General features: G+C 31.4%; 3 protein-coding genes across 4 annotated transcripts; 1 reads left to right on the top strand and 2 right to left on the bottom strand.

Moving 5' to 3' along the window:
* The first annotated feature begins 51,034 nt into the window (after nt 1-51,034).
* LOC149519609 (uncharacterized) lies at nt 51,035-51,448 on the top strand. The gene has a single exon (XM_089757810.1). It carries the CDS (start codon nt 51,035-51,037, stop codon nt 51,446-51,448), a length of 414 nt encoding a protein of 137 aa, XP_089613936.1.
* A 1,166-nt stretch (nt 51,449-52,614) lies between these two features.
* LOC111299221 (large ribosomal subunit protein uL3-like) lies at nt 52,615-55,014 on the bottom strand. Its single transcript, XM_022894296.2, has 6 exons — nt 54,958-55,014; nt 54,575-54,669; nt 54,348-54,458; nt 53,842-54,146; nt 53,258-53,667; nt 52,615-53,101 (listed from the first exon to the last, which is right to left on the bottom strand). The coding sequence occupies exons 2-6, from the start codon at nt 54,657-54,659 to the stop codon at nt 52,843-52,845; spliced, it is 1,170 nt and encodes a 389-aa protein (XP_022750031.2). The 5' UTR covers nt 54,660-54,669; nt 54,958-55,014; the 3' UTR covers nt 52,615-52,842.
* A 1,945-nt stretch (nt 55,015-56,959) lies between these two features.
* LOC111299213 (cellulose synthase A catalytic subunit 2 [UDP-forming]-like) lies at nt 56,960-64,886 on the bottom strand. Of its 2 annotated transcripts, none has more exons than XM_089758428.1 (14): nt 63,891-64,886; nt 63,098-63,293; nt 62,786-63,021; nt 62,594-62,696; nt 62,228-62,400; nt 61,406-61,672; nt 60,893-61,238; nt 60,459-60,596; nt 60,223-60,348; nt 59,882-60,094; nt 59,527-59,791; nt 59,037-59,233; nt 58,575-58,925; nt 56,960-57,950 (listed from the first exon to the last, which is right to left on the bottom strand). In XM_089758428.1, the coding sequence occupies exons 5-14, from the start codon at nt 62,356-62,358 to the stop codon at nt 57,369-57,371; spliced, it is 2,616 nt and encodes an 871-aa protein (XP_089614554.1). In that variant the 5' UTR covers nt 62,359-62,400; nt 62,594-62,696; nt 62,786-63,021; nt 63,098-63,293; nt 63,891-64,886; the 3' UTR covers nt 56,960-57,368. The 2 variants fall into 2 exon arrangements, with proteins under 2 accessions (XP_089614554.1, XP_022750018.2); XM_022894283.2 differs by having other exon boundaries at nt 62,232-62,400.
* Nucleotides 64,887-72,089: the final 7,203 nt, after the last annotated feature.

The raw sequence follows: 72,089 nt of genomic DNA, 5'->3' as shown, positions 1-72,089 counted from the left end.
AACTAGCTTTAAACCTTCAACAGTCAACCCACACAAGAGGAGAAAAGGAATGGCATAGGATGAAGTCTTAGGCTTTTGTAACCAATCCATACACAGAAAATAAAAAATAAAATAAAATCAAGTAACTAATTAAGCTTCAAAACCCCTTTTTTTTTATGTTGCTTCTTTCCCCTATTTTGAGAGCTGGTTTTTTTTTTTTTTTTCTTCTTGAACTAGACCAAAACTTTTAACACCTTTATGACTTTATTTTGCCTCATATATTTAAAAGATACTTAATTTTTTTTAATTTTTTTCATCCTATACCAGCAACTATGAAAAAAGGAACAAAAGACATGAATAAAATACACATTTAATCATCTATACACAGCCCATATGCAAGAAGTGGACAACCAAAACAAAAAGATAAGGTTTTCACCTATACATGCCATGCACAAAAAAGAAACAAGCTTTAAGTTTTTCATAAATAAACTATGTATAGAAAAGGATAACAAAATAGGATCGATCCTACATTCAAAGTTGGTTTTAGAATACATAGAAAGAACCTGTGAGGAACAAAAATCATTACCTTTCTTTCACTTTCTCCAAAAGCTTTAATATTTTTTTTGCTAAGGCTATTTTTTTTCTCATGCAAAACTTTTTTTTTTTTTACCTCAACCTCTTTTTTTTCTCATCAGTTTTCCAATTTTCAAAACCTCTTTGTTTTCTCTTATTTTTGGGCTCTTTAAAACTTTTTTTTTCTCTATTTATGATTGCCCAAAATCCTTTTGTTTCTTTCTATTTTTTATTTTTTTGGCTTCCTAAAATCTTTCTTTTTTTTTTTAATTCTTTTGTTTTTGAAAAGCCTTTTTTCTAGTTTTTTTTTCTTTTTTGGTTTTTGTCATTTTTTATCTTCCCCATTCCCTTCTTTTTTCTTGTGGTTTTGGCTCTCTTTTTCTAATGCTCAAAACCTTTCTCACCAAGTTTTACTATTTGTTTTTTTTTCCTTCCACTACTTTATTGGCCACAACTTGGTTTTCATTTTTTCTCTATATGTTTTTTGCTTTGTTTTACAACAACCCACTTGTTTTTGACCCCTTATTTCCTTCTCTTTTGCTCACCATTTATTCGTCAACCAAATGGGCTTCATTTTGCCTTTTCTTTTTCTTGTTAATTTGGGCTTCCTCATAACAGACTTTGTTTTTTTTTCTTTTTTTATTTTGTTTTATTGCCCAAACGTCCACATTTTGGGCCATTCTTCATGGTCAATTTGGGCTCTTGATTAGGCCATGTTTTGGGCCATTAATGGGCTATATGATGGTCCTTTAAACGAGCCACATAATGGGCCACATATGGGACTTTTAAAAAGGTTGCGTAATGGGTCAAATAATGGCCTAGGCCTATATTTGGCTCTCGAGTTTCACTAACCTAAGACTGATTTCAATTGGATGCTAAATAATGCAAAACGAACATTGATCAAATATGAAATCAAAATGCCAAAAATGATCTAAAATGCCTAAACAAAAATCATATCTGATCATTGTCAGGTTGTCCCTGGTAAAATTAGGTGTTTACAGCTGTCCCTCTTTATGTATTGCTAAGAATCAGGAATAAGAAAAAGATATGGACAACAATTTTGTCTAGAGTTAGTGATTCAAGGTTTTTCAAAAGTTTTTTTTTTTTGGTTTTTTTTATGTTTGTGTATGTGTGCGTGTGTGTGTGTGTTTTTTTTTTTTAAATAAACTTAAAAGCTCTTTCGGCAAAGACTCAACAACTTTAATTTTATCATGAAAAATTTTAGTCGCAAAGGCTCAACAAGTTTGAAAATCTAATCCTAAAGAGCTTCTGCCACAAAAGACTCTATAATTTTAAAAACCTAATCTTGACAAGCTTTGGTGCAAGAGTTTAACAACTTTAAAAATCTAATCTTGAAAAGTTTTAGCGTAAGGGCTTCACAACTTTGAAAATCTAATCTTAAAATGCTTGATTGCAGTGGCTCAATAACTTTAAAAATCTAATCTTGAAAAACTTCAACTTAAAAGCTCAACAACTTGAAAAGTTTTGGCATAAGGGCTCAACAATTTTAAAAATCTAATATTTTTTTAAAAGCCTCTACAACTTTAAAAATTTAATCTTCAAAAGCTTCGATGTAAAGGCTAGACAATTTTAAAAATCGAATCTTGAGAAGATTTGGCACAAGGGCCCAACAACTTTAAAATTTAATCTTGAAAAGTTTCAGCATAAGTGCTCAACAATATTAAAAATCTAATCTTAAAAAGCTTTGCATAAAAGCTTGACAACTTTAAAAGTTTAATTTTAAGTTGCTTCAATGCAAAGGCTCGACAATATTAAAAATTTAATCTTGAAAAGCTTTAATGCAAAGGCTCAATAAATTTAAAAATCTAAATGAAAACTTGAATATTACCATAAAAAATGAGATAATTTCGGCTATCACCATTGAAAATAACTCGGATATCACCACAAAGTGAATGTAAATGACTTGGATACTCAAATATCACCACTAACAAGAATATGCAAATGACTTTGAATATCACTACTAAAAGGAACTTGGATATCATCATCGAAAAAAATATATAAATGTTTGCGGATATCGTCACCGAAAAAAACTCTGATTTCACAATATTTTTCTTAATTGGTGTCAATTTTATTGGGCTTAAAATCTAGATATTAGCTAACCTAGGCTTAAATCTTATTGCTGCCAGCTAAACTGAGCTTAAATTTTGGATGCCCACTAATCTGGGCTTAGGTGCCACTAATTTGGGCTTAAGGTGCCAACTAAAGCAAGGTTAAAGTCTCAATTTGGGTGCCAGCTAAATTGAATTTAAAATTTTAATTTATGTGCCAATTAAACTAAGCTTAAACCTCATCTAAATGCTAACTAAATTGAGCTTAAAATTTCAATCTATGTGCTAACTAAATTGAGCTTAAATCTCATCTAGGTGCCAACTAAATTATGCTTAATCTTCTTTGGATGCCAATTAAACTAGGCTTAAATATCATGTGGATGCCAGCTAAATTTGGCTTAATTTGATTTGGTTGCTAGCTAAGCTAGATTTAAATCTCATATAAGTGCCAACTAAACTAGGCTTAATTTGATCTGGGTGTCAACTAAACTAAGCTTAAATCTCATCTGGGTATTTATTAAACTTGGCTAAATTCTCTTCTGGGTGCAAACTGAATTGGACTTAAATCTCATTTGTGTGTTAGTTAAATTGGGCTTAAATCTATTTTTTTTCAAAATTTCTTAATATTTTCTAGTTCTAAAGAAAACTTGACTTGTTATCATATCTCATCTTTTCATTCATTTCTTTAGCAAACCCTCTTCTTTTGTACATCAAACTACTACTTCTTTGTCTCTTTTCTTTTTATTTTGTTTCTTTTTTTAAAAAAACTCTCTATCCTTTATCTTGGTAGAATTTATTTTTCTTGTTTATTGAACTGAGAGATTAAGTCCTTTTTGGTTTTTTTTGACAAACTTTCTCAATTTTTTTCAAACTTTTTTCTTGAAGATTTTCTTCTTTTTTTTCTCTATTTTATTCCTTATTTTTTGACAAATACATTCATGACACAAATGTCTATTTTTAATCAAATGATGTGAATGTAAATGTCTTTATATGAATGTAAGTGACTTTTTCATAATGCAATGCCAAAGTTGTTTTCATGTAAATGACTCTACAATGATGCAAATTTTTCTCTTTTTTTATGACACAAAGGTACTTGAAAAAAGGCATAACAAATTTTCTTACTAGCAAATTTTTTTTCAAACTCTTTATCCTTTATCTTGGTAGAATTTTACTTTTCTTGTTTCTTGAGCTGAGAGATTAAGTCATTTTTGGTTTTTTTTGACAAACTTTCTCAATTTTGTTTCATACTCTTTTCTGGAGGACTTCTTTTTTTTTATTTTTTTCTTCTTTTTTGGACAAATGCATTCATGACACAAATGTTTATTTTCAATCAAATGATGCGAATGTAAATGTCTTTATGCACATGCAAGAATTCATGTACTAACAGAATTTTTTCATGATGCAAATGCTCGATGCAAATGCAAGTGACTTTTTTATGATGCAACACTAATGTTCTTTTCATGTAAATGAATCTACGATGATGCAAATGCAATTTTTTCTCTTTTTTTTATAACGCAAAGGTACTTGAGAAGATGCATGACAAATTTTCTTACTAGCAAATTTATTTTTTGTGATACAATGCCTCTTATGAATGCAAATGTCGATCTTCATACATGACATGGATGCCTCAAAGATATAGACTCAAATTTGTAAATTCAAAATTTTCTCTTTTTTCCTTCTTTTTTTTATGTATTCCTTACAACCATAAAACTTTATTTTACAAAAGCCCATGTAAATGCAGGAACTTCATGATGTATGTATACATCTAACTTTGTCCAGGGTATTTTATTGTTTTAATCTAAGCTTGTCTTTGTAATTGGGTTTTGATCATCCCTTTTCAAACTCATTACACAATCCATTTTAAATGTTTCAATATGAGACCTAATGTGGGTCCTCAGTCCAGTTGCATAGGCTGAATAATACCCAAAATGGCCTTAAAGAAAACCTAATAAAGACTTATTCCTCAAAACTCATTAATGGCCCATCGTTGGCCATTAAACAAAAACCAAATAAAAAATAAAAAAACCAAATAAAAAATGTAAAAAACTATTTAAAAATTAAAAATATTTAAAATTTTAAAAATATAAAATAATAAATAATAAATACAAAAAATAATGATAACAAAAAGATTGGCCAAAATAAATAGGAGTACTGAAGCAAACCAAACAAGCTTGAAATAAAGCCCAAAAACAAATGAAATACAAATAAAATAAAGGCCCGAATGGGCTATCCAATACGGCTAAAAATAAAGGCCCATTTGACCTTGTTAAAATGGCCATTTCATGTGATAAAAGAAAGGATCCACGCATGTGCATAAGACGAAGTAGTGAAAAGCAAATGGCTGCATGAAACGGGCATGCACAGGCCAATAGGAAAGCAAAAAAAAAAATAAAACAATGCATGAAAACGGTCTGCTACACAGTGAGGCAGAACTAAAAGATTGAAGCCTGCATTTTCTGGGCAACATGGGGCGACGTGGGGCTGTGTGGGGCATCCATGAAGATGAGAAGTAACACTGCAATTAAAAAAATGGAAGAGAAAGCACGGTTATAGTGGGAGAGGGAAGATGTGGGAAGCAAAAGGAAAACTGAAAAAAGAAGAGTAGAAAACTGAAGCAAATAGCGAAAAGAAGGGAGACCAAAAAAGAAGCAAAAAAAAAAAAAGGAAAAGAAACAAAAAAGGAAAAACTGGAATACTTGTAGAAAAACACAAGAAGTCGAAAAACTAAAGAGGAGAAGTGGCAGGAACGAAGCAAAAACAGAAAAAAGAAAGGAGAAAACGCAAACCAGAGAAAAAAAAAAAAAAAGCAGAAACGGAAACAGAAAGTAAAATAAAAAAACTGGGAAGAGCAGGCAGAAGCGGTTTTTAGACGAAAACTAACGGAAGGCAAAGAAGAAAACTAAAGTGGCAAGCAAAAACAAAAAAAAAAAAAAAAAAAAGAAAGGAGAAGATCAAAAAATTGCAGCAGAGAAATAAAAGAGAAACAGACGTAGGGAATGCGCAGCAACGAACCTGGGAATGGCAGTAGGCATTCAAAAAAAACTGAAACTAGAAGCAGTGACGAGGAACGTGGAAAAAGAGAAGCAAGCGTGATCCAAAAAAAAAAAGAAGAGAAACAAGAGGCAAAAAAAAGGGAAAAGAGAAGACCAAGAACGACAGTAACAAAGGTTTTTTTTTTCTCTCGTTGAAACTTCTTTTCCCGGTTTTTGCATGCTCTTATTTTCTTCTTCTGTTTGTGTTTTCATGCATTAACATGTTACATGCATTGTTCTTTAATGCTTCATATTTTCTTTTCATATTTTCTGTTTATGTAATATCATATGGAGGTGAAAGTTTTTCTTTTCTTTTCATGCTCACACGTGGACTGTCATGAAGCCTAAGGCTTCATGCTCGCACTTGCATGTGTTGTTTGTTTTAGGAAGCTTGAAGCTTCACCCTTCTACTGTTTGTACTTTAACGTCCTTGCATGTTTGGTTGCTGGGGGAAGTTTCAAGCCACTTTTTTTCGGGTTCATGGGGGTTGGTGTTGCCACGTTTATCTCTTGTTAATTTGTTTGTCTTATGTTCCTTTGTATACCACCCATACTCACGACTTTTGATGTCGGGAAACTATTAAACAATAAATAATAATAATAATAATAATAATAATAATAATAATAATAATAATAATAACAATAATAAAATTTTTGATAAAAATGAAAATATATAAAAGATATAGAAATTGATTTTTGGAAATCCTAAAGCCAATTTGCTCCAAAGAGTCTACCTAAATATTAGAGATTTTTTAGAGAGGTTTGTAAATTCCTAAACCCCAAAGAAAAACCCTAAAATAAAACTTTAAATCCTAGGTGAAACTTGAAATCCTTGGTGATACCTTAAACTATAAACGAAATCCCAAAACCCAATGTGAAACCTTACACCTTAAAATGAAACTAAAACCCTAATGTGAAACCTAGAATGAAACCATAAATTAAAACCCTAGAGAAAACCCTAAATCCTATATGAAACCTTAATCCACTTAAAACCTCGAGACCATTTCGAAATTCAAGGATTTATGTGAAACTTTTTTGTGAAATAATTTATTCCCGAATGCCGCCTACTTAGGAAATTTTATTTCATTTAGAATTTTCATATATTTTCATAATTTAAACTAATAAAACTAAATAAAGAATAAAAAAAATACAAAATGAGATTTTGAATATAAAAAGTCATATCCAAACCCTGCCTAAAAGTTAAAGAGTTTAAGTGATCTTTTTATATTTACAAACCTAATCTTAACTTCGCATTTCATCGTCATTTAAGACATATATTTACAGCCACATTTGCATTTGTTGCTTATATGTATATGTTTATTTTAATTATTGATGTTTATGGTTTGTTATTTACTTATTTAATTATTTTTACAAAAAATAAATTTCAAATAAATAAATAAATCTAAAATAATATTTCAGAGAATATAATTTTTAATACTCTACTTAGATGGTAGAGAGTCACCAATAATTGTCATTTTCAAAGAATATTATTTTTATTTTTGAGGAAATGTTGTGGTAATCTTAGATGGAAAATATTATCTTTGAATTTTGCCTTTACGCTAGAAAATTTTAAGGTATTTCTTTAATTTAGTGATTTACACAGCATTTCTAAATAAAGATTTTTAATTGACTTTATTTCTTAAAGATAAAAGGAATTATAATTAAATTTCATATAAAAATCACTTTTGTCTAAAGTTATAAATAGCACATTATTAATTGGTACCAATTTTATGGACATTGTGGAGGAGCTAATATTTTCTCATGCGTAATTGACTCTCGAACCCAATCTTGTTTTCATAAATCAAAATTATATTTTTAATAAACTTTAAACTCGTTTTATTGTTATATTAAAAAGACAAACTTTTTGGGTGACTAATCACGCCTTAAAAAAATTAGTAACGACTCCCCGTGTTTTCACGAATTTAAATGATTACGTCTAACGATCGAGTTTTCAGATCTATATATTATGACAGCTTGGTGATCTACTAGGGATATTGAGAGTTAGGCCAAAATTTTAATCATGCACTATTGAAATTTGGATTTAATTGGTTTTATTTGATTTAATTCCTTTTATTTTAATGTTTAAACAAACTAAATAATAAAATAAATTGCATGTTAGTTATTATCCTATTTTGACTTTGTTATTTATAATTTATTTATGTTGTTTTGATTAATATATTGTGTTAAACATTTGCACATTCACTTGCATACATGAGCTCTGGACCCAGGCTTCGTCTTTATTAAGAGGATGTGAAGTCACTACAATCTCGTGAAGTGATAATCTCTGTATTTGCTAGTGAAACACTTTCACTTAAATTGAACCATTTCTTTTTATAGCTTATAATGGGTGAAGATTGATGTGTCTTATTAGTCTATAATGGAAGTTGATGTAAGGTTTGATTTAGGAACCTTTAAACAAATAAATCTAACCTAGCATATTGAAAACCATAAAAAGTCTACCTAGGATAAAGCTATGCCACCTTTTAGAAAATCTCAAAAAGTTATGATACTATATATATTCTGTTATTTTGTTGTATTGTAAGGTGTTTTGTTATTTTTATTACTTATTTGTTTGGATTATTAATTTCTTTTATTTGTACAGTCTTTTAGTTTGTTGTATACATCATATAAACATGGCATTTTAAGAGAGGTATTTGTTTGGGGTCAATCAACAGCAAAAGAAGCTCTCATGAAGCAATCAATAGCATCAACCTCTTGTAAGAATTATTTGAAAGTTAAAAGCCAATCAAAAAGCACCCAAGAAAAAGAAGAAGACTACTTAGAGGCCGATCATATTTATAGACTTCCATAATTGGTGCATGTGGATTTAAGTCTGAATGATATAGTCGAGCTGGAAACCATATGGCAATAATGGGGAGTAGAAAAGAATGAGTATTTTTTAAAGAACTATGGGGATGTGGCACTGCTCATGTTGGTGAAAATGGATGAGTCACTAGTTAAGGCTGTAATAAAGTTTTGAGATCCGTCTTATTGGTGCTTTATGTTCAACCAACAAGACTTAACCCCCACAATTGAAAAATATTTGTCCTTGCTCTGGATAGAGTTTGTTAATCAAGAAAAGATCTATTGGAAAGAACAAAAGATCACTGAATATAAAAAAAAAATAGCAAAAATTATGCAAGTAGAGGTCAAGGAGATAGACAAGCACAAGAACGAAAAGAATAGGGTCGAGACAATTCTATCAACCTTTCTATTAGAGTAATAAAGAAGTATCTTGATGATGATCGTATATTGAATTTGTTTACTTTGTCTATGTATAGGTTGATGATATTCCCAAGGTATTAAGACATATAGAAGCATTAGTGTTAAAGGTATAAATCATTCACCGATTATCTTAGTAGAGACCATTAGATCGATAAATTTTTATCGAATGAAAGGTGAAGGTTGATTCATAAGATGCATTCAGTTGCTTTTTATTTGGACCAAAAATCACTTTTGAGGAAAAAAAGATATCATTTTAACCTTTCTCCATTCATTTTGTTTCGATCAAAGAATTTGTTATCAAAGAATGGTGGAGAGATTGGACAAAAAGACAATGGATGACATTTTTTCTAAAGCTCACTAGTAAGGATGTAACATGGAAAGTGTCATGGATACTTACCACAACCATTTTATGTAGTTGTGGAGATGAGTCATGGGTACCATTGCTAGTAATATGAGAGGCTATTAGCTATACTCTTCTTATAGTCCTGAGGCAATATGATTCTTGTCAATTCATCCTTATGACTCATGGACTCAATTCACTCGAGTTTGATTATGGAGCACCCAAATATATAAAAAAGGTCTGAAAAGTCATCAAGGCATGAAAGTAAATTAATCGAATGAACTCAACCAGATATACAAAAATACTGCAAAATGGTACCTTATATAAACATGAAGAGAGTTAAACCCCTACTAGTAGACATTTCATATCAGTTACCCATTCTCACACTAAAGCTTGTATTGTTAACTCTTGAGATTATCTAGCAAGAGTTTGAAATTAAAAAGAAAAAGATGAAAAAAAAAGATGGCGATGATAAATTAGGTCATCCAATTGAGGTATGATTTAATGATGAAAAATGATGCATTATAAAGTTGACCAAGGAGCGAAAGATGTTGAAAAGGGATTTTCAAGATCTTCATAAAAAGAATAAGATATTAAAGATAGACATTTGACCTTCAAGAGGATCTAAGAAGAAAGTGGAAGAACTAAGGAAGATGATGGAATATTGAAAGAGTAAAGCCTGAGAAAACAAGGAAGCAATCTCTGCACTCACCAAAAAATAACACACATGGAAAGATAAATTTTTTAGAGTCTTTGCAAAGGTAGCCAAGTGTCACGAGGAAAATAAAAAGCTAAGGGCTAGATTAAAGTAAGAACAGAATAGGATTTTTGACTTATAAAAAGAAAAAAAAATGCTTTGGAATAGGAGTTGATGAGCTTAGAGATCCAGCTCGTCAAGAATCAAAACAATATAGATAAGATTTTGATTGAATAGCAAGAAAACAAAAATTATTGGGCTCATATCTATAATAGGGAAGTAGAGGCTCAAGAAATGTAGAGACTGAAAAGCTTAGGAAAGTAATTATATATAGAGCGTTGACTTTTCAAATCTACAAAGCAATGCAAAAAGCCAATGAAATGGTGGATAGAGCTGAAGAACTTTAACGAAAGATTATATCGACTTATAACTAAAGTCAATGCTTTTTGAGTTTTTTTATCTGAAACTAGGGAGAAGTATGCTCAAGTTAGGTGTTTTGACAGTTTTAATGCATGAATGATTGGTTGATGTACAAAGATTTTTATGGTTAATGAATGTTTCCTTTGCTTAGATTGATCTAAAGCAATATCTCATTTTCATTACATTATGTTCATTGCATACATGTAAATTAATAAAAGCAAATTAATAATAATTATTAATAATAAATTAATAATGATATAATAATGAATATACCATGCATTCTAATTCATAATTAATAAATAGAGGTTCAAAGATAGCGAAGCTAAATAAGTCAAGTCAAGCAATTTCATACAAGTATAATACTCATTTCAATTCTTGAATCATGAAAGAAGAGAATACAGCTAGGTTTGAAAGGGTTGAGAAGGCACGAGAAGAGATAAAAAAGAGAGTGATGGAAATACAATTGAACATTGATGGCAGATGTTTGAGTTGAGACAATTGTTAGTGGCTCCTTAAAAGGCAAAGAAGTTCCTTGTACACAAAGATTAGGGGATGGGATTAATATAGAGAAACCAGCATATTCTTCAAGGTTCACTCCACTTCAAGTTCATACTTCTTGAGGAATCCATTTGCAACCATTGGTCGCATAACCTTACACTTATACTAGTCTTTCTATTAGTCAACTCTAGCTTTACACTGGTGCTAGACCTTCTACTAGTTAATCCTAGGTATATGTAAATGTCAATCAAGGATTAGGTCTTATTGATCCCATCATTTTGCCAAATTTAGATGATCTTATTGAACAAGAAAAGCTACGTGGCATGTCTATGCTAGTGCTGAGATGAAAAATAAGTATAATTTACTTGTAGAAAGATTAAGAGCTACGAAAGGGAATGGCATTTTTAAGAGCATGGATGCAAATGAACTTAATTTGGTACCTGATTTAGTTATCCTAGCAAAATTTAAAGTTTTTTCATTTTGAAAAGTTTAATGAAACTAAATGTCCTTTTATTCATATTATGATGTTCTGTCCTAAAATGATAGATCATACTCAAAATGATAAACTTTTGATACATTATTTCCAAGACAATTTAACTAGATCAGGGGTAAGATGGTATGTCTAATTAGATCAGAGCCAAATCCATTTATGGAGAGATTTAACTAAAGCTTTTATGGCTCAATATAAGCATGTCATTGACATGGCTCCAGACATGCTATCTTTACAGAACATGAAAAATAAGTAATATAAACTTTTAAAGAGTATATGCATCAATGGAGAGATGTAGTGGCTTAAGTCCAACTGTCACTAACTAAAAAGAATATTATTGTGCTATTTGTCAACATATTGAAAACCCTATATTATGACAAGTTGGTAGAAAATGCTATAAAGAATTTCTCTACCATGGTGATTTCAAGTGAAAGATCAAGAATGCCATTAAAACTGGTAGAATTTAAGGGTTTGAAGATTCCAGCACTAGGAAGTTAACCAATCTAAGAAAGAAAGTGCAAGAGACACATGCTATGTTTATGGGAAATCTCCCATTCCAACCATTTGTCCCTTATAACCGAAGACCATAGTTCCCTACGTATTTCTTGAACACTAATCAAGCTACCAACAACCATACCACTAGCAAGCGTCCTAACAACCACCATACAAACTAGACTTTAATTCACAACCACCTAGTTTCACTCCTATAATGTTAATTTAGCTAGCTAGCTTAAGCCAAAATAACCCACAAAATAACAAAAATCAAGAAAAACTCAGTTTTCCCTATCCCTATATCATACACTAGCTTGTATCCATAATTAATGAGAGGTTACCTTATTGTTCCCAAGTATGTGGAACCATAAAGCCACCATACCCAAAATGGTATGACTCTAATGCTAAGTGTGATTATCATTTTGGTGTAATAGATCATTTCACTGAGAATTGCATAGCTTTAAAATATAAGATGCCAAAATTAATAAATCAAGGTTTCATAAATGTCAACTCTAAGGCTAAACCTAATATTGGGATAAACCCTCTTCTTAATCATATTGGCGGCACCATTAATGCAGTATCAGATGGATAAGGGTTAAAAGTGAAAAGATAGGTCAATGAGGTAAAAACTCTAATAAAGAAAATTTTTGATTGTCTGGTTAAGGCAAAAATGATTTTGCCTGCAATTAATGACAGTAGTAGTATGGATGATAACCATGATTGTCAATATCATGGAAAAAATATAAGGCAAGTAATCCAATGCTACTAAGGGTTTTGGATGGTGTTGCAACAATTCATGGATGATGAGGTGATTGAATTCTATGTTGAAGATGATATTGGCAATGTGATTATGAAAAGTGATGGGTAAGGAGTACCTTTCATTCCAAAAGCTCTCACCATATTTTATAATGATAAAACAGAGCTAGCATGGAAAAGCTGATATATTTTCTTAGAACACCATTGACATTCTACGTTCCTAATCTATTCCCTTATAAGAGTGATAAGTAAGTCCCATAGGACTATAATTATGACGTAAAGATTCAAAAGTCTAGTGATAAAGTAGCTTTAGAGAACAAGGAGAGTGAATACACCATGAATATAATAGGAGTGGAAGGAATGACTAGGAATGGTCGTTGTTACACACCTAAAATGTTAAAAAAGGTCAGGAAAGGAAAATCAAAAGAAAGATAAGAGGTCACAATAAAGAAAGAGTCTAGTCTTGTTGTGACAAATCCATAAGTTTAATATAAGAAACTTGTGTCTGAGAAAAAAGCTTGTGAATTTCTTAAGGTCATTAAGTACAGTGCATACAGTGTAGTCGACCAGTCAAACAAGTTATAAGCTTGTATTTTGCTATTATCACTACTACTAAACTTTGAACCACATAGGAATGCTTAACTGAAAATGCTTAATCAGGTTTATGTTGAGCATAATACTTCTATAAAAAATATGGATCACATGGTAGGGAATATCATAGCCTCAAATTTTATCTTTTTTAATGATAATAAGATACCTCATGAAGAACAAGGTAATGTCAATGCCCTACACATTACTGTTAATTGCAAAAGTCATACTATGGCCAAGGTGCTTATTGATAATAGGTCATATATTAATGTGATACCTATGACCATGCTTTCAAAGCTACTAGTGAATCAGTCACACATGAGAAACAATCATATGGTTGTTAAGGCTTTTGATAAGGCACGAAAGGAAGTGATTGGTGATATAAAAATTCCATTGTAAATCGATCCATATACCTTTCATGTTCAATTTTAGGTTATAGATATTGTGCCCTCATGTAGCTGTTTGCTTGAATAACCTTAGATTCATACAATAGGGGCTATTACTTCATCATTGCATCAAAAACTAAAGTTTCTTATTGAAGGAAAACAAGTTTAATATAATGGTGAATAAAACTTATTAGTAACTAAAACTCTAGGTACTCCTTATGTCAAGGCCGCTAAAGAAGCACCAAAGTGCTCATTTAGAGCCTTTGAGATAGTAAGTGCTACATATGTTGGAAAGAGTCAAAGACACCATGCCCCTATTATCAAATACCACAAACATGATAGTCAAGCAAACTATTAAAAAAGGCTGGCAAGCTGGACAAGGTTTAGGAACAGCTTTACAAGGAATCAAGAAAACTCTAATCATAATTGAAAATAACATGGGTTTTAGGTTACAAACCTAGTACTGTAGATAGAAAAAGAATGATGATGGAAAAAAAGAAAAGCAAATGGTATGCCTTAAAGGGCATGATTCAGTTGATAAAGGAATAGTATTCCTTTATTTGTATAAGACATTTTGTTCTAACGGATATATCTATTCGGGATCATCAAATGTGGAAAAATGAGAGCCAATTGCTAGAATAAAAGAAGCTTCCTCTCAAGTTCAGATTAAGAAAAGTAGGGAGAAGATGCAAGAAGATGAAATGTTTTTTTTTTTATATAAGATTAAGAGATTAAAGAATGATGTTCTATTGTTGTTATTCTTAGAACATCTAAATTTAAAATTCCAATTGCTTTTGCCCATAAGCATGCAGAGATTAAATGTATGGGTTGATTTTTAATTATCCTAGCTAAAGTAATGAATGTAATGCATTTTACATATAGCATCTTCCCATTTTTTTTCTTTCTTATTTATAATTTTTCTACTTTTGCCCAATTAGCCTATATTTCCTTAGGATTATACCCATTTTTAGGTCTTTAAATAATGAACATTATCGATGAACAAGACAATAATGCTAGATTTGATTTCAAAATTTTAATTGAAATTAGTGAGCTTGATGACAATATTGACTCTAAAGATTATGATTTGCCTCATGATTTGTTAAAATGGATAGAATAAGAAAAAAAAACTCATAAAGCCTCATCAGGAGATCGTAAATATGTTAAATTTAGGAGATAAGAAGAATAAGAAGGAAGTCAAGATCGATTCTTCATTATCATCAATAAAAAAGCAAAAGTTAGTGGACTTGTTACAATAATATGTAGATATATTTACCTGGTTTTAGCAAGATATGTTTAGGCTTAGCATGGATATTGTTAAACATATATTGCCTTCAAAGCCAATCTACCACCAGTACAACAAAAGTTGAGGCACATAAAGTTGAAAATGTTGAAAATAAAGGAAGAAGTGAAGAAGTAGTTTGATGCAAGTTTTCTTGAATTAGTTAAATACCAAGAATGGGTAGCCCATATAGTTCTAGTTCTTAAAAAAGATGGGAAAGTGAAAATGTGTGTAGATTATCGGGACTTAAATAGGACTAACCTAAAAGATAATTTTTCATTACCACATATTAACACCCTTATGGATAATACTACCAAGCATTCTATCTTCTTATTAATGGATTGGTTTTTTGGATATGACCAAAATAAATGGCTTGGGAAGATATGGAAAAAACCACATTTATAATGCTATAGGGTACATTTTGCTCCAAAGTTATGCCTTTTGGACTTAAAAATGCTGACACCACCTATCAATGAGTGATGGTCACTCTTTTTTTTTTTTTACATGATGCATAAGAAGATAAAAGTGTATATTGATGATATGATAGCAAAGTCTAGGGAAGGAGAAGATCATATAGCTAACCTCAAAAAACTCTTTGAAAGGTTACAAAAGTACGAGCTCAAACTGAATCTGACCAAATGTACATTCAATGCTAAATCAGTAAAATTGCTAGAATTTATAGTCAGTGAAAGGGCTATTAAAGTAGAGCCTAATAAGATTCAAGCCATTCAGAATTTAGTAGCTTCATACACGTAAAAGGAGGTGAAAAGCTTTTTAGGGTTATTAAATTATATTTTTCTTTATATATCCCAAGTTACTTCAAAATGTAAAATAATTTTTAAGTTTTTGCACAAAAACAATCCTAGCAAGTGGGATGAAGAATGTCAGAATGCTTTTAAAAATATTAAGGAGTATTTGACAAACTTACCAATGTTCATACCACCCATTATATGAAGGTCATTAATTTTGTATTTAATAGTATAAGAGAACTCGATAAGATGTGAACTGGGCCAAAAAGATGAAACTGGCTAGAAAAAACTGGTTATTTATTACTTGAGCAAGAAATTTATGGAGTATGAAACTAAATACTCTAGTTGGCAAAAATGTGTTGTATGTTAGTGTAGACTACCCATAGGCTTAAATAGTATATGCTCTATCATACAACCTGGCTTATATCGAAGTTATATCCTTTTAGGTACATGTTTGAAAAGTCATCCCTTTAAAACAAAATAACTAAATGGCAAGTCATGTTGTTGAAGTATGATATTGTGTATATGTCACAAAAATTCATAAAAAGAGGTGCGATAGCTAATTTTCTTGCTAATAGGGTTATAAAAGATTATGAGCCCATAAAGTTTGACTTCACAGATGAAGATTTAATGGCAATCTTAAAAAATGAAAATGAAAAACCTATAAAAAAGTTATGAAAGATGTTTTTCAATGGGGTATCCAATATAATGGGGCATGGCATCGGAGTAGTATTAATATCCCTAGAAGGGAATTATTATGCTAGCACTGCAAGATGGGATTTTAATTGCACAAATAATGTAGCTAAATATGAAGCATGTGCCATGGGATTACAGATGACCATTGAAAAAAATATTGATGTATTAGAAGTATATGGGGATTCAACTTTGGTAATTTACCGTTTAAAAGGTGAATATGATACTAGGGACTTGGAATTGGTGTTATACTAAAAGCATATAGCTTATTCAATTAAGTAGTTCAAAGAGGTCCAATTTCAACATATTCTTTAAGAAGAAAATTAGATTGTTGATGTATTGGAAATTTTGGCTGTAATGTTCAAGTTAAATGCCAATACAAGAACCTAACCTATTGGAGTATAGATATAGGATTCATCGACTTATTATTCAAATGTTGAAAAAGAAGTGGATCATCAACCCTGGTATTATGACATTGTATAGTATATTAAGTCTCGAGAATATCTCGAGCAAGTCTCGAAAAATGACAAGAGGATTATTTAAAGATTAGCAATAGGGTTTGTGCTCAATAGGGCAATCCTATACAAGAAAGGTTGAGATCAAATATTGTTGAAATGTGTAGATGCCGTGAAAATTAGAAACATACTAAAAGAAGTCCACGAAAGGATTTATGGAACACATGCCAAATGGACATATAATGGCTAGATAGATAATGATTGTAGTTATTACTAGTCTATGTTAGAAAATGATTGTATCAATTATGTCAAAAAGTGTCATAAGTATTAAATTTATACAAATAAAATTCATTCCCCTTCAATCTTAATACATGTGTTGACACCTCTATAACCATTTTCTAAGTAAGGATTAGATGTGATCGGGCTAATACACTGAAAACTTCAAATGGACATCATTTCATCTTCGTGGTAATTGATTACTTCACCAAATAGGTGAAAGCAACCTCTTATGCTAGTGTTTCATGATCAATGGTATTAAATTTATAAAAAGAGAGATAATATGCCGGTATGGGTTCCTAAAAAGAATTATTGCTGATAATGCTAGCAACTTGAATAGCAAAATGATGAAATAGGTGTGTGTATAGTTCAAAACAAAGCACCATCATTTAGTACTATGTCACCCGAAAACGAATGGTGTGGTAGAGGCTACAAATGAAAGTACAAAAATGATACTAGAAAAGATAACTGACATATATAGTAACTAGCATGAAAAATTACCCTTTGCTTTGCTTGCATATAGGACATTAGTTTGGACTTCAATAGGGGCCACCCCATTTTCACTAATATATAGGATGGAGGTAGTGTTATCGATTGAAGTGACAATTCCTTCTTTAAGAGTATTGATTGAAGTGAAATTGGATGAGGCAAATTGGGTTCTAGATCACTTCAAACAATTAAACCTCATAAAAAATAAAAGGCTCTTAGCACTTTGTCATGGCTACATGTACCAAAAGATGATGATCTAGGCGAATGATAAAAAGTTACGACCTTGATGTTTTCATAAAAAAGAAATGGTTCTAAAGAAGATCTTGCCAATCAACAAGATAATAAGGGAAAGTGGGCATCTAATTGGGAAAGCCCATATGTGGTGAAGAAAGCATTTTTTTGGTGGAGCTTTAATCTTAGCCAAAATGGATAGGAATGAATTGCCAACTTCAACAAATTCTAATGCCATAAAGAAATATTTCGCTTGAAGAAAAAAGGAAAATTTTGAAAAAATAAAGAAAAATTAAAAAAAATTAAAAAATAGAAAAAAAACTAACAAAACAAACAGAATTAAAAAAAAAAAAGAAAAAAGAGAATTCGAACTGAAAACTCAAAAAAAAAAGTTTGAACCAAAAAGGGTTATTTAAACTGAAAACATGAAAAAGTGATTTAAATGAATGAAGAGCTAAAGGGAAATCCTGCAAAGGCAAAACAAAATAGTACAAAGCTAGATAGATCATATATAAGGTCAAAGGAATAACTTTGGGGCAAGTTTCTATTAGTTATAAGCCATGGGACAAATATTAGTCATAAGAGTTCAAATCTAGTAAGATCGTAAATATATTAAGTTTTTTAGAAAATATCTAGTCTGAATTGATTTGGTTTGTCAAATGTTTATTATTTAAAGAAATTATATTTGATTTCTTTGAATACCTTTTAAATTTTTTGATCTTCTATGTTTCAAACCAAAATAAAATTTTTATCATTGATTAAAGCCCATATTCAACTTTAAGCTTTGAAATCATTGTATTTGTCACTAGAAGTTGAGATAATTATTGATAATGCTCATAATAAAACCTATGTGTTGCTCAAAAGGGAGAATAGAAGATAATAGCGCAAAAAAGCAAGAATCAATTGGCTGGTGAAAAGGATGACTAAAAAAAGAATTTGAAGGAAGCTTCTAGTTAAGTGGGGGTCACAAAAGATGTTTGTTAAAAAAAAAAAAGAAAGGATAAGAAGTAGAGAAAGAAACAAAATTCAAAAATATTAGGGGTAGCTTCTAGAGTTTGAAAAAACTAAACTAATCTTGAATATTAAGTTAATATGATTAAGAAACACATGGTATAAGTCATTGATTGCATTTCTACCATTTAGATTCATTATAGTAGTCACATGAATTGCATACATTCTTTTGTTAAATTATGTTGAAGTTCTTTCATTAAAAGATATTAAAAGGAATTAGAATGTTTTCCAAAACAAAGTTTCATTAGCCTTGTAAAGAAAAAATATCCTTGGCCCTTTTTATTCCCTGAATCATGGATCAATCTTAGTCATTCTTATTTTTTGACTAACGATTCAATTCCAGGTCATTTTTGTTTTTTGACTTGTAATTCAATTTCAATCGTTCACTATTTCTCAACTTGTGATTTGTCCAATCATTGTTGTTTATCGATTTACAACTAAGCCCTGGTCATTTTAATATTTTGACTTACGGTTTAATCTTGATCATTCTTTTTTGACTTGCGACTCAGTCTTGATCATTCTTTTTTCATGACTTATGGCTTCGTCCCAGTCCACCCTATTTCTTGACTTATGGCTTAGTCATAGTCATGTTAGTTTCTTGACTTATGGTTCAATCCCGGTCATTCTTATTTTCATAATTATTTTTTTGTCTTGATCATTTTTGTTTCAAGACTTACGGTTCAATCTCAGTCATCATTATTTCTCAACTTGTAGTTCAATCCTAGTTGCTTTATTTTTCATACTTGTGATTCAGTCCTAATTGTTCCTTTTTTTTTTTTTTTCATGATTGTCGCTTCATCCAGATCATTTCTATTTCCTAACTTACAGCTCAATTCCAGTCATCTTTTTGATTTGCAGCTCAGTCTCGATTGTTCTTGTTTTTGACTTGTGTATCAATCTTAATCATTTTTTGTAATTTATGAACTTTCAGCTTAAACACTAGAAAGCAAAAAAAATAAATACTCTTTTTAGGAAGTGGCATCTAGAAAAATTTGTTGTCTATGTCTTTACATTATTCTTTATACTAAAAAATAGACAAAAAGGAACAATTTTAGACACCTAATTTTATCTGAAATATTTTATTATTTTAATCCGGGCTTGTCTTTATAATTGGGCCTTGATCATCCCTTTTTGAGCCCATTACATTGTCCATTTTAGCTTCAATATGAGACTCAATGTAGGCCTCCTACTAAGACCTGTTGCATAGGTAGAATAATACCTAAAATGACCCATCGTTGGCCATTAAACAAAAATAAAATATAAAATATAAAAAACCAAATAAAAAATGTAAAACAATTAAAGATAATAAAATGATAATGATAATAATAAAAAGCTTGACCCAAAATAAATAGGGGTCCAAATGAAACAAAATTACGCAAACAAAATAAGCTTAAAATAAAGTCCAAAAACAAATGAAATCCAAATAAAATAAAGGCCTGGATGGGCTATCAAATATGACTAAAATAAAGGCCGATTTGGCCTTGTTAAAATGGCCATTTCATATGAAAAAAAAAAAAGGACCCATGCATGCGCATGAAAGGAAGAAATGAAAAAAAACGGCTGCATAAAACGGGCATGCACAAGCCAATAGGAAAGCAAAGAAAAACATGCATGAAAATGGTCTGCGAGACACGTGAGGCAGAACAAAAAGATTAAAGCCTGCATTTTCTGGGCAACATGGGGCAACGTGGGGCTGTGTGGGGCATCCATGCAGATGAGAAATAAAACTGCAATTAATAAACGAAAGAGAAAGCACGGTTACAGTAGGAGAGGGAAGACGTGGGAAGCGAAAGAAAAACTGAAAAAAGGAGAGTAGGAAACTGAAGTAAACGGCGACAAGAAAGGAGACCAAAAAGGAAGAGGCAAAAAAAAAAAAAAAAACAGAGAAGGAAGAACTGGAATACTTGCAGAAAAACAGAACAAGGAGAAAAACTGAAGAGGAGACGCGGCAAGAACGAAGCAATACCAGAAAAAACGAAACAGAAAAAAGAAAGGAGAAAACGCAAAAAAAAAATGAACAGAAACGAAAGCAGAAAAGAAAACAAAAAACTGGGAAGAGAATGCAGAAGCGGGTTTTAGCAGAAAATTGACAAAAGGCAAAGAGCAAAAGTAAAGAGGCAAGAAAAGAAAAATAACGGAAAAGAACGAAAATTTACATCAGAGCAAGTAAATAGAAACAGATGTAGGGAACGAGCAGCAATGAACCTCGGAACGGCAGTAGACATTCAAAAAAAAACTGAAACTAGAAGCACTGACGAGGAACGCGGAAAAAGAGAGGAAGCAGGCGTGATCCAAAAAAAAAAGAAGAGAAACAAGCAGCAAAAAAAAAAAAAAAAAAAGGGAAAAGAGAAGACCAAGAACGACAATAACAAAGGTTTTTTTTTTTTTTTTTTCTCTCGTTGAAGCTTCTTTTCCTGCTTTTTGCGTGCTCTTATTTTCTTCTTCTGTTTGTGTTTTCATGCATTAAACAAGTTACATGCATTTTCCTTTAATGCTTCATCTTTTTTATGTTTGCTGTTTATGTAATATCATATGGAAGTGGAAGTTTTTCTTTCCTTTTCTTGCTCAAACGTGGACTGTCATGAAGCCTAAGGCTTCATGCTCGTACTTGTATGCGTTGTTTGTTTTAGGAAGCTTGAAACTTCACCCTTCTACTGTTTGTACTTTAATGTCCTTGCATTTTGGTAGCTGGGGGGAGTTTCAAGACACTTTGTTTCGGGTTCATGGGGGGTTGATGTTGCCACGTTTATCTCTTGTTATTTTGTTTGTTGTCTTATGTTCCTTTGTTTACCACCCATACTCACGGCTTTTGGTGGATTGGAAAGTAGCTTGCTTTAGGTTCTAATAACATAGGACTTTCATTTCGTAGTTTGCTAAATCCTTTTGTCATGAAAGTTGTGTGGTTGAAATCGTGTTCATAGTTGTTCTTATTTGTTAAATTAAAATAGAAAGAAGAAGGCAGCCAAAGTAAGGTTTCCATAAAGGAATAGGTAGGAGACGGTTTGCCTAAGATACTATGGGTATGTCTTTGTGATCTTCTCTTGGCATTTGACTATCGTATAGGCTTGATTAGAAAATAATAATAATAAAAAAAAAAATTTCAAAAAAACCCTATCTAGTTATTGGAGGGAATAAAAATCATGTTTTAAAAAAATCATAATTTTGCTTAGATATAGAGGAATCATTAAATAATAATAATAATAACTTTTTAATAAAAAAAGAAAAGATATAGAAGATATAGAAATTAACTTTTGAAAATCTTAAAAAGCAAACTTGCTCCGAAGAATTTGCCTAAATATTAGAAATTTTTTAGAGAGGTTCATAAATTCCTAAAACCCAAAGAAAAACCCTAAAACAAAACCATAAATCCTAGGCAAAACTCAAAACCTTAGGTGAGCCTTAAACTATAAGTGAAACTTGAAACCTTCGTGAGAGTCTAAACTATAAGCAAAATCCCAAACCTTATGTGAAACCTTAAACCCTAAAATAAAATCAAAACCTTAATGTGAACCATTTCTAAAAAGTTCCCAAATTGTTTCTTACATCATTGTCTATTACAGACTAGTAAGGTACCCCGATCCTCACTCATCATAGGCTATAAGTAGAAATGGTTCAATTTGAGTGGGAGTGTTTCGCAAGCTCATGTGGAGATATGAAATCTCGCGAGGGCATAGGTACTTTACTCCCTCCTAAGGGTAGAGCTCAGGTAAAGAGGTTTATGATATGCACATGCAAATAAATGACATATATATATAATAAATAAATAAATAACTAAGTAAATATAAAAGGAAAGTAAATAGGAAAAATAATCCCAAATTTATTAAGTAAGACTTGGATAATAAGGAATCATTTACTAGCTTGACTCTTGATGTCTCCAGTGGAGTTATCAAACTGTCATAACGTATAGATCTGTGGACCTACTGCTAGACATAGATTATAAAAGTTGCCACCAAACTTTTTTGCTTATATGTGATTGACTACCTGATTGAATTTGATCTGCGAAACCAGATTTTAGGTCTGAGAATACGGTTACACGTAAGAAAGGTTATAGCACCTCACAACACCCATCAAAAGATGGTACCAGTTTGATTCCAAATTATCTCAGCCTTAAAACATGTTTATACTTTTACCAAAATATTAAATATTGAAAATTAGTCTTAAAATTATCCCAATAGTTTGGTAGCAATTTAAGATAATTCTTTCACCTTATGAGTATTCATGAGGACTAGTGTCCCACCTTGAAGAGGCTCCGTCTTTAGATTTATTAATTTTTTATTAAAAAAATCAATAAAGTCTCTCAATAGTTTGGTAAAACTTACTTTGAAGTAGATCTTCCAATAGTTTGATCAGCTTTTTTTGCAAAAAGTTTTATAAAAATTTCGAGAATTTTATTATGTATCCCAATAGTTTGGTAAGGCTTAATTTAAAAACCAATCCTCCAATCGTTTGGAGAATAAAAATGATCTTTATTTATGTTTTTTCTTTTATTTTTATTTTTTTGAAAAAATTATTTATAGAATTTCCCAATAGTTTAGTGGATTCCATTTTAAAAAATCAAACCATGAAACTCTCTACTAGTTTGGTAAAATTCATAAATTATTTTGAAAGGATTTTTTTTGTTTTTAATAATTTTTTTTTTTGTTTTCTAGAAATAAGTGAGAATTTTTGCAAAATAAATAAGTCATTCAGTAAAATAAATGAATAATAAAGATCAATAAAATAATAAAAAAACTAGAAATAAAATAAAAATAAAAACCTAAAATAATCAAATCAAATCAAATCAAAAAATAAAAATAAAATGAAAAAAGATAAACATGCGATTGGGTCGGGTCAACAAGAGGATCAGCACATGGGTCGGGGCTTTTCAAAACAATGTCATTCTGGCACTGTATCAAAGCCAACCTTCAATGTTTTTGCTTCAGAAGCGTTGGTCCTCTCTCTCTCTCTCTACCCCCTAATTCTCTCTCTTTTCTCTCTAAACTCAGCCAAGCACACTTATCGAAAACTAGAAATTCTTGTTGATTTCTAGAAAATCATCAAAAGTTGGTCGAAAAATTCAAACTCCCACTAGAAAATTCATCAAAATATTCATGTGTTCTTAAAAAAAACCCATATTTCCCAAAATTCCTAGAAAATCCCAAATTTTTCCAAAAAGCTCTAAAAATCTCCCAAAACTTTACTCTAAACTCCTGAAACCTAAATCTCAACCTAGACATCCAAAAAGCTTTAAGATTGAAATCCAGAACCTTACTGCCAAAAATTTCTCAAAACTTTTATCACCAGCAATTTTTTGCCATTGAACTATGTCCTATCCCTCTAATTTTGAGTTCAATATATAGGCAATCTTTAGGAAAATCTTTAGGAAATGAACAGAATCAATCCAGGCTTGAATCCTGGAATTGAATTCTGTCTGAGCATGGTTTAGGGTTGGATTCTGGCTAACATCCAGAATCAAATTAAAGGCTCTATGATCTATTTCATAATCCCTTTTGACCATGCATATGCTCTGATCAATTGATTTGATTTTAATTTCCAAAATCATCATCGTAGATTGAACAAAAACAGAAAGCAAAATAATGAAAAGAATAAAATAAAAAAATAATAATAGTACTAATATAATACATTATAGTATAATAAATATAGTATAATAATAATAATAAAAATAATAACACTATCATACTATAATAGTATACAATATAATGTACTATACTATATACTATACTATAATAATACTAATAATAATACTATACTATAATATTGTACTATAACACATTATACTATAATAATAACATATAATAACATACTATACTATAGTAATAATACTAATAACAAAGAAAATCTGCCTTGATTGATCCCGACACAGATGGTTGTCTATAATATGCAAGACATATTTTTACATGAAATGCAATGCATAAGTTATACAAACCCCATGAAGCTACACTATTGTTGAGATATTCATGAAATGGGATGCATGAAATATCTCGTTATGATGTGTATGAAATGAAATGTATGTATTATTTATTGAAATGCACACGAGATAAAATGCTTGTACTATCAATGCCTGAGATAAAATGCATGCATTATCTCATTATGATGTGCATTAGATGGAATACATGTATTATTTTATTATATCAAAGACATAATGCAAAAAGATGGAACAACATTCAAACTCAAAATTCTTTTTTTCTTTTTTTAAGGAAAGGTTCAAACACACTCTCTTTTTTTAAAAAAGGAAATCATACAGAATGATTAGGACTCAAAGATTTTTTTTCATTTTCATTTTTTATATTATTCAACCAAAAAACGAAGAACTAAAAAAAAACCCTTTTTGTGTTTTTTCATTTTTTAAAATTTTTTTATTTTTTCATATTTTTTGTTTGTTGGATGACACTAAATTTTTTAAAAAATATTCCTTGAAGATAAAAATTTTAGACCAATAGCAAATGAATCAAACTGCATGTCAAAAGAAAAGTTCTTGAAAGAATGTTTTTCCCTTATTATTCTTTTGTCCAAATTTTAGTTTTATTCACACCATTATTATCTCTAAATACAAAATTTTATCCTAGTATACTTATCGTGTCCTAATTTGGGTAATTTATACAAATAGGGCATGGCATGGCTTTACCTAAGGTTGGCTCCCTAAAGCTCACTATATGCTAGGTTAGTGATTTACACATCTGGAGGTTCTCAAATTATTTTTCACATCATCATCAATCACAGAATAATAAGGAACCCTAACCTCACCCATTACAGGTTACAAACAAAAATGATTCACTCTGAGTGGGAGTGTCCCACTAGCCATTGTAGAGGTATTCACCTCACAATAAAATAGGTACTTCACTTTCTTCTAGGATAAAAGCTTAAGTATAGATCTTATACATGCAATGCTTGTAATCATATGTGCGAAAGAGTATACAAACCTTTAACACTTCCCTACCAAAAATATGTGCAAAGAAAAGTAAAGAGAAAAGAAAAAAAAATGAAAAGGTAAAGGAAAAACAAACAAAGAAAAAAATGAATAAAATGATGAAGTGGCAAGTATAGGAAAAAAAAGGATAAATGTGTGTTAAAATGGAAATAAAAAGAAAAACGTGTTAAAAATGAAAGGATAATCAATAGAACTTGTTCGAAAAGCAAAAAAAAACAAAAATTAATAAAGAAACAAGATTAAAATAAGTGAAAGAAGAGGAGAAGAGTAAGTTGAAATCCTGTTGGAAAAGTAAAAGACTTAATTTGATGGGCAACAGGGAATAACCAAAATTGAGAAAGAAAAATTTTGAAAAAAAGGTACTTTAAGCATTTCTATGTTTTTGACATGCATTTGCATCACTATTTTAAATATTGGTGGTTGCATCCATGTTAAGGTACATGTATCATGAAGTTTTTGCATTTGCATAAGTATTCGTATTTTGAAATGAAATTTTGTTGTTGTAAGAAGCATTTGTATTATTAAAAAGCAATTGAATTTGCAAATTTGCATTTATACTTTTAGGGCATCTATATCATGTATGAACATTAGCATTCACATTTGCAAGAGGAATTCGCATCATGAAAATGAAATTTATCAAAAATTTTAATTGCATCTTTGTTGGATACATTTCATCATGAAAAAGAAATTTACATTTGTATCATTGTAAAGGCATCTACATGAAAAAAAAAACATTGGCATCTGCATTATTGGGATTAGTTTTGCATTCACATATTTGTCAAACATTTTTGTTAAGTACATTTGCATTATGGGAGACACATTTGTGTTCACATCATTTGTTGAGAATAAGCATTTGTCTCATGATTACATTTGTCAACTTTGTAAATATTGAGAAAAAATAAACAAAGGAGAAGCATTTCAAGTCATGGAAAAGTAAAGAAGAAAGTCTTCAAGAAAAAAATTTGAAAAAAAAAAGAAGAAAATAAAAAGAGAGAAAGAAGCCTATCATGAAAAAAACAAGAGAAAAAAATATGCAAAAGAAAAAATAGTTTGATGAAAGGTAAAAATGACAAAAGAGTTTAAAGAGTTGAAAAAGAATCTACAAAAATGGAAGGGTTGTTGAAAAAATGAATGAAAAAGATAATATATGATAACAAGCTGAGTTTTTAGAAAGAATAAATGCCAAGAAATTTTGAAAGATATGAGATTTAAGCCCAATTTAGCTGACATCGATGATATTTATATCCAATCTAACTAGTTCCAATGAGATTTAAGCCCAGTCTAGCTAGCATTGATGAGATTTAAGCCTACTTTGGCTGGCATCAATAAAATTTAAACTCAGTTTAACTGACATCGTTAAGATTTTGAGCCCAATCTAGCTAGCACCAAGATTAGATTATTAAGCCTAATTTGGCTCATAATAATAAGATTTAAGCCCAATTTAGCTTACACTAATGAGATTTTAAATCTAGTAAAGTTGGCATTAGACAAGATTTTTTAAGCCCGATCTAGCTGGCACCAAGATTAGACTATTAAGCCTAGTGAAATTTACACCCACTAAGATTAGTAAGCCCAACATGGCTGTTTAGCATAGATATTAAGCCCAGTGAAGTTAGTGTCAGTTAAGATAAATGTGTGATCAAGTTTTCTATGAAACTCACTCGTTCATGATATTCGAGCTTTTTCATTTTTCTATGGTGATATCTAAATATTTATGTCTGAATTTCATTTTCTTAGTGGAAGTTTTCATTAAACAATTCTTGGTGGTGATATCCATCTTTTTCAAAATAATTCAATAGTGATATCGGAATATTCACGTTTGAATTTCATTTTCTCAATGAGAGTTTTCATTAAATAGTTCTAGATGGTGACTCTGACTTTTTCAAAATCACTTGATGGTGTATTCGAGTATGCATATTTGAATATTATTAAAATTTTCTCGATGGGAATTTTCATTAAACAATTCTAAGTGGCGATATTCAAGCCTTTTTCAAAATTACTTAGTGGTGATATTTAAGTATTTATGTTTGATTATCATTAAATTTTTCTCAATGGAAATTTTCATTTAAACCTTTTCGGTGGTGATATCCGAGCCTTTTCATTAAAACTCACTTAGTAGTGATATCCAAACTTTTTCAAAATCACTTGATAATGAAATTCGAATATTCATGTTTGAATATCATTAAAATTTCTTGGTGTTGATCTCCAAGTATTCAAATCTGAATTTCATTAAATTTTTTTATGGGAGTTTTTGTAAAATTCTCTTGATAATGATATATGAATCTTTTTCAATGGTGATATCAGAAGTCATCAACATTCACTCGGTGGTGATATTCGAGTACTATTTGATGGTGATATCTGAAGTCATCTCATTTTATGAGAAAAGCATTTAGATTTATTTTAAAAAGTTGTTAAACCTTTAATGAGAGAGCGTTTAGATTTATTTTCAAAAGTTGTGGAGCCCCTAATCAGAAAAGTTTCTCAAAAATTTGAAAAAGAATAAAAAAAATCAAAAAATCAAAAAGTTAAAAAAACTTTTGAAAAACTTGTAGAATCATTAACTTCAAAAAAAATTATTATTTGTCTTTGCTCTATTCCTTATTCTCAGTAATGTGCAAAGAGTGACAGCTGTAAACTTTTAACAGAATTTGAGCTAGCCTAAGCAATCTAATTGGGCCCATTTGGCTTTCAATTCAAATTAACCATTTTCAAATCATTTTTGCAAAGGCTCAAGCCTAATTCAATTTCATTATTGGTTTAATTTTGAATTAAGATTTGAAGGTTCAATTAAAGGCCCAAAGCCTAATTATGAGCCCAAATTTAATTTTAAGGGCCAATTTCATTTTATTAGGATTAATTAATTTAATTAGTTGAAGTATAAAAAATGAATGAAATGAAAAAATGAGAAAAAAAAAATTGCCTGCCATGGCTAAGCTTTCTTAAGCTCCCAAAATCTCCTTCCTAAATTGCTACCACAAATTCAGCTCTTTATTTTTGTCTCTCATTTTCACCCATTTCACTTTTATCACAATTTTACCGAGCCATCTATTCTTTCTCTACAGCTTAAAAAGCTAAGCACTACCCAACTCCAAAAGCAACGTGCTTCATTAGCAACCATTACTGCACCTTTGCCACAATTGTCCAAAAAGCTAATTCTAAAGTTAGGACCTTTCATGGAAGAGCTAGGTTTTATAGTAGGGAAACCAATTGACACAATGAGGAGAAGACCACTAGCCTCTACTCGGCCATTATTTTACACCCAAAACCATCACCACCAGATATCTACAATTTCTAAACCATTAAAGCCATAATTTACCATCATCATCAGCTTTAATAACCAAAGCATAACCAAGGAACCCGCAACCAATTTTCACTTAACAGAACCAAAACCTATTCCCACTGCCAATTCAACCCCCACCACCAAGACCCTCTATCACTAAACTTTGCTAAGACCACACTACCTTACCTTACTAGCCCTTAACCACCACAAACTCAAATAAGCATCAACCACAGAGATTGTAGGTTTTGATCATAGCTAAAACCATGGAATTAAAATGTAATTGTTGTCATGTTTTCAATTGCGTCACATTTATCACAATTATAGATATAACAGATAAGATAGTGATAGTCACACTCATCACAGTCTTGAGTTTTCTTAAAATATTCACAATTTACCATAGAATAGTTTCATATAATAATATTTATTTACGATATTTAAAGTAATTTATGATATTTTAATCTAAAATTTATAGGCTAAAATTTATAGATACATTAAAGAAAAGCACAAATAACAATTTTAGCATCACATTATAGTCGTAATTTTCTATTATGTCATTATTTGCAGATGCAATACATTGTTATTTATGTGAATGACGATTCAAACTTCCATTACGGTGAGTAACAATAGTGAATGATGGCGCTATTGCTAAATACCAGTTGTTATACCGTGTCATAGATTCTATTTAAATTAGTGGCCAAAACAGAACATCAACAAATACTACCCCTAAGGCCAAAACAACCCCTTTATCATAGCCAAAAAAAAAAAAATAGAAAACATGCAAAAAAATTAAACCACATCCTTAACAAAAGAGTCACAAAAACAAAGCACCAAAAAAAAATTTTTTTTAAAAGTCAAAATAGGGGTTATGAGTATTGGTTTGGTGCTATTTTTGGGGGATCTTAAGTTATTTTTTGGTGAGGATAGAGTCTAAGGCTAGATAAAGGACATACTTTGAAGGGGTGGCATTTGGAATGACAAAGCTCATGTTTTTTAGGTATCTTGGTCGAAGCTTTAAAGGTGATCAAGTTTTTTAAGGCACTTTTAGGAAAAACTAAGCTTGGAATCGAGATCAATTGGTTAAATACAGCTCAGGGTGAAAATTTGGAGCCAAACTAATGTCAGCAAGTGGCAGTCAACGACGGTAACATGGCAATTGACTACAAGAATCTGGAAAAAGAAAAGTTATTTCTAGAAAAAGTTGAGAGAAGGGAGAGCTTTTTTTGGAGAAAGGTTTAAAATGATTTGAACAAAAAAAAATTAGCTTTTATAAAGAATAAAATAAAAAGGAGAAGGATCCATGCATGGACTTGACTCGACCCAACATTCCACCCATTCAACTTGTTTTGGCCTTTATTGGCTTGCCTTGGACTGGTCCGAATGGACCACTGAACGAACCAACAAAACTGTGCAAAACTACTAGAAAACTGGACTAAATCACTACGAAATCACTAGTAAACCACTGAACCACTGGCTAGACTGCTCGAACCGTTTAGACCGACTGACCAAACCATTGATCAACTTTGACCAATTCTTTTGGATAATTTTTTAATTATTTTCTTTATTTATATATATTTATATGTTTTTGATAAGTTATTCATGTGTTTATCTATGCATTTTTAAATTTTTAAATTTTAAATATATATATATATATATATATATTAGAAAAGAAACAAGTGTTAAAACTTCCCTTTTTAAGTAAAATAATAAGAAAATAAAAAATAAAAATCTTTTCGATAATAGAATTTTGAGAAACCCAAGTAGTGATTTTTTAGAACTCCTTAAGTAAGAAGGCTTTCCTAAAATACTGCTAAAATATCAAGATATTTAGAATAATTTTCAATATATAAAATTACGTTTACCTTTACTTTATTAAAAATATAAAAATGAATTTCTATAAAAGATAAAATAACATAAATATTCATTCAAATACAAAAATTTTTGAAAATGAGATTCTAAAGAAGTTTGAGTAGTGATTCTTTAGGAATCTCTAGGTAAGAAAATTTTTCTAAAATGTTGCCAAAGTATTGGAGTATGTAGAATGATTTTCAATAAAAAATTTTAATTACTTGTTATTTAATAAAATGATAAGAAATAAATTTTTATAAAAAAAATATAATTTGGATTAAATTATGGACATCACATTTTATTATTTTATTATAAGCATTATAAATATTGATATTAAAAATAAATGACTCGCTGAAGTTAGGATTCTTGAGATATCTGAGTAGTGATTCTCAAGAGATTCCTAATGAGAAAATTCCTTCTAATATTGTCAAAGTATTAGGATTTCTTTTTAGAAATTTTTCAATACGTAAGGTTTTTGTGGAAAAACACTTATTTACAACTGGTTGTAATCTTGTAATCTTTATATTTATATTTGTATCTCTAGAATTAAGTATTTGTATCCCCAAAATTAAGGACAAAAAATTAAGATAGATACTCCATCAATTATAGGATCAATTTTTAGGAAGATTTAGTTTCTAGTTTACCCTCTAGTTAGTTGTATATAAACTAAGGTGCTTATATAATTCTTTATAAGTAATTTTTCAATAAATATTTAGTTTTACTCTTAGTTTTTCACACAGTTTTATTTCTTAGTTTTTTCACATGGTATTAGAGCTTTATGCTCTTCTTGGGAAGCAAAATTTTTAGCCTTAGTTGTTGACTTTTATTTTAGGCCTTCATTGTCGAACCCTGTTAAGACTTTCATAGCCATTTTATTTTTCCCTTCTTTAGCCTTCATTGCTAAGAGTAATTTTTGATTATATCTTAAGACTTGTTTCAATTCAAAGAAAAATATCACTACCACCTAATTTAAGGAAGTGTCAACTGAAAAAATCACATGAGTACTATAGATGTCTCGAAAACAAGGAGAGTTAGACAAAGAATAAATTGAAAAGCTAAAAACCTATTGAAAACCCTTGAAAAACTTACTGGAGTATGTTCCTTGGGTAAGGTCTTTAGTTCAGATAAAGCTTCTAATTCTCATGAATTAAATGTCTCGGTTAAACCTATTATGAGTTTTTGGATCATTGACTCAGGAGCCATAGACCATATAACACATTTCTCACTGAAGTTTAGTACATATACCTTGTGTCCTAATAATAAGAAAATTATTGTTATAGATAGTTCACTTACTACAGTGACAGGATTATGAGATGTTCAAATTAATCCCTCATTTGTTCTTCGAAATGTTTTTCATGTTTTTGGATTGTTTACTAATTTGATATCTATATAAAAACTAACCAAAGATATGAACTACAAAGTGACTTTTTATCTCTCTTATTATGAATTTCAAGACCAAAGTTTAGGGAAAAGGATTGGACTTGCTAAGGAGAAAGTTGGACTATACTATCTTGAAACATCAAACAACACAAGTAATATCAAGAATAGTTTACCTTTGTCATTACTTGATGAAAAATCTCCAAATAAAGACAAATTCAACTTTATCATTTTTGTCCATCTTTTTTTGGAACTTTAAAAAACATGTTTCCTTCTTTGTTTAAAGGATTAAATGCCAAAAATTTTCATTGTGATGTTTGTGAACTTGTAAAGCATAGACATGTGCCTTTTCCAGTTAGCAATAAAAAAAGTTTTACTCATTTTTACTTGATTCATAGTGACATATGGGGTTATTCTACAATTCCTAATATTTTGGATGTAAGGTGGTTTGTTTCTTTCACAGATGATTGTACTAGGTTCTATTGGATATTTTTACTTAAATTCAAATCATATGTGAATAATGGGTTTTTAAGCTTCCAAAACATGATCCAGAATCAATTTGGAGTGAAAATAAAGATATTTAAGTTTGATAATTAAAGAGACTATTTCAACCAGAGTTTATCTATGTATTTCCAAAAAAAAGGGATTATCCATGAGTCATCTTATGTTAATACTCCACAAAAAAATAGAGTGGCAGAAAGGAAAAACAGTCATTTACTAGCCACAACCTGAGCTTTACTTTTTCAAGCAAACATATCCAAATCTTACTAGGGGAAAGCTATTCTCACTGCCACACATATTATAAATAGGTTACCTTTAAGGGTTTTGAGATTAAAAATTCCTATAAAACTACTTTCATAATTCTATCTCAACTTTAATACCACAAATAACCTCACACCTAGGATATTTGGTTGTACATCATTTGTTCAAGTTTATAGTCATAATAGGGGTAAGTTAGATCCTATAGCAACTACGTGCATTTTTATGGGATATTTATCAACTCAGAAAAGGTATAAACATTATCATCTTCTAACCAAAAAATTCTATGTGTCTGCATATATCACTTTTGAAGAAAGTATACCATCTTTTACTCAATCTTATTTTTAGGGGGAGACTTTATTCATGGATGATAAGGATAAAGACTTCTTTTTGCTTGATTTGTCCTCTTCTTCAACCTTTTCACCTGTTAATTCTTCTAAGTCGAAACCTATTTCTTTTGAGCCTAAATCAAACACTGAATTTGAGATTGAACCCATTTCAAACACAGAAGATGTGACAAAAGATAATATTGTTCTTGATGCTATGAAAGAATTACAAGTGTACTTAAGAAAAAAAGTTCTAGATTATAAACTAGTGCCAATCCAAAAACATGATCCTAACTCTGAAAATAAGGTAACTACAGCCTTTGACTCTGTTTCTCAAAATGAGCATGAATCTTCTAAAACTGTAACTAGTGATTATGATCTACCTATTTCCATTAAGAAAAGAACCAGAGAATGTACTAAGCATCCATTATACCCAATCTCTAATTTTGTGTCATTTGAAAAATTCTCACCATCCTACAAAAATTTTCTTGTAAGCTTAAACACTATTTATATTCCAACTACATTATCCAAGGCATTATCTAATAAGAAATAGATGCAAGTCATGAAAATAGAAATTGAGGCTTTAGAGAAAAATAAGACATGGGAATTGGCAAAGTTGCCTAAAGGAAAAAATCCAGTTGGGTGTAAATGGATTTTCACTTTAAAATATAAGACGGATGGTACTATTGAAAGGTATAAAGCTAGGTTAATGGCTAAGGGCTACACTCAAACTTATGGAATAGATTATTAGGAAGCTTTCCTCCAGTTGCCAAGTTGAATACAGTTAAGATTTTGTTATCATTGGCTACAAATTACAATTGGTAGCTTCAACAATTTGATATAAAGAATGCTTTTCTACATGGTGATTTGGAAGAAGAAATATATATGAAGGTTCCACCGGGATTTAGAGGTCATCTAGAAGCAAACAAAGTATGCAAACTAAAAATGGGTTTATATGGCCTTAAATAGTCTCCTAGGGATTGGTTCAAGAGATTTGTCAAAGCGATGCTCGCAATGGGATATAAATAAAGTCATAGAGATCACACATTATTTATCAAGCACTGTGATTCAGGGAGAGTCACAATTTTATTAGTGTATTTTGATAACATAATTGTAACTGGAGATGATGAAAAAAAGAGAGAATCTCTAAAATAGTGTTTGACTAGAAAATCTGAGATAAAAAATCTAAAAAGATTGAAGTACTTTCTAGGAATTGAAGTAGCTCACCCACGGTATGGTATTTTCATCTCACAACAAAAATATATGATCGATCTTTTAAAGGAAACTGGGAAGCTAGCATGTAAACTTGCAAATACCCCTATAGATCCTAATTATAAAATTAGAGAAACTAATGAAAATGTTGCTATAGATAGAGAGATGTATCAAAAATTAGTTGGAAGACTTATTTATCTCTCACATACTAGACTTGATATAGTATATGCTGTGAGTGTGGTAAATCAGTTTATGCATAGTCCTAAAAAAGTACACCTACAAGCTGTTTACCATGTATTGCACTATATGAAGGCCAATCTTAGGAGAGGTATCTTATTCAAAAAAAATTCAGAGCTAGTTCTAGAAACATATATAGATGCTAATTATGCAGGTTTAGTAACTGATAAAAGATCTACCTCAAGCTACTACACTTTCCTAAGTGGTAATCTTATGACTTGAAGGAGTAAAAAATAGAATGTGGTGGCAAAATCAAATGCTGAAGTAGAGTTCAAAGCAATAGCTCAAGGAATTTGTGAACCACTATGATTAAAGATTATCTTAGAAGACTTGAAGATCAAGTGGGATGGACTAATAAAACTCTACTATGATAACAAGTCTGCAATAAGCATTGCACACTATCCTATGCAACATGACAAAACAAAACACATTGAAGTAAACTGAACATTTCATAAAGGAAAAACTACACAGTGGGTTGATTTGTACACCATATGTATCAACCAACGGTCAACTTGCATATGTGTTAACTAAAGGTCTCAGCAATGCAATATTTCAAAAAATTATTTTCAAGCTAGAAAGGAAAAACACCTATTAATCAACTTAAGAGGGAATATGAGAAAATACTTATTTATAACTGGTTGTAATCTTATAATCTTTATATTTATATTTGTATCTCTAGAATTAAGCATTTGCATCCCTAGAAGTAAGGATAAAAAATTAGGATAGATAATCCCTCGAGTATATGATCAGTTTTTAAGAAGATTTAGTTTCCTAGTTTACCCCATAGTTAGTTGTATATAAACCTAAGGTGCTTGTATAATTCTTTATGAGTAATTTTTTAATATGTATTCAGTTTTACTCTTAGTTTTTCACATAGTTTTATTTCTTAGTTTTTTTGCAGTTCTTATTTATTTTTCAAGTAAAAGACTAAAAAAAAGATTTTGTTTATTTCACTAAAAAATTTTAAGGAAATTATTTTCGAATATCCAAAGTAAGACCACTTTTATCAATGTTAAGGTATAACACAGATTAATTAGTACCATTTTTAAAATGAGCAATGTGGAGGTGCTAATCTTTTCCCACACATAATTGCATTCTGAACACTCTATTTTCTTTTCGTAAACCAAAAAGTTATTTTTTTAATAAATTTTTATTAAAATAATAAACTTTTTTAGGTAGCCAATCACTCCTAACCAAAAAAGATGGGTTGAGACTCTCTCTATTTTGAAATTTTTAAAATTTTCATCCAACGATCTTAAAACCATTATAACATACATAGTTAGATTTATCATTCTTTATAGAGAATTAAGTCTTCTTCCTTCTATCCCCTTCTTTAGGGAATTTTTTGCTATCAAAAAGCACTCTCGTGATAAGAGCTAGTTTTATGTAATAGTTTGGCCCACCAAGAGAATTTTTGCCAATTGCCCAAACTCAATAAATACCTGGAAGGTCATATCCCTTTATATAGAAAAAGTCAATAGGGTCTACAAGATTAATAATAGCCCAAGCATTTGTTAAAAAGCCTAGATCGACCCCTTAACTATGAACGAGTTCGATGCTTAAGATACAATAAATGACTTCCTCAATACGGTAAAGTTAGTAGTTGATGATTATGAGCTAATCGCTCTTCGAGTCATTAAGAAAGTCAAGTACAAAGATAGGTGTTTACTATCTTTGGGCAACTAACTATGTTTTTATCAAGTTTGTTTTAATTTATAATTAGGTTAAGTTTGGGATAGGTGTTTACTAACTTTGCACAACTAACTGTGCTTTTATCAATTTTATTCTAACTCATAGTTCAATTTTGTTTTACAAACATGGTTGGCCAAGGTGCAGGTGGCTTTGACATGTCTCAATTTGTACAACTTCCCAAAGGAAGGGAAAAGGATAAAATCCCTTCTCAGCTCGGTGCCACCTTTCATGAGATCAAAATAATAGACCCACTATCTCTTTAGCAAGGCCAAGTTAGAGGCAAGAGCCCAATCGCACTCCAGAAGCTCAAACAAAAGACCATAGCTCAAAGGCCCTAGAAAAGGCTCAAGGTGGTGTCCTCGTCCTTCGAGCTTATAGTCAAGCTTCAGCCCTTCTTGGAGATGGTCTTTATCACCATGAAGTTTGACTCCTCGAAGAATGCCTATAAGGATCCCAAGGTGGTAAGCAAAATTACGCAGGCCACCATGTCCAAAAAAGGTTTGTCTATCCCTGAGCTCGATTTGTTTTTCAAATTAATTTTTTGTCTTATTTTGTTGACCACTAAGCTCAATTTTTTGTTTGCAGCTTTTGATCGGTTCTCATCCTTTATCTCTCAAAGCATAAGATAAGGCTTGATGCACTGCTATCAAGCTCTCACTCACTTTTTCAAAATCGAGTAGGATATCAGGAACTATGCTTGGGACCTCAACTCCCTTAATTTAGCAGTGAGGAGCTCAAACTCTCTAACATCAAATATAAAAATACAAACAAAAAGCTCGATAAAAAAGTCAAAGACTTAAGCCAAAAGCTTAAGGACATGTCAGTCCAAAAAATCATGACTGAATTCCTATAGTAACAATTAACTTTAAGCTGAGTGCAGAGTTGGCTAAGTTAGAAAGCCTAAGGAGCAAGCTCTTTACACGAAGCAGACCGAGTAACAAACTGTTGAGAACTTTCTTAAGGTTGACAACTACAACATACAGACCAACTTTGCTCGGGACTAGGTCTTAGGCTCTATTGACTTGGCTTTGAAAGAGGTAAAGTTTTTTTATACTGATCTTGACTTGTCATCGATTAGTATAAACAACTGAGGTCCCAATAGGTCACAACACTAATTAAGTAGGTCTAAGACAAAGAGGACTTGGAGATTGAAGCTGTTGTGAACGCTACTTTTAAAGCCAAGTAGGAAAAAAGGTAGGGAGCTTAAGGTGAAAACCCAAGTTGGTAGGCTTCAAACACTAACTTCTAAGAAGTAGCTCAAGGAAAAGGCTTAAGATATTTTTTTTCTTTTTTTCTTTTTGTTTTTCTTTTGTAATTTTTTGTTTCGATCTTGAACATATCATAGTCTTTAATGAAAAGGAGGTTTTGTGCAATCTTTCAGCTCAATCTTTCTTCTTTCATTTATTGTCATCTTAACTCGACTTAGTAATATACAATTTATTGCAAACAATTTTCTTAAAGTCTTAGCTTGGTTACAGTAGTCAAGAAGATAATAAAGAACTTTAAAGAAGTTCGAATGATTTTAAGAATTAAACCAAGTTTAAGATCAATCATAAGAGGCCTAATGAATATAATAAAATGCCTTGGATTTTGACTGACCTCTTACTTTTATCATTGTTAAATATGATAAGTCTCAGCTTGATATCATTACTAACTGACCTATTATTATAATATTAAATATTTTCATGTTACTAGTTGTGATAGCTTGAACGTACAAACTTCACTCATAATTCGTATAAATTTGAGGTTAGTCCTCAGACATCTTTGGATATTTATGTAATGTTGTCACTTCAAACTTAATATAAATAAGTAGATAAATAAAATATATTTGAACTTCAAGCCTTTATTTAGCTCAGGACTAAGTAACACAAGTTGTCTTCATAATTACAAGTTTACTTGGCTTTAAGGCCTTTACTAATAATAAATTTTCAAATTATCCACATTCCACATCCTCGGAATGGGATTTCCATCTAGATCTTGTAGCTTACAAGTCAAAGCTCGAACTACCTATTTCACTATGTGAGGACCCTTCCAGTTTGGGGCTAACTTTTTTCCTTAATCAGTCGACCCAAAAGCTTCTACCTTTTTTAGTATCAAGTCACCCTTTTTTATTTTGTTGAATCGAACCCTTCCATAGTAATAATTGGAAACCCTCTATTGATCTACTACTATCCTCGTCAAGGCAATATCTCTTTGATCCTTGGTTAGGTCTAAATTGACCTATAAAGCCTCTTTATTTTTTTTTTTGAAATTGAGCTCGACTCAAAGGCTAAGGAGGCCGATCTTAACTAAGACCACAACCTTTGTTCCAAAAGCTAGGTTAAAAGGGGTCTCTTTTGTAAGGACTTTGGTGGTCATCCTTAGAGCTCACAACATTTTAGAGAGCTCTTCAGCCCACTTGCCTTTGGTTTTATTTAGTCTCTTCTTAAGGGTTTCAAGTACTATTTTGTTTGTTGCATCGGCCTGACCATTGGACTATGGATGGGTAACCGAGGTGAACCTTAGATTAATGCTAAGGTTACAAAACCACTATTTGAACTTTGGATTCTCAAACTGTCTTTCGTTTTCTATTATTATGGATCGAGCTAAGCTAAACTAGCAAATTATGTTCTTCTAGATAAACTTCTTGACCTAAGATTCAGTTGTAGTGGCTACTACCTTGATTTCAAGCCACTTCGTAAAATAATCAATGACTACTAGCACAAACCTCATTTGCTTAGTGGCCAAGGTGAATGGATCAAACACATCCATTCCCCATTGCATGAAAGGTCATGGGCTTATTGCGAAAGTCAACTTGGTCAAGGGAAGATGTTGTATATGAGCAAATCTTTGACATTTATCACATTTTTTCACCAAGTTGATTGTGTCTTTTCTTATGGTTGACTAGTAGTATCATTATCTCAAGACCTTATATGCCAACGGCCAAGGTTCGAGGTAATTTTCACATATTTCTTCATAGATTTCTCTAAGTGCATAGTTTGCTTCTTCTTCACCTACACACCTCAGATAAGGTAAATTGAATGATCTTTCATATAACTTCCCATTAATGATGGTGTATCAAGAAAATTTTTTCATTAGGACTTTGGTTTGAATTTTATCCCCGAACAACTTTCCAATCATCAAATAGGTTCTGATTAGGGACATCCATGACTCATTTTCCTCAATTTGGTCAACATGATTCTTATTAATGCTCTTTTCCATCATATTTTCTAATAGGACATGTGTTGAGCTATTTGTTGCAATCCCAGAAGCCAACTTAGATAGTGAGTTAGCTAGAGTATCTTCTAACCTTGGTATCTTTCTTACCTCAACTTTTAAAAACATTGATAGATATGCCAATGCTTTGTCTAGATACTTTTTCATTCTTTTTTCCAAGGCTTCAAATTCTTTATTCATCTATCCACCATCAATTGCAATTCATTATAAATAAGAAGACTCTTTACATTTAGGTCAGCAACTAGTCTTAAGCTGGTAATTAGTGCTTCATACTTTACTTCATTATTTGAAGTCTTGAATCCAAATTTCAAAGCATATTAAAATTGTCTATTTTTTGGGTTTATCAGAATTAAGCCGACCCCACTTCTTTTGTTAATATCTGACCCATCTATAAAGGGTTTCTAAGTTTCCTTTTTTTTCTAGTCATTAACTGTCTTAGGCTATTTCTCTATCTAACCGAAGTGCATTCAACAACAAAGTCAGTCAGCACCTACAATTTTATGATCGACACAAGCAGTATGTGCAAGTCATATTCACTAAGCATGAACGTCCATTTGATCAATTTGCCCAACAACTCAAGCTTCTGTAGAATTTGTTTGAGTGGCTGATTAGTCAGGACATTCACCGTATGGGATTAAAAGTATGGTTTGAACTTTTTAACTAAGGTGACAATAGTGTGGGCTAGTTTTTCTATTTTCAAATAATTAAGTTCTGACCCAGTCAATAATCTACTCACAAAGTATACTAGCCTTTGCTTTACTTCTTGTCAAACTAGGACTAAACTAATGGCCTAATCTATAGTTGCATTATAAAGGTATAACACCTCATCCGGCTTAGGCTTTGACAATATTAAGAGAAAAGAGAAAAAACTCCTTAAGCACTTCAAAGGCTCTTTGACACTAAGATGTCCATCTAAAGTCAAAAATATTTCTAAATATCTTCAAAAATGGTAAGCACTTATTTGTAGACCTTGACATGAATCTGCTCAAGGTAGTAACTTTTCTTGTTAGCCTTTTTACCTCTTTTACTAAAGTCAGTACCATCATATCTAAGAAGGCCTAAACCTTCTAAAGTTTTGTTTTTATCCCCTTCTAGTTAATCATATAACCGAATAACTTGTCCGACGTAATGTCTAAGGCACATTTGCTCAAATTAAGCCTTATGCTTCTTAAGTGTATTGAAGGTCCCCTTTAGATCTTTCAAGTGCTCAGCTAAGTTCTTACTTATTATAATCACGTCATCAACATACACATTAATATTAAGGCCAATTTGATCCTTGAAAAATTTATTAACTAGCCTTTGGTAGGTCGCCCCTACATTTTTCAAGCCAAATGGCATCACCTTATAACAATACAAGCCCTTCTCGATCATAAAAGTTGTCTTCTTCTTGTCTTCTTATCAACATTTTGATTTGATTATAGCCCGAATATGCATCTATGAAGCTAACCAGGCCATGCTTAGCACTATTATCTACTAGCCTATCTATACACGGTAGTGGAAAGTTATTCTTTGAGCAGACTTTGTTGAGATTTGTAAAGTCAACACACATGCTCCATTTTTCACTATTTTTTTTTACCATGATGATATTAGCTATCTATTCAAGATAGTGTGCTTTCTTGATGAAGCCAACCTTTAGCAACTTACCCATTTCTTCCTTAACGACCTTTTACCTTTTATGGGCAAAGTTTTTCTTTTTTTGCCAAACTGATTTTATGTTCAAGTTAGTATACAACCTATGGTCTATCAATGAAGGATCGATCCATAGCATATTTTATGAGATCCATGCAAACAGGTCAATAGTATTCTTTAGTAACTTTACTACTTGTTCTTGTCAAGCTTTGCCCCTATTTGCATGCATTTATTAGTATTATTTTCAAAAATGGCACAAATACAAGGTTTTCTACCGATTTTGGTCAGCCAATATCAATTTCGAGCCTTTGATCAATAATTTCTTTTTGTTCTTTTAGGTTTTGACTGTTTCCTGTAAAAAAAGATGAATCCCAACGTAAGTGTTGACGTAACTAATCCATTAATTAGGTAGAATAATGCATTCATATGGAGATAAGCTAAACAATTCAAAAAGTGTAATCCTTTGTATTTACTAGACTAGTTTAAAAGCTTGATTCACATGACATGTCTGTCGGCTTAAGATCGCAACATAAAAAAATCTTCAAAAAATCTTTCAAAAGATATTTACAAGCTTTAAAGCTCGGTATGGCTTTTACGAGCATTTCTCATTTTTCTTCAGTTCTGTTGGTCTTTTTACTCTAACTATTTTCTTGAACCCTAGTTCTTCTCTGTCTTAGGATGCTTTGACCTTAGCTAAGCTATCAATCTACTTCCCAGTGCTACTTTTAATGATTGTAAAATAACATTGCCATGCTATGGATTGGTCTCTTCAAAACTTTCCAACCCCGTTAAAAGTAGAAAACTTGATCTTGAGATGAAGAGTAGAGCCGATGATTCTCATAACAGACTAACTAGGTCGACCCAATATTATGTTATATGTTAAGGAGAAATCTACCACCATAAATTCTGTGACCGAAGTGACACTCCTCGGTTTAGCAACCAATGTGATCGGTAGTCTTATTATTCCCTTTATTGGCACTTGTTTATTCCCAAAGCGAATCAAGGTGGTAGTAAATGACTTCAACATCTTATCGATTATCCTATTCTCCACATGGTTGAATAATACAAGTCAGTCAAGTTCCTATTGTCGAACAAGATCCTTTTCATCACATGGTTGTAGACCACGGCTTGTATGACAATGGTATCATCATGTGGGAACTAGATCCCCTCTAAATCCTCTGAGCTGAAAGAGATAGGCTCATCTTTCTAACTTTTTTATTTTTTAGCTGAAGACCTGATGGCCATGAGTATCTCCTAATCAAACTTTTTCTTGACCAATATTGAAATCCCTTTAGTGATCACATTAATTATTTCTACGATGGGCCTAGTATCCACATTATTGTTTTCTTCTCCTTGATCAGCCCTGCAATCATCACCACCTCAGTTGTAAAGTATATGCACGTACGCTCAAGAAAACTTATGTTAAAAGGAAGTTGCACAAATAGAACATACCTGTGAGGATTTGCCCTTCTCTTCTATTGGAAGATTTAGGTTTGTAAAGTCCTTGCGCAATGTAAGGGATACAATGTTTAGTACCATCAAGATGAAAATGTCAAACAATATATAAAAAAGATTAAAAAAGAAGCAAGTGGCTACTAAAATACCTTGATCGATCATTATTGTAATGGACTTGTAATTCATCAAGGTTGGAATGAGAAAATGAAAAATAAATTAATAAAAAATAATGGCTTTTTAAGAAGTATGATCTAATTTGACTAAAAAATAAATGAAGAATAAACTAAAAAACAATTGAACTTCCAGGCCCAAATGCCCGAAAACCAATAATTATATGACTGTTATGAAAATTGTATACAACTAACAGCAACCATCATAAATATTATGGCCCTGCAAAACAGCAAGACATTAAAAAATCCTTCCAAAAGCAAACCACCAAATAAAATTACATGATTTTACCATCTAAAATGACTAAGGAATTATAGACCTAAAAATACCTGAAGAGAAGTTCTAGCTTAGACAGCATTCCGACGTAATGGATACTGGATCTAAAAAACCTAAAAATGCTGGTCTTAATATAAATATACTTACAAAAAACCCTTCCAAAGAAAAAAAAAATCAAATATCAATCCATTTATATATCATGCAAGAGTTAAGGAGGCAGCTTTAGACAATAGAAAGAAAAAATGAAGCTGACTAGCCTACTTCTGAAATGTGATGATCTTCTCCACAAATCCATGAGGTGAGAAAACTTGTTGTAGCACTTCCACAGTAATTGGATATAGCATATGATGGAATGTACGTAGGAAGATTCGATTCGGCTATCCATCTAAAGCGTGCCCAATAGCAGACCCGCACAGAGCCAGAAGAGAGAGTAAATGGAGAAGTGTAGATAGAGAAGAGAATCATAAAGAAGCACAGAGAGAGAGAGGATCAAAATAATAAAGAAATAATCTCCGAATAGTGAATATACAGCCAAAAAAGTGAAGATACAAACCAAGGAATGAAACTAAAAAAAAGTGAGGAAAAAGAGTCAAAAGGATTTATTCTAGTTACCTGTGCACTTAAGGTTAGTTGTGCAACAATGAACTGTATTACTATAAAAACAAACATGATCAGTATAAAAAAATACATCTTGGTTACTACTGAAACGGAACCTTAGTAGCATTCCCATAGAAGTTAGCTGCAAGAGAAAGAGTAAGCAAGAAAAATGAGGCTTTACTTCAGAATGCGAACATGAATGACTTTAGAAGATTCCGCCATTAGCAACGACCTTGTAAGAAACTCAAGCACTATCACGAATCTTTCTTTGATCACTTTTCCTCTCAAAATTAATAAAACAATGCCTTTTATCCAAAATGCAGCAAATGGAAACACAAAATTCTCACTAAAATTAAGCATTTTACAGTTTTCTTTTCCTTTCATATAGCGGTTAATTCGGTGCATCTAACAGTCAAATCGTACGAATTCAATGAAAAATCAAATAAATCAATGTGATTTTTTTCCTAACAACAGTAGGAGAGGGGAAAAAAAAAAAGAAAAAGAAAGAAGAATGCAGAGATGCGTGTGAAGTTAAAAAATAATAATAATAAGACTCCCTTTGGTTGCGAAGAAATAAAGGCACAAAAAATTTATAAAAAATGCAGAGGCCTTGAATCAGACAAATGGAAAAATTAGCTTGTAGATAGTCATGATTGAAGGAGGGTAAGTTTCATCAAGATTAGCTTGAGATTAAAGTTGAAAAAAAGAAGATCAGAGCCAAAAGATTTGAAGATGTGCTCTTCTACAAGTTGATTTGGTTCCCTTACAACTTGAACAAGAAGAGCGAAAAGAAAAAAATCAGATTGCTTTCATGGTAGTCGGTGATGGAAAATGATGACGTAGGTTGAAGGAAAAGAAAGAGGTTAAGTAGGATAGTGGAGGTTGATTCAAAGTTTTGATGACTTTTTTGGAGTACATAAATTATTTGTGAAAAATCTGAGAAAAAATTGAAGAACAAAAAGAAAGAGATGAAGAATCGTGGCGTGGGTTATGGAGAACAAAAAATGGAAGAACTAGGAAAGAAAGGATGAGGATTGGGGGGCTACCATGGGTCTTCAATCTTCAAGGAAATTGTCTTCCGCCCAAAAGAAATGGAAGACAATTTCCGCGTCTCTTAGTTTTTTTTTTTTTTTTACCCGAAATTATTTTTAATTGACCAAGCAGTTTCCCCTCTTCCAAACATGAGAAAATCAGGAAAATGGTTTTTGGTTTCTGGAAACCATTTTCATAGATACCAAACAAAACTTAAAATAAAGAAAAAGAAAATAAGAGGAAATTAAGAGAAAAAAACTTGATGAATTTTTTTTGTTTTTTGTTTCAGATCTGGATGATGATTTAATGGTATTGGTTAATATTCAACATAGCAATGGTAACCTTTTTGGCACTTATTTTGTGGTTTCTTGCATTGGAATTTTATAGCCTTTTCTTATTACTCATAAAAGTGAAGTTTCTTTTTATATATGATTACAAGAAACTTGAATAATTTATCTTTGTTTTTGTATTAAAAAATTTGACTCCTTTGAAGAATTTGGGGTTATCTTAATTTACAATTCTTTTTATTAATAAATGTATGAGTAATGGATTAATATGAATTTTTGCTATATTATTTCTTGAATTAATACATGCATTGAGTTAGTTTACATGTACTTAACTGATTAGTGAGAAGCAAATCTTTATTGAATTAGTTTAATATTTTATTATTAATTATGTCATGTTTTAAATTAGGGTTTTTTATTTTTAATTTCATGATTTTTAATTACACAACTTTAAAATTCGACATATTGAAAATTTTAAAGATTATGTGTCATATCAAGTGAGATTTTTAATTAAGTTAGACGGTTCAGCAAATGAAAAGATTACATTGGTACACATTTGGATAATTGACAATTCGATCAGAATTTTTGAAATTTTAAGGATCAAAACATAATTTAATCCAAAGTTTAGAAATCACAGATACTATTTACTCAATCTTTAATTTCACAATAATAATAATAAATTAAATTTTATATCTCATAATTTAAGATAAATTAAATTTTATATTTCATAATTCTAAAATTGATTATATGAAAAGTAATATATATAGATATTAGATTGTAATTTTGAATCTTCTTATATCACTTATTTCTATTAGAAATAATCTTTTCATATATTTTCTTAATCTTCATATTATCTATTATTATTTGCATTCACTTATTTTATGTCATTCATTGTCTACCTTTAAAAACTTTATCCCTTCTAACATATTTATTAAAAAAAAAAAGCAATAATAAAGAAAAAAATACTTTTTAGTTATTTGCTCTAAAAAAAAAAAGCTAAGTAATTACAAATATTTTATTTTTTTGGATAATTAATTTATATTTTAGCTTTATATTGGGCTCTATAATTATGCTTATATATTTTTATTATGAAATTTAATTTACATTTATGTACTAATTATTCAAATAAGAATAATAAATGGCAAGCAACTCGAATACTAGTTATTAATACACCCAAATACAACGATGTGAAAAAGGTGGACAAATTGTTTTTGCAAGAAACGATAGCTGATATTGTATCAATCCCTATCAATAAAATAAGGGGACAAGATGAGCTTATTTGGCACTACAACAATAAGGGAGGATATAGTGTAAGGAGTGGGTACAAGATATTGAGGTCCTTAAATAGTCAAGATCAAACAAAAGAACTTGCAGTCAATAGAGGACCAATAAACAATAGTGGCTCAGGTGTATGGGCAAAAATATGGAAGACAAATGTGTTAGAAAAAATAAATAAGAGAAGAGAAATAATAGAAAAGAATTTTGGTTTTAAGACATGAAAAACACTTTTTAAAAGGCAATTATGATTTTAGGATACAATAAAACCTCAAATTCTTCAAACAGAAGTAGTGAAAATGGTTATACTGAAAGATTTATTTATAATGAATAAACAGACATAAACTTTTATTTAAAAGATTATGACTTTTTGTATAATCATGACCTTTATAAATAATAATCTATTTATATTCAAATAGTTATGACTATTTATCTTATGATAATTGTTTTTGTTTAAATATAATTATTTAAAATATGAATTAAATTAATACAATAATTAATTTTACTCATCAATAATTAAATCTTTCTATCCAATGTGAGATGCACCACATTCTAAACTATTAACAATCCCCACTAGTTTGAAAATTGGTGCTTAATCTTTAACCTTTCACACAAATAAATATTATGAATATAAAAAGGTATTTCTCGATTTAAACCTTCAATTACCCTATATATCTTAGAATTCTAACGAAGTTGATGGTATCCGCAAATTAAACCTCAACTCCTAATTTTAGAATTAAAAATATAACACATATAATATTTATTTATTCTTCTGTCAAAGGTTTATAACTGTTTTTAGCACTATTATGGTTATATGCTTATCCTATTCGTAAACATTTACAAAAAAGACCCCGATTCTTCTTACTGAAGTGGCACCACTCCTATGTTTATATAGGTAGAGTTTTCATTATGTCTCCATTACTTTAGACATTTAAAACTTCATTAAGAGTATAAAAACTTAGCATCCCCATATAATGGATCATACTAATTTCTAAAATTTGAATAGATTTTACTAATGCTTAATAGACACATAATAATAACTTATTTTTACCCATTAAACTTTGTGATTAGAGGTTACTAATTCAAAGTTTGGTTTCCATTATTGGTGTCTAATAGTAAAGGTTTAAATCCATTTTACTCGTAGTACTACTAACCAAACATCTTGGAATTCATTTTTTTTTTTTTTGATAATTACCCTTTCTTGAGATTGAATCTCTAATATAATTATTTTAGGCTAATATGTCCAAACTTTTCATTTTGCATATCATTTATATGCTCCAAACATTGTTGTCTCATTCTTATCATTTTAAGAAATAGTTGGTTTTGGTTATAGCTACAACTCTATACTTATAAATTTCAACCATTCTATTTCCAGATTTCTATACATCTTTAATACAATTATATTTTTAGTATAATTGAATAAACTCAATGAATAAACCAAACTATCTTAGTCCCCTTATGATTTTTAAAGACATTTTTATGATTTTACTTTAATAAGTGTCTAAACTTATTAGCTTGTATAATTTTCTCATAAAATTATGCTAACATCTTACAACACTATGGTGGTAATTTTTACTTCTTTTGATTCTTATCACCCCCACCATTTGTAAGTATGCATTCTTTTATTAAAGAATGTCTCATTCAATTGTCAAGATATCATATATATTTAATCAAGTTGCTATTTCATTTATCATTTTACTATTTAGTGGTTTTTTTTTTGTTTTTTTTTTAAGTAGGAAGCCTTCAAATCCACCTTTAGTGAAAGTTAACTAGCAAATATCTTAGTATTTCTATAAAAGTTTCAAAACTTTTATATTTTAACTCAATATAAAAGTTTACATCAATAAGCATATTTCAATAATCATGCTTCTACAGTATCCTTTTAAAACTTTTTATGTCAATTCATAAATACTTGTATGAATTTATTTCATCATGGACACTATTAAGAATTTTTATTACCATGAACAAAATCATTTCCATCACCCAAATGGATCAAATAGCATTTCTTTTGCTATTATAAAAGTTTTCATATTCACAAGATCTTTGAATCACTCTTGGTTTCCAAAGTAAATATACTTTAAATTTTTCATTATATAAAACCATAGATGATAAATGATTTGTACAATTTATGAATTAGATCATACACATAACAAAAAATTACCATAACATGATCAAGATTGTGGGATCAATTTTGGCTTATGGCTATTCTAATCCAACCATAATAATCCATATCATACCTACAAATTATGTAGATTTGGCTATTGAAGTTATCTCCTTTATAATGATGCCTTTTAGTAAAAATCAATTATCTCAAATATTATCATGAGTTTTCAATGCATATAAAACCAACTATCTCAAATGTTATCATGAGTTTCCACTGCATATTAATTGCCCAATGGCCAATTCAAAGCTCATTACTATTAAAACCTCTAAACTTGATTTTAAAATTTTATGAGAACTTTATTTCTCCTTCATTGTGCAGCCTATATATCTCTGTTATTTACCACTTTTAATTGGTCATAACATTTTCGGATATATAATAAATTTAAACTTTACTCATAAAACCAATATGCCTATGTATAATAAAAGTCCATAGAATATTTAACTCCAATTTTAAATACTTTCACAATCATTTTGTGATCAATATGTTCATATCTAGATCACCATATCAACGCAAGTAATGAAACATAAATCCAAAGAATCATTTTCATAAAATAGTATAAACAATTATTATAATAGGAGTTCTACTTATATTTCATGTAAAAATTTGTGATTGATTTGCATTAGTTAAATCAATGATTGGCTAACTCCAAGGCTTATGACTTTCACAAACTAATATTATTATCTAAGCTCATATGTTGATATGGTGTATAACTAGCCACATCTTTGCCATTGTCATGAAACTATTGAAAATCTCGAAAACTTGTTTACTTTTCATTTTAACAGCCTACAAATTTTCTAAATACAAAAAGTAAAAATATCTTCATTGTCTTTAACCAATAATGTATTAATTAGATTATGGCATTCTATCTCCATAGTCCATATCATTCTTATATTTATAAAAAAAAAAAAAATTCCATCCCATTCAGTTTATTTTCGTAATATATGGCAAACTGTACCAATTTTCTCCATGCCATCAGAAAATGGAATTAAACACATGCATATATTGGTGGTGCCTTTGGAACATTGAATTTGCATATGCTTTTCTAATTTATAAACATGGCTAATTAGACATTGAATAGCATCTTTCAAAATGTTAATAACTGACAAATGCTTCAATATTTTTAATGATATGCCTTTTCTTTTAATCAAATATCCCATATGCAAAAAGCAACAATGCTTTTGTGTAACCACTAATTAACTTTTTTACGACTGTTTAAGATTTACACTTTGTGATTGTTCATAATAAAATTTTATTTTGTAAAATCACTTCTAGTGTAATACACCCAACAAGCAAAATACAAGTCACACTGCCTATGGTTCTATCTTAATAATAATTAATCATATACATCAATTTAATTTTAATTGGTTTTCATGAAACTTGAACACTGGTCAAATTTTAAACCAATAATAAATTTAAAAATATATATATATAAACCTTTGATTTATAAATAACCAACAAAGATAGAACCATATAACTAGCTTGACTCAACTTATTATCTCAATTTTTGTGCCATGATTTAAAAATAAAAATAATCTTGCAACCAAATTTTATTTGTTGCATATATTCTCTACTTACATATAATTTTTCATGGTAAATTCCTTTACCCATTTTTTACTATTTTCATAGAAATCATGGGACAATTTGCCTATTCTATATATAATCAAAACATGATAATTAAACAATCGGCCATTCCATTAGAATCTTATTTAATTCGTTACTTGATAACAAGTGATAATTCTTTTTATTATAGATCAATTCATGTCTTTCTTTTTTTTTTTATGTTTTCAGGCTATTTTCATCCCAGTTTTTATAAGCATTGATTTTTCAAATAGATATAATATAATTTATTAAACCCAATTGTGGAATCAATTTCAATATATACATAAACTTATGCAATGTAATTAATATTTTGCATATTGTGTTTTGACTTTACACACTAATGAAATTAATTGTTAACGTGTTTATCTCATTTAGTCAATTTTTTTACCAGTAATTATGCAAAAAATAAAATGCATACCTCTAATGAAAATCTTTATGAAAATTAATATTTTAATCCATAGAAACATTAATCCTTTGACACCTTGAGCCTCCTCTAATATTAATCTCCAAATCATGTAAATTCATTTCTTTGTATCTTTCTCATGTAAAATATAAATTTCTCATAATTACCTTTAAATTGTTAGAAAAAATTAATAAGAGGAGAGAAATAATAGAAAAAAAACTTGGTTTTGAGGGGTAAAAAACACTTTTTTAAATGCAATTATGCTTTTAGGATACAATAAATATTAAACTCTCCAAACAAAAATAGTGAAAAAAGTTATATTGAAAGATTTATTTATAATAAATGAATAGACATAAACTTCTATTCAAATAGTTATGATCTTTTATATAATTATGATATTTATAAATAATAATCTATTTATATGCAAATAATTGTGACCATTTGTTTTATGATAATTGTTTCTGTTTAAATATAATTATTTAAAATATAAATAAAATTAATACAAAAATTAACTTTAAGTAATCAATAATTTACTGTTTCTATCCAATGTGAGATGCACTACATTTTAAGCTATCAACAAAATGTACCAAACAAGGTCAAGGTATTTGATCGGCGGGCATGTCAGAATATATTACCAGTATATGCTAATCTGAAACACAGGAAGATCATAGATGTAGGAACGTGCCCGAGATGTGGCCAAGAAGACGAAACTGTGTTACACGCCCTTGATACATGCATGCATGCAATTGAAGCATGGAGGGAAGCCCAACTTTCTAATTTTGTGGCGGGACATGATTGGCAAGGCATGAAAGAATGGATAACCAAAATAACATCACAAGCAAGCATAGAAGAGAAGGACAGACTAATAGCAGTTACGTGGGCAATCTGGTATAGCAGGAATGAATCAGTGATCAACACTACACTGAGGAGTTATCAACACACGGCCTTTCGCTCTCAGCTACGTTGAGGAATACCAGCAAGCACAGGATAGCCAGCTGATAAGGGTACAAAGATAAACAGGTGAACCGGAAGGCACCATGTGAAAGCGACATAAAAATTAATTTTGACGGGGCCTTAGATACATGGAGAGTAGAAGGAATGGGGTGGTGGCACGCAATTGGTTGGGAGGGATCATGGGGGCTGCTTGTAGACAAGTCAAGAGATGCAGTGATGCGAATATGATTAAAGCATTTGCAGCGGTAGCGGCCGTGCAGTTAGCGGTGGAACTCGGTTTCCAAACCATTGAGTTGGAAGGTAACGCCCTTCTTGTGATAAACCAGATTTTGCAGAAGGAAAAGAAATTGGCTCCTACATGGACTATTTCAGATGAAATTAAAAGTGATGCTGAATACACTCAATAGGTGGAACTGTCAACAAATCAGCAGGGAGGCAAACAAGGTCGCTCACGAGCTAGCAAAGATGGCTTTAGTTCAAGATAGGGATGGTACTGGTGGAGGAAGTACCACCGGAAATTATTACAGTAGTTGAAACTGACAAAAGTTATACCGTTTAATGAAATTTCTATATTAAGAAAATAAAAGTCCAAATACAGAGAATGAGAAACTGAGGCTCAAGCAACCATCAATCTAACAATGTACCCCACGTGACATAGACATGGTTCCTTAATCATGAAAGAAATGAACCAATAATCTCACAACAAAATCTATTATTTGTACCACACTTGGCAAAATTCCCTATTTCACACCTCTCCACAAGCCACAAGCATATTTTTTCTTAATCAATCAAATAACTAATTGAATAATCAAATTACAACTAATAATCAATAACATAATTAAACAATTAAAAAAAACTTGAATTAAGACCTCAAATTTTAAAATATCTCTAACCAAGGTCTCATTGGCTGCGTCGTTTTCAAACACAGCTATTTAAAGGAAAATCCACATGGGTATGTTGTGCTTTTGCAACACGTTTGAATTGTGAAATAAAAAAACAGATTCTTATTGATACATCTAATAGAAGACAAAAGCAAGATTCAAGATCAAAGAATCCACTCGGTCAGATGACTGAATTAATTTGGCAGGACTCGAGTGACGAATCATGATGCTGCTTAAGCTTAAGCGGCAATAACAAATCAAATACGACAAGATCATATACAATTCAAACTCCATCAAGTAGGAAAATTTGTGAGGAAAACTACAATTTCAAACAGACGTCATCTATTGTTACATAGATTACGCAAATACAGTTCCAAATCCTCAGCAGTTTAAACATTCAACACAAATTGATAAAGCAAAATAAATCCAACTGCTACATTTCAAAAAAGGAATAGAGAATAAAATAAACTAAGCTTAGGGAATAACAAAACCTAACCATATGATAGCCCAAAAATTCCTGACAAAATTATGCCTTGAGCCGACCATAGAATTTCTGTTTTTCCTGTGTTGTCTGGAAACGTCCGTGCCCAAACTTTGAGGAGGTGTCTATGAACTTGAGTTTGATTTCCTCCAAAGCCACACGAGATGTCTGGTTAATCAGAGACTGGCGAAGTGTAACCACCCTCTTCTTAGGTCCAACACAGCATCCTTTTATCATCACATAATCACTCTTCACAATACCATAGTGAGGGAAGCCACCCATAGGGGTGATATCTTTCTCAGTCCTGACGTCAGAACACATGCAACAATGATATCAATCAAAATAAACAGAAACCATTGAAAGTCTTCATACAAGACCTTCAGAACAGCTCTCAATTTTATGGAGGTAAAGATTTAGGTATATTCTGGGGAGTTAAACTTAATTAGACAAATGCACTAACCTGTCATAGTCGGTTATGGCAGAGTGAGTCTCATCACCAACCTTCCCAATCCTGTAAACCTTCTTGTTCATCTCAGTACGGTGGTGGTATCCATTCTGACCTGCCCTGGCAACTGTAAAGGAGACTCTAGCAGGATGCCAGGCACCAATACAAGCAACCTTACGCAGACCTCTGTGGGTCTTACGGGGAAGACGTGTGACACCCCAACGGGTGACAACACCTTCATAGCCTTTACCCTTTGTGACACCAATGATATCAATCATTTCATCCTTCTGGAAAACAGCATCAATAGGGACTTGCTTCTCAAAGAACTTGTAAGCAAAATCAACCTTGTCAGCAATAGTTCCACCATTGACTTGGATCTCCATTAGGTGTGCCTTCTTCTGCTTCAATCCCTTCATTTTCCTAATCTGTAATGATGCACTTAGTGAGAAAATTGTGTCCAGCTTGAAACAAGTTTGATAAAGAATTTCCAATTAACCTGCTAAAACTCTAATCTTAAAAATAAGCATTTGAAATGAACACTTATGAACAGGGCAAAAATAAGAAAACAAGACACTGATTAAATCAAATATTGTTATAACCTGGGTATGGGCCAAGACCCTAATAACAGTGGCATATCTCTTCATCTTTTCCAGCTGAGCCTCAATATTCTTCTTCCCTTCTTCACTCTCGTACTGCTTTGAGTACTTGGTGAAAGCCTTCTTCTTTGACTTGCACCAGTGCTTGTAGAACCTACGTTTGACCTCCTCACTCAGATGCTGAGCCCAGATGGTGTTCAAGGTGCGGAGGCCACGTGGTGTCTTGACGTATCCAACAACCCCAACAATCACCATAGGAGGGGTTTCAATGATTGTAACAGCTTCACAAGTCTCCTTCTTGTGAAGCTCTATACAGAAACAAAGAATACAAATTAGCCCAAAATTCCAGTAAAATTTTGAGAACTAAAGCATAATAAATTTAAAAGTACAATAATAAAAAAAGCTCAACACATCTTCAGGCAAGAGTTTATACAGCCCAAAAAAATATATATATCTACACCTCAAACAATTAAAATAATTTGGGAGCTACTAGATCAAATTCAACTTACTAGATCCGGGTTTTTCGACCTCTCTGACAATGTGTGTCATGCCTGCCTTGTACCCCAAAAAGGCAGTGAGCTTGCAAGGTTTGCTTGGGTCATCCTTTGGGAATGCCTTCACTGCACCAACACAAAATAACATCATTTACACATCAGATATATTACTGTATTTTCAGTTGGAATTTCTACAGCTCTGTTTTTATTATAAAATTAAAAAAAAAAATGAAAGAGAATACCTTTTCCTCTGTGACGGGAAGCTCGCTTCCTTGGAAGAAATCCAAGGGAGCCATGCCTTGGGTGCTCAAACTTCCTGTGAGACATTCTTCCCCTCCTTCACCACCCAAAGAAACACAAATAACAAATAAAAAATCTATAACCAAACAAGTGTTTTCCTTTCTATCTATAAAAATAACAATGAATTAAAGAGATAAAACAAAAGGAGTTCATTCTTTAAAACTAAAGAAAATAAAATGAAAAGGATTTCCAGGGCGACACCAATTCATTTTCTTACAAGAAAGCTACGAAAACAGTTTATTTTTTCTTTACTTTCCTCCATTTTCTAACTAAAAGTAGCTAAAAGAGAGGAATATGGAGATACTAGATAGAAGAGAGAGGCGACCTTAGCTGGAAGACTGCTGCGGCTCCTGCTGTGCCTACCTGCTAACACTCGCTAATCAGAGAAGGGCCAAAACCCTAGCTGCTGTTTTTAAAACATGTTTAAATAAATGAATTTACATAAAACCCACTTTTCTTCCTTAAATTTAATTTTGTTCCCCATCTTTTTGTTTTATTACAAAATGGGGGCTCTCATCGTTGATTGGGCTTGGATCTTAGAGCCCAAGTCATGGGTTAGGGTGGGGCTTATCCCTCCTTTAATTTTTATTATGATTTTTCTTTTTGGTTCTTAAGTTCTTCTTTTGAATCTGGTTGTTCCACGTAAAATTTTTATAAGTGTTATCGGAATAAAAGTGTTTTAATAGTGTTCTAAGCAGAAATTAAAATAGCTTTTGATAAATTTAATATGTAAGCGTTATAAAATGTTAAAAAAAAAAACTATTGGATAGTATTTTTATATATTTTTTATAAATAAAAAATAACATAATCAATTTTATTAAATTACATCACAAGTTTTTAGGTAAAAATACATAAATAAAGAGATGTTTTTATTAATTATAATAAACAAATAAACAAATTCATTAGAAAAATTGGTAAAATAAAAAAAAAGTATAAAATAATATAATTTTCCTTATAATTTTATAAATTATTAAAGATTAAAGTAAGAATATAAATTTTTCATTAAATATTTATTATTCAAATTAACACTTCTTAAAAAATTTTAATTTATAACTTCGCCCAAAAATTTAAATTTACTTTCGCATAAGTTATAACTTTTAAAATTTTGTGAGCATTTCTGCTTTTACAATGGATAACTCTTCTATAAGCTAGGTCAAACACAAATTTGAAGAATGGAGATTCAGATTTTTTTTTTTTTTCCAAACGGTTAGGCAGTTTGCTTTTAAAATATTGAATTTTTAATTTCAATTATTTAATTTTGAAAATTTTTAAAAGGAAATTTTGTTTTCGTTCTTTTTTAAAGGGTTTTTTTAATAAAAAAAATCTAATCAATTAATTAAACTAAATGTTTTATTCAATGAAAAAGAACTTCAGTCTTTTTAATTTTGAGATTCAAGTCTAAAACTTTTAAGATGGAATCTGTTTTAACTAAATCCAAATCAATCTAATCTTCAATTGCTTAAAAAAAAAAAAAGCTTTTTTCTCCAAACTAAGTGGTTTGAAATTTTTTTTCTTATAATATTTTATTTTTAAGGTCACACTTCATTAATGAGTAAAATTAAAAGTAATTATGTCCTTAAAAAAAGTTATTTTAATAATTTATTAAACTTAAATAAATTTATTAATTATTACTTTTAAAGACCTAATTATTTTTAGTTTTACTTATTAAATATTATCATATTGTTGATTGATAATATATAACACTTACACACTAACATTACATTAAATATTAACTTTTTTACTCTATGTGAATGTAATATTTTTCAAATGACATAAGTTATTCTTATTTCATCGTGAATGTAACTTTTTTGGGTTAATATAATGAATTGCCTTTGAACTATAATAAAATATTCAAGAAATCTAAATTTTAAAACTTTCTAATATAATTTTTAAGTTATAAATATATTAATTAATATGATACTTACATTTAACATGATTAGTTATAAATAATGACACATGAGGAATAAATAACTCTTTAAGTATCATATTAATTAATAAATTTATAACTCAAGAATTATATTAAAAATTTTTGAAATTCAAATACCATATTAATAACTCAATATAATTTAAAAACCATTTGCAATATTATTCCAATTTTTTCTCAATAATGTGTATTCAAGATTTTACTCGTTAAGTATGTACATTTGGCTTTACTTTATAACAAATAAAAATTTGAAAAAAAAAAAAAAATCACCAAATGCCAAATGCCGTTTGAGGAAAACCATAATGTATGTACAAAAGCCTTGATTTTTCATGGTGGTATTGTGAATATGCGGGTGATGTTTGCTACTAATATTGCATCTGTATCTTACTAGCAAGACAATGGAGAACCTTAAAAGCACTATAAATTCCAATCCAAAGTTTACAGAAAACAATTCAAAGGCATTTATCTTAAGTCCCTTATTGAAGGAAATATACATTATGGATAAAACAAACTTTTCTCTTCTCTAGAGATTACAAAGGACTTTATGAATTCAATCCCTTCCAACCCACAAAAATCCACTTGTATGGAAAGAATCAAAGGGAACTCAACAGAACAAATACTGGATCCCAGTTCTACGTATCTACAAACACCATGCAACATATATGTTTTCCCTTTTGCTCACCTTTTACATGATGGTAAGTGAGGACAACCATGTCGCAGGGAGGGATGTCTTCGTCTTCGACCAAAAACACAGCCGATTTATGCAATTTTCAGACAGCCTTTCTTCACCCCCTTCCTTTTTATTCTGTATTTTATTCACAGTTCAACCCGCACACTTCTAAAACAATACCTCCTTTTGATATAAATGGGTTGACTCGAGCCCACAAAAGAGAGAAAATTGAAGCTAAAAGTATTGACCAAACCACAGTGATGGTAGGAAGCCTGTCTTGTTTCCCCATCAACCCCTTGAGGAACGGGTAAAGATGAACGATAACCCAGAAGGCAAAGAACAATCTACCAAATAGAGGCCCCCATGAGTCATATCCATTGGAGATGGCATCAGAAATCCCAACCATGACTCCAATCATGTTGATGATCAACAATGTCATGGGAGGAATCAATAGAGATGTCCATTTGAATATGTATAGCTCAGAAAACTCTCCATTGTCGCCTCCTTTTGAGGTAACGGTGAAGTTCGTGTTAACACCTGCTAAAACCTTAAGCAGACCCTGGAAGAGGGCAAATAGGTGTGATGAGACACCACCAATCACCCAGAACTGCTCATTTCTCCACCAGTCATGTATCCCAACACCTCCCCACTGCATTTCGAGGATACTAGTCACAGCTATGACTATGAAGAGAGACATGAAAAGGATACTGGCATAATTGCTAATCTGCACAAGGAAAAATCAGTTTTAGCTCAAATTTAGATGAAGCCTGATTAATTACAGCATCCAGATTTTAAAATTCCCATATCTAGCAATAATTTAATAATATTAAAGCTACAGCCCAAAGAGGGGCATTGTTAGTATAGACTGCACAAGACAAGATTCACAAATATGGTTCCAAACTAAATGAAATGCATCACTTGGAGGATTTTAGTACACTGCAAAGTCTCTAGCTGGAGAAGATTCATGACTATAATTACAGCATCTGAATCATGTACTATTGATGCTCAGTCCAATTCTCCGTAATTTTTTAAGATGAATTTCAGCTCCAAAACCTGTTCTTGGAATTAAAACGAGAAAACAAATCCCCGTAATAATAACTACAAAATTTATTGCTTGCAATTTAAACACGCACACCCCAAAAAAGAAAAATGAAAGGAAGAAATCAAAAAGAGAATAAAATCCACTTCAAATGAGCTTTTATTTCATGTAGTTAATGAGCAGTGATACTATCTATCACTTACAAACAGTTCTAAAATTACTAATCCTAGCTGATTGGTTTTTCTATGCTAATTGATCCCAAAATAATTGAGAAGTATGCATGTTAGAAAGTATGCCACTCAGAATTACCTCAGGGACAATAAACTTTCCAGTAAGGAGACAGACAGCCGGCAGTGTACAATAAATAAGAAGTGGAATTGATGTCAAAGGGTACACAACTGAGGCTATGTAAGAAAAGCGCTCCAAGGATTTTAATCCACAGCCATACCCATACCATAATGGGCAATGCCTGCTCAAGAAAATTTCAACAGATCCCAGAGCCCAACGTAGAACCTGGTGCAAACGATCTGAGAGGTTAATAGGAGCTGAACCCTTAAATGCAGGCCTTTTTGGAATGCAATACACTGATCGCCAGCCATGGCAATGCATCTTGAAGCCTGTTAATATATCTTCTGTAACAGAGCCATATATCCACCCAACCTGAAGTTCGTAATTGATGAACATCACTATAGAAATGCAATAATTCAAAAAAAAAAAAAAACCTTCAAGACACAAAATAATTTATTAAGTTCTGAAGCAGTTTCTACATACTTCTTTCCCCCAATCTGTTTTATCTTCATAACCACAGCTGATGACATGGATGGCTTCTTTTAAGAGTGATGCAGTGCTTGCCCCCTTTGGAATTCCTCCATTCTCCATAAGTGTCGAAGCAATGAAAACTGGTGATTCGCCAAATTTCTTCTCAAATTTGATTTGTGGCATAAGGGATGACTTTTCATGGTCTATACCTGCAGTATGAAATTATGGCTCTATAAGTGACATGGCCATACAGGTCTAACATAATCTACTTTAACCAAAAGAGCACGTGTCAGAAACTGTAAAATAAGGGACCAATTCTAGGTCAATGACAATATATCTGGAAATATCAAGACTAAACTTAGATGTGACAAAATGTCTGCAAAGGAGACTATTCCGAGATAATTTATAGTTACAACCTAAGAAAGGGATTACATGCTACTAGGAAAATTCTGTAAGACATTTTCCAGATGCATAATGGAAGCCAATTTGAAAAACATCTTACCTTCAATTCCCTCAATATTCTCTAGAGCATGTATCTGCTTTGAAACCTCCTTGTTGTTTTTCTTAACATTGGACTTTGCTTTCCTATTCTTCTTTTTAGATCGGTAACAACAACAGCAGCACCATTTTGGCAAACAATTGCATGTCCTTCTTGGAAGCTTTTTCTTGACAGGGGCATCATACCCATAGAGTGCCTGCCTCCTGAAGACGCATCCAGTTCCAACATAAATAGGTCCTTCAATCCCATCCAGTCCTTTCATGTTGATCTGTTTTTAGAAAAATAAAAAGACACATCTTTTCCTTTTAGGAAGAAACATGTGTCTGCAACATTAAAGTTAGCCAAAATCTATACTTACATCAAAAAATACAACATTGCGATTAGAGTATCTATCATGTCGATCAATGCCATCAAATCTTTGAGGAAATTGGACATAGCAGATTTTCTTTCCTGAAATAGGGTCCATCATGAAGCACATAGCTTCACGAAGAGCCTTGCTGTTGTTTATATAGTGATCACAATCAACATTCAGTAAGAAAGGAGCATTGGAGATGATAGCAGAAACGCGAACCTTCATTAGTCACCAAAAAATTATAAACAATTAGATAAATCAGACAACAGACTGATCAGAGAACATGCCAAGCTGGGACTGGGTGTTGTGTGTGTGTATGAATGAGATAGAGAGAAAGAAAGCTATACCAAAGCATTCATGGCCCCAGCTTTTTTGTGGTGATCAAATCCTGGTCTCTTTTCACGAGAAACATAAATTAGACGAGGTAATTCATTCCCTTCAATATCACGAACACCATCATGACCAAGGAAAACCTATAGCAAATAATACCCAATTTTTACTATGTTACTGCATACTGGAAATACTTGGGCGATGGATAGCATCTGAACCAAATCTCAAACAGCATGCAAAGAAAACACTTCACCTGGATCATTCCAGGATGATCCCTGACATTGTTTCCTGGCCATGGAGTCCCATCCTGCATTGTCCAACCCTCCTCTGGAAATTTTTGTGCCGTGGCAACCAAGCAGTTTATTCGAACTTTGAACTCTTCATATTCCCTCTGTATCAAAAAATTAACAACCCAGGATATAAAACATCATTTCTTGAAACCAATTGAAAACATTTTTTGTGTAAAAAAAGGCATGCATAATAATAAAGAAATAGTAATTATATGAATGAATGTTTTATTTTTCCACATGCAAATAGACACCCTTTCTGCCTGCTAAATTTTATGCTTAAGCAATGCAATCTCTCGGTCTACAATTGATTCCTTCATATAGTATAAAGGGTAGGGTAGTCAAATGGCAGACAATTGCCAGCAGCAAACATATTAAAATTAGGAGAAAAGTTACAAACCTTCATGGCACGGCGTTCCTTAACAAATGTTGGATCTACTTTATCTCTCAAATAGTCAACTTTCTGACCAAAATACCATTCAGGAGCCCGGGGTTCAATGTTGAACTTCTTACAAAATGGTACCCATTTTCTTGCAAATTCAGACGTCTCAGACAGAGCCTCAAAAGTAAGCATGGCAGCACCATCATCAGAGACATAGCAGGCTACTTTATCAACTGGATAATCTACAGAAAGGATAGACAGAACTGTATTTGCAGTGATAAGTGGTGGCTCTTTCATGGGATCAACTGTACTCACAAATATGTCTACAGAAGCTAGTTCAGATGGCCTCCCTTCTTTCTCGTACCTTAAAAAAGGAAAGAGAAAAACAAATAATATAAAATAAAAATAATAACTAAAATTGAATTCTCTCTCTGATATACACACAAGTTTAATGTCAAAACAGAGAGAGAGGAATTGAGATGCATAGAGAGCAAGAGTGGGGAAGGAAAGGGAGAAAGAAGATGGAATCACCTCAATGACAACCGATCAAGGTATGTTTCCCGTTCAATTGGGTACCATTTCGGGAACTGATCCAATATCCATGATACAGCAAACCATATTTCACAAATGACTGAAATAAGCCACAGCACATAAGCATCATTCACAGGATGCAGAATTCTATAGTGAAAAAATAACCCCAGGATCACAAGCCGAAGTAGGATAATTAATCTATATGGATTTATCTTGCCAGAAGGGATTGGTAGTTTCCTTGAAAGTGGTTGCCTGCCTTCATCCATCCTATAATATCGCATAATTTTACTGTTAGTTGAAACTGTTGTGAATGCAAAAAAGCAGGTGTAAATGAATACAATTACTCTAAAATAGCCTATGGAGTGTCTGGCAATTGAAATTGATATTAGTTACAACCATGTTTGAAACAGAGATATGAGATACTGTTGAAATAACATTTTCAACACAGAAAAATGGTGCATTCATTTGCTCAAAACATGAAAATAACATATATGTAAAGAGGATACAAACTCTAGAGCTAAAAAAATTAGATAATGCAATCATATAAAACAATGACACTTCTCACGAAAAAAGAAATCAAGGTAAAAATGATTCACTATGGCAGAAGTGAAAAACAACAATTATGTGTATATAATTAACCATGAATACCCATAATGATTAGCAACTCAGGCCTTAGCTGAAGCAGCCAGGTCCTCTTCTGAATCAATTGACAATTTATATATTATTTTAATCCAAAAAAGGAAGAGGAATCTAGGAAACAAACAATTGCTGGAACTAGCTTCTATGACTTAAATGAGCTCAGGCCTAGCATAAAGAATTCACCAACATTGGCAAATCAGGATCCTCAAACTCATCTCCATTATTTCCTTCATGCTTAACCACCTGGAGTTTCTCATTCTGTTTTCTCTTCCAATCCTCCATTCTTTCCTTCCATGCAACAGTTCCATACCCATATACTGCCAAATCCTTCTTAAGATCCATTGGTCTGGATGGCACTGGGATATCAACAACAGAAACTATATTAAGTGCCATAAAATAGAATGAAAGGGCATGTAAACGAGAGCAGACTTCACAGAATTACAACAAATAATCGGAAATTAAAAACAGGTTCAAAATTATTTCATTTGAGCATTTGAAATTAAATTACAAGTTCTCATACATTTCTACCACTCATATGAAATAACTTACAGGTCATGGAAGGATCAGGAACTGGCATTGGATAGACACGTCTTCCATGACTCATAAAGGGAGGAATGATAAGAGCATGCTTATCGGAGGAAATCTCAACATCCTTCATTAGCAATAACCAATTAGATATGTCAGCCACCAATGCAATAACATATTTAAACAAAAAAAATTTTGACTGCAAAACGAATTCACCTCTTGGCCATATGTCAAGAGAGGGATCTCCGTAGCGACAGAAGCAGCATCAAACTCTGCTGGGGTGCTTATCCCTGAAACATGAGGTTGAAAACCACAATTGACATTGAGTCGAGCAGAGAGCATGGCTGCAGCAATATGGTGAGGATCTCTCCTATCATGGCTTGCAATATCAAACTCATTCTCTAAATCATCAGCACCATCCTCTTCCTCATCCCCTTCTACACGAGGGCAACCTGGAATAGGCCACATTGTTAGCTAAAACTATTATCAAGTTGCTCTTTACTAAAAGATCAACTTATCAATGCTCACCTTCAATGCGTTTGTATCTGGTTTTACATTGAGGGCATGCTTGATTGCCCTCTCTTCTTTCATATTCATAGCAAGGTCTGCATACCGGGAATGCACACTCATTGCAGGCAACAAATAGTTCCCCATCAACAGAAATCTCTATCTCATCTCCACAGATCTGGCAAATCTGCCCACTTAATTCTTTAACAGATGTCACCTGCATGTCATGGTTACACAACAAACAATGTCAACCGCAAACAGATAATGAAAATTGCTTTTCAAAATAGCAGATAAAGGACTTTAAGCTACCCAAAATCCCAACTAAAAAGCTTTTTTAATAGCTTAAATAACAAAATTTATGCAAAACCAGAGTTACTAATTTCCTGAATTGGATGCATCTACAGGCTCCGAGATCTAAAAACTAATAAATTACTAAATTGGGATAACAAGGAATGGATAATCAAAATTTGTTCAGTTGAGTCTAGGCTGTCTATAAACACTATGCCCAAAAAAAAAAAAAAAGAACCACAGGAGAGGAAATTTTCCAGGAATGTGATACTGAATCAAGCTGAAGAAAACAGCCCACAGAAGCATAGGTAGAAATTTTTGCTGCTCCACCAACCAGAACTAAAAAGATAAGCCTTGCCAAAATCCAAAAATGGGGTTCCAAAAAACAGTTTCAGACACTAAAAGAAACTCTTCAATCAAAACATTTACCAGCTCTCACTCCTCGAAATTTCTTCACTAACAATCGATGTAGCCCGTAGCCAATGACAAAAAGATAGAAGAAGCAACAAACATTGAAGGCACTTACTCTTGCAAACTCATCAGCATTGATGAGAACAAACTCATTCCTATTGTGGGAACCAGCAACGAGTCTTCCTTTGGTATCCATCTAGCTCCAACCCCAACAAAAACAAAGGTAAAAGCTTCAAAAGCAAGAGAAACCCACTTCAATATAGCTATCTCTCTTCCTCCTTATCACTCAAATCTCATAAAGATCCAAGCTTTACTTCCCACCTCTTTCTTTCTCTCTCAGGCACCCATTACAAGGAACAACAACCTCACATTATACAATGAACAAAAACACAGCTTCAGAGAGAGAGGTAGAGAACCAACTATAGAAATATAGCTACAACTAAAATATGATGTCAATTATTATAATAAAGAACAAAGAATATACGATACTATCAAAAGAAAAAAAGAAATAGTTTTTTGTTTGTGTGTTACTATGTCTGTTTATTGATTGATTCCTTATTTGAGAGAGAAAGAAAGACCCAATTTTGCCGACAACTGGGTCTCTCCGTTAAAAATAAAAATGAAAATTTTGGTTGGTGTTGATCATTGACAGGAGTCTGATCAAAAGCTTCCTATAAACAGAGAGAGAATATGACAGAAAAGAATCTTGACAAAAATTCAACGCTTAACACACTAGCAACGAGATATGGACACAGACACGAACAGATCAGCAAGAGAAAGGCGAAACCAAATCAATAAATCTACCACATTACAGTACATTTATGATTTCATTTCTTATTTTTACATGCATAGAGTATTGCTACTCCAAGCTATAAAGTTTGGAGTCAAAATGTCTCCAACATTGTCTACTTATAACTGTAAAAACTAGCTCTCGTCTACTGAGAAATTAAAATGGGGTATTCAGTGGAACCCAGATTTTTATAGTTTTTTATATTTTTGGGTGGTGGGGCTAAGTGGTTGCCCCACCGTGCCACGGCGCTCCTTGGCGGTGATGAAGGGTATTTTGCAATTTTGGTTTTTTTTTTCATTTTTGATGGAAAATTTTTGGATTGTCAAATGAAAGAATTTTCTTTTTCTTTTAGACAAAAAGTGAAGAGGATTAAGAGTACGGAAAAGAAAAGAGAGATAGTTAGCTAAGGGAGGGAAGTGTCAACCACTTTGAACAAGACAAACTTGACGCTAGTAATTGGGGGGTGAAATGCAAGAGTTGAGGGAGGAATCGACCAAAACGGGCTTAGGGTTAATAGAAGAACGTTTTGATCAAGGACAAAAGCATTTTTAGAAGGGACGGTTTTTTTTTTTTTGGTACCTTACTTGAAACGGAAAGCGACAGTCTTGAATGACCGGGAGAGTGTTAGAACTTAACTTATATTTTTATTTTATCGTTATAATTACTAACTTTTATGAACATTATTAATTAATTGATATATTAATAAAATATTAAATTTTTAATTTTATCTACCATCATTCAATTTAATAAGAATATAATAAATGTTCAGCAAAATTTTTAATTACATCTCCACTGGAAGATTGGTCGTGTTTGGGAGTTATAATGAAAAAAAACAGTTTTTTTGTATTTGTTTTTTTTTTTAATTTATAATCTATCTTTAATTTTTTTAAGTCTTATTAATTAATTAAGATATCATTCATATATATATATATATATATAAAAATTTTTTCTACTTTGTGATTATCGAAAGTCTATTCAATATGTATATTGAATATATTTTTACTGTGATTATCGAAAGTCTATTCAATATGTATATTGAATATATACTCAATTATGTTATAAATAAATTGATATAAAAATAAAAAATTCAATAATATATAACGGTAGTTGAGATATGTAAGTTGATACATTAATTAACTATCAACACATTTTCGTTTGGAAAAGAGAAACTCTAAGCTTAACATATTACTAATACAGCTTTTGAAAGTGAAGTGCATCCATTCCTCTCTCTCTCTCTCTCTCTCTATCTCTCTCTCTCTCTCTCTCTCTCTCTCTCTCTCTCTCTATATATATATATATATATATATATAGAATAAGGCCAAAAGCATATTCCTTTTCTTGATTCTGTTAGTGTCGGCAGAGCTACACATGTAAAATATTTTCATCAGAAAAAGTAAGCCAAATTTTTTTTTTTTATTCTTCTGGAAACAGAGATTAATTTATAAAATTGTTGATTATCCATTCCACCTTAGTTTTATTTCTCAACATAACAAAATTGCCAAGCTGATAATAATTCATTTTTTCAGGAAGAATTGAAGTTATTTTGAGGTAACAATTTAATGGAAGCCCAGTAACTTTTACTAAATTGTTTATTGATAGATAAATAATGAGAGTAGATCTTCTAATAGCTTATCCAAGAAGGGTCAAAACACTTGAGCTTTTTTTTTTAAAAGTATTTGTGCCAATTAATTAATAATTTTAATTCATGTGAATTTTGTGCTCTATTATATTTGAGGATGTTAAGATTCTAACTCTAATTATTGAAATTAAAAATTTAATATTTTATTAATAAATTATATGATTGATGTTTTAGGTGAATTTTGTGCTTTTATTTTATTATAAAATCATCATTAATAGTGTAAATTTTGATTTATTTGGCAAATTTGTTAAAATATGAGTCATTGCCATATCATTTGCTTAAGTTATAAGAACATGTTCGTTAAAATATTAAAAAAAGCTCTTACATTATTTTATTTTTTAAATCAATTTTTATATTTTTATTGTACCTAAATAAACTTTTATCTTTTAATTTGTATTTAAATAAGTTTTTATTTCAAATGAAATATTGATTTATATTAAAAATTTACTTAGATATAAATTAAAGATTAAAAATTTATTTGATTGCAAATAAAAATTTAAAAGTTTGTTGAATGTAATAAAATTATAAAATTTTATTTGAATAAAATAATAAAAATCAAGAACTCCTTTGTTATTTTTGCCATTTTTCTAGTCATATTATTTGGTTAAACGTTAGGTACTGAAAGTTCATTTTATTCTTTGATTTTTGTCTTCTCCTCCCTTTCTTGCATTTCCTCTATTAGCAAGAACAACAAAAAAGAAGATTTAGATTTATTTTTAGTATTAATTAATATAACCAATGCTTGGTCAATTGTTATCATAATCAAAATCATATTGTTTCTTTATAATCAGCTTGCATTTAGAGATGTAAATGTATAATGTTGATATTCCAACAGATCAGAAAATAAAAAAAAAAAAAATCAAATGGCTCCAAATCTTGCTCTTCTTACCAATGTTATTAATTGTTTTCATACTCTTCCAGCCCCAAATCTCAACACTTCCTCTCTCTCAATAATAATTTATTGTTGAAATATTAAATGATGTATATAATTTTTTTGCTGTTAATTATGATTTGTTTTCAGTGACAGTCATGGACGGCCATCTGATGCTCAAAGTCAATTGATTTTGTAAAGTGGAAAATAGTGGAAAACTTTTTTTTTTTTTAAATTTTGTTTACTTTCTTATTCAAATAAATAAAATTCCATTGGCCATAACATTAAAACAAAGAGAGGGGGTGCTGCAGTGTACAATAAAAGTAACCCTACATATCGCATCAACTTTTTAAACAAAGGGGAGAATATTATTATAAGGCTGTATTATAAGAATCCAAGGCCATTGGTGGAATTTAGCATATATTTAGATATCATGTGTATAAGGATGCATCTTATGTGCATACTCCTGGCCTTTGAGTGTCGTGTTGGAATGAAATCATGATAATTTATATTTAGTAATTAAGTTATCATATTTCATAAGCATTTGATAATTTTATGTGATTATAATTTTGAATTATAAAAAATAATCAAATTAATATCTTAAAAGATAATTTAAAATTCATCTAAGGGGTGAAAAATTTTATCATCCAAGTAATATATAAAATTAATAGTACTTAATGTTATTTATATTATAAATTTTTATATTTTCAAATTAATATTCATTATAAAAAATTCAAAAATAAAATATTTTAACTCTTTTAATGTATTATATAATATAATAGTATTTTTCTTTTGTTATGATTTTAATAAGTTAGTTTAATTTTTAATTCAAATATTTATATTATAAAATAATTTATCTATCAATAAATATATTTTTTAATTTAATTATATTTTATTATGAAGTAAATATAATATTTATTAATATTTTATAAATTATTATATTTAGACACTATTAAAATCATTCATTTTTATAATTTTTATAATATGTATGATTATTTTTATATTTTCAAATAAAATAATATTTTATTTTTAGTAATACCAAACAAAATAAACTTTAATTGATAAGAATTAATTATTGTAATTAACTAAATTATGAGTGATTTAGTAATAATATCACTTCAATAATTAAATTACCTTAATAATCTTAAAAATAATATTAAGAAAAATGATAGCTCTTCCCGGGGGGGGGGGGGGGGGGGGAATAGAATTAGGCAAGTGGGCAGTTGTTGTGGATGCTTCTCATGCAGGTAACCTGTTCATTAATATATGAATTTTTATTAATTAGTTTTTTTTAAAGAGAAAATAGATTTCATTTCTAATTGAAACTAGTACATTTAGCAGTAATAATGTCAAGGATAATTGGTGGACAGTCCCAAAATTACATTTTTCCCGTCTAATTGCACTCCTAGCTGTAACTGCACCCCTAGCCAGAGCATGAGCAGAGCCATTTGCTTTCCTCCTCGCATATCATGTGAATATCTGTTACCAGATTTCCTATTATGGATAGGTTCTCTGTTCTGGCATGAATGTTATTGACAACTTGTGTAGAATCTCCTTCTATGATCGCACATGGGAGTCACATTTCCTTAGCTAGCTTAAAAGCTTGGAGGGCTACAATGGTTTCCATCACCAGAGAATCACAGACGTCTTCTACCTTTGCTAGTATCATGCCCACACAATGTCCTTTATATTCTCTGATTACTAGTCCAATACCCCATCCACTCCCAGGCACATTAAGACTCCCATCAAAGTTTGCTTTAAAGCTACCTTGCGTTGGTGGCTGCCATTGGATCTCCTTCTCTATGCACTCTCGTTCAACTCTTCCATTTACAAGCTTGTATTCTTCCAAGTAGTCTTAAGCAAGTTTGGCAATGTCCGTAGGGCTTCGTTTATCCCCATTCTTAACTTCTAAGTTGCGATTATGCCAAATTGCCCAAGCAGCAACCAGTCCCATTTCTAGATCTGTAATCCTAGTTAAAAGCCCATGTTGCTGTCCAGAGCCACAGCTTTCCACGAATTAGGAATACGTATGCAGTCCCATACTACCCCAGCATGCTCATAACCCATAATGCATGGGCTACCGTCTCATCTTTCTTACCACACCTCACGCAAAAGGGATTGACCTCCATGCCTTTTCTCCGTAGGTTACTAAAAACTAGAAGATAACCATTGTTGAGCTTCCATCCAAAAACCTGAATTTTGCTTAGAATATGTGTCCTCCATAACTTTTTCCGGAATGTTAAATGGGCATTCTCCCACTTGATTAGAAGCTTCTCCCATTTTCATACATAGCAGACGATAGCCACTTCTTACCGTATATGATCCACTCTTTTCCATACTTCATATTAATCTGTCTTCGTGTTGGTTTCTGCTAAGAGGGATAGAGCAAATTGAGGCAACATCTTAATCTGAGAAGATGCTTTGAATAAGATCTCGCTACCAGGTCCCTGTGCCTTGATCAATTAGCTCCACCACCTTTGCATCATCTGAAATAAAACTATATCCATTAATGTTAGAGATTATAGCCCGATTAGTGGGCAGCCACTTGTCTCCCCAGATTCTGATCTTCCTTCTGTCGCCAACCCGCCAAACCAACCCTGCTTACAACACATTTTTAACAGTCCAAATGCTTTTCCAAGTAAAAGATGAACAGTAGCCCATTTGAGCATCCAGGAATGAGTTGTGAGGAAAGTACCTTTGGCTCAGTCCTTTCTGAACCAGAGAGCCAGGTTGCATTAGGAGCCTCCACGCCTGTTTAGCTAGAAAGGCATGATCAAAGAGCTTAAAGCTTCTAAAACCCATACCTCGTACTCCCTTGCTATGGCACATAGAGTCCAATTTCACCCAGTGCAATCCTTTTCCATCCTTCTTCAATCTCCACCAGTAATTACTAATAATACTATTCAATTCACTACATAATCCTCTTGGAAAGAAAAAACAACTCATCGCGTAGGATGGAATAGCCTAAAGAATGGATTTGATGAAAATTTCCTTACCCCCAATAGATAAAGTCCTGTTGCTTTAAGAGTCAATGTTTGCCCGAAATTTATTTTTGATCTTTCTAAAAGACCATTTCTTATTTCTGCCCACAAATGTTGGAAGTCCCAAATATTTTTTTGGTAGCTGTAACCTGAATCCCCAAAATTTGTTTAACAAAATCCCTATCTCTCTCCCAGTATTCCTGCTAAAAAATAAAGAAGATTTTTCCAAACTTACTTGTTGGCCCATACCATTTTCATATCTTTGTAGCAAGTGCCTCACAGTTTCACATTCGACCTGGTTAGCTTTGATAAATAAAAGGCTATCATCTACGAAAAACAAATGAGTGATTCTTGGCCCATTTTTGCTGGCATACATCCCACTAATCAATCTGTTCTTATAATAACTTGTCAGTATTGTAGAAAAACCTTCAGTACACAGCAGAAAACTATCTGTGAGAGAGGGTGAGAGAGGGCCACCTTACTTCAGCCCACGCTCCGGAAGAAAACTATTTGTAATGACACTATTCAAAATTATAGAATATGATACAGTAGGGACACATTTCATTATAAGCGACAGCTCTTATCACAGAAACCTAGCTTTCTCATTATGGCCGCTATAAAAATCCATTCAACTCTGTCATACGCCTTACTCATATGCAGCTTAAGGGCCACAACGCCCTTTCCACTTAACCTTGTATCCCTCAGCTTATCGAGAAGTTCAAAAGTAATAAGGACATTATCCGTAATTAACCTGCATGGCACAAAGGCACTTTGATTTTCACTCATACAGTAAGGCAAGACCCATTAAATTTGTTCGCTAGAGTATTTGCAATTTTTTTATAAACCACATTGCATAAACTGATGGGCCCGAAACTGGTCATGTCCTGCGGATTTTTCACTTTAGGTATAAGAGATTAAGAGTGATATTAGTGTGGTTGACTTCCCTGATATTACCATTCCCATTTAAACATGATAAACAAAAAATAGTAACATCATGTCCTATATATTCCAGTACATCTGGTTAAAAAATGCAGGTAAACCATCTGGGCCTGGAGTTTTTGTTGGATGCATCTGCTTTACCGCCTCATGGATCTTCTCCTCCTTAAACTCTGCAATTAGTATCTTATTCATATCCTCTGTAATACACACATCCACCGCTGCCAGTATGTCATCAAAATTGCTCGGCTTTTGGGATTTGAACAATTTTAGGAAATATTGCATGGCTATTTTTTCAATCCCATCCATATCATTGCACCATTGTCCCTCCTCGTTTACAAGCCCTATAATTGCATCGACTTTTCTTCTGGTCTTGGCATGTGAGTGAAAAGACTTAGTATTTTTATCACCTTCACGTAGCCACGCAATCTTCGAGCGTTGGGCCCATTACGTTTCCTCTCTTGCTAAAGCCACATTTTGTCTTTCTTGCACCTCTTGTGTTTCCTCAATCACGCCAGTTGTGGGTTACTTCATCTTAAGATCTTCATACTATTTTGCAAAAATCTCCCTTGTTTGTTGTCTTCTTATGTTTACAGCGCTATCGCAGTTCCACAACATAGCCCTTACATGTTCTGACTTTGCGCATAGATTCCCATCTGCCCCATTCTCCTTACAGTGTCTTATTATATTATCGCACTCCTCATTCTTAGTCCACCTCGCTTCCAAATAGGATTTCCTCATTTTTCTCTTGTTTGATCATTTTGCTTTTCCTCCATCAGTGTCCACTATAATCGGACTGTGGTCAGACACTGAGCTCACAACATATGTCACAATATGCCATGGGAACATCTGCATCCATAAAGAATTACCCAAGGCTTGATCAAGACTTTCTCGTATCAAACTTTGCGCCTCCTGTCCTCTCCCATATGTACCAGACACCCTATCTTTAGATAAATATTAATATAAAAAAAGAAAGTTTTTTAAAAGAAAAAATATATATATATATAATCTTTGTTCGGATAATTAAAATTAATAAAAAAAATAAAGAAAATGAATTTTAACAATTATTATTTGAATAAAGAGTGAAAAAAAAAAGA

This window comes from Durio zibethinus, chromosome 3 (genome assembly GCF_047325235.1).
Source record: "Durio zibethinus cultivar Kanyao isolate XHJ-2024 chromosome 3, ASM4732523v1, whole genome shotgun sequence".
NCBI lineage: Eukaryota > Viridiplantae > Streptophyta > Magnoliopsida > Malvales > Malvaceae > Durio > Durio zibethinus.
Note: the sequence above shows the minus strand (reverse complement) of the source record. Positions and strands in the feature narration are given on the sequence as shown.

Bases quoted from the DNA above. Each gene is read 5' to 3' on its own strand.
- LOC111299221 (XM_022894296.2), bottom strand. From the start codon at position 54,659: ATGTCTCACAGGAAGTTTGAGCACCCAAGGCATGGCTCCCTTGGATTT. The intron at 54,147-54,347 runs GTAAGTTGAATT...GTTTCTGTATAG, and splicing joins GGTCGAAAAACCCGGATCTA to AGCTTCACAAGAAGGAGACT. The intron at 53,668-53,841 runs GTTATAACAATA...GCATCATTACAG, and splicing joins GGGTCTTGGCCCATACCCAG to ATTAGGAAAATGAAGGGATT.
- LOC111299213 (XM_022894283.2), bottom strand. From the start codon at position 63,971: ATGGATACCAAAGGAAGACTCGTTGCTGGTTCCCACAATAGGAATGAG. The intron at 63,294-63,890 runs GTAAGTGCCTTC...CATGACATGCAG, and splicing joins ATGCTGATGAGTTTGCAAGA to GTGACATCTGTTAAAGAATT. The intron at 59,234-59,526 runs GTAAGATGTTTT...TTCATACTGCAG, and splicing joins GAATATTGAGGGAATTGAAG to GTATAGACCATGAAAAGTCA.
- LOC149519609 (XM_089757810.1), top strand. From the start codon at position 51,035: ATGCACTACATTTTAAGCTATCAACAAAATGTACCAAACAAGGTCAAG.